Genomic DNA, 72,089 nt, shown 5'->3' with positions numbered 1-72,089 from the left:
TGATACAGAAAGAGAACACAAATTAATAAATCAGAACATTGAACCTTTCCTAAGCTCCTACTCTACTCTTGGCATTGAGAGATGAATACCAATATAAATACCAAGTAGCATGGTGTAGCCAGGAGAGGAGAGGCTGGGAGTTAAGGAGAAATCCCAGCTTCGTTCCTGATGTGCTGTGGGATGCTGGTCAATGACTTGACCTCTTGGAGCTTTGGTTCCCTCACCTATACAAGGGGGCAGATGATGCCACCCTCACTGGACTGGTGTGAGGATTAAATGTGACCACACATGGGAAGTCTTGGCAGGTAAATCACAGGGATGCCCTAGCTGCTAATGCTGCCCGCTTGTCCACCTGCAGCGGGAATGAGAGAAAGCCCAGCACTGAGAGGCACGCAGGCGGGTGCGATGAGCTGGGATACCTGACCCGTCTCTCCGACTCGCTGAGCCCGAGTTCCAGCGTGGTAAACTAGGATGAGGTGATGGCCTCGAATGTGCTTTGTAAACTGCAAAGACGCTATATAAACATGAGGGATTGCAGCTATTGTTATTCATTCTCTCCTTCAGAGCATAAAACTCCATGCCTAAAGAGATGTCCCAAAACACAAGAGTCGGTTGAAGTGCAGTGGGATTTTGAGAGCAGGCCTTCAGAGCTGTAGGCTTCCAGGAGAGGAGGCCTGGGCTGCACGTGGGCTGGGGTGGTTGGGAAAGGCTTCTTTTCGAGAGGGCTCAATGGGATAAGCTTGGGCAGGCTGACTGAGCCCCTCTAGAGAGCATTCGTGGTCCCTCTGACCTAGGAGGTCGCCCTTCCTCTGGGCTCCCACAATCCCCTGCACTTCCCTCCCAGAGCGTACCACCCTGAGTTGGTATCATCTACTTATGCTTCCATTTCCCTGCCAACCCATGAGGTTGGGGGCCATGTTTCTCCATTGTTACATCCCTACTGCCTCGTGCAGGACCTATGACACAGTGAATGCTGAATAAATGCATTTGAGGGAGGGTGGAAGGGTGGGAGGGTGAGGGCAGAGAACCAAACTACAAGTCATATTTGAGCCCAAGCAAAACCCCGGCAAGCTTTAGTAAGGTTTTCTGGGCTACCAAAGACCTAACAGGCCATGGTTCCAGAGAGCATTGCAGCACAGGAGGTAGGACCTGAATGCCATTAGGGTTTGGTGCTCCCTGACCCAGCAGCACCAAGCCCTAGAAAGCCAAGTAGTTGGACCTGGCTTGGCCTTCTTTAAGCCAGACCAGTGCCATCTCATGGGAAATGTTCGCTCTCCCCATCCCCTTCCTTCATCCTCGCTGCCTGATCCTGAAGTTCTTTCTGCCTAAAGGGGAATTTGAAGTCTGGAAGAGCAGCGCTCAGCAGCCCTTTCCCTCATGAAAGCACACCTCCCACACTCTAATTAAATTTCTCAGCACACCTGTGAGGCCACACGTCCCTCGCTACCCCTGTCGGCCTTCCCTTTTTCAGAGTCGGGAGCCAAAAGGGGTGCCTATTCCTTTTTCTGCTCGAGGCCACAGAGAAGGAGTCTGATTTTCAGGACTTTATGGCTTCTCATCCCGTGTTCAGACCCATATTTACCTTTTTCATAGGGGAGCTGGGAGGAGTAATTATTGCTCCCGGAAGATTTGAAGATCAGCTTGTTCCGTGGCAACAGAGGTGTCCAATGTGATGATTACCATTAATAATAAGTATTATGAGCAGCAGAGCTTAGCTCTTTTGAAAGGGGGAACTAGCCCTGCAACTATCTCCCAGCTGCTGAGGCTCCCTCCACTGCTCATTTTGCTCTCAAAGGGGATGCCATGACAGGATGGGGCAGGGTTAGGAGTTGGACCACAGGCCTCCTGGAATGATCACAGGCCAGACCTGGCTAAAGAGGGAGAGGAAGAACTGTGAGCCTAGAATTTAGTATTTCTCAAGATGCCCGATCTGGCCCCTACCTCCCTCATCTTGAGCCATTCTCCCCTGGTTCTCTATATCAAGACACGCTGGCCCTCTTTTACTTCCTCCAGTGTATGCGTTCTAACCCCAGAACTGTTACGCATGCTAGTCCGTCTCCCTAGAAGGCCTTCCTCCCAACCATGACACTGAGGAGGGCTGATGTCAGTACATCCTTTGGTCTGTTATGTGCTGCTGGGTGCTCTGGACTTCTCTTTTTTTTTTTTTTTTTTTTAAATATTTATTTATTTTATTTATTTTGGCTGTGTTGGGTCTACGTTTCTGTGCGAGGGCTTTCTCTAGTTGCGGCAAGCTGGGGCCACTCTTCATCGCGGTGCGCGGGCCTCTCACAATCGCGGCCTCTCGTTGCGGAGCAACGCGCAGGCTCAGTAGTTGTGGCTCACGAGCCTAGTCGCCCCGCGGCATGTGGGATCTTGCCAGACCAGGGCTCGAACCCGTGTGCCCTGCATTGGCAGGCAGATTCTCAACCACTGCGCCACCAGGGAAGCCCCTGGACTTCTCTTTTGCAGCACAGATACTTACTCAATTTCTGCCTTCCCAGCTATGCTGGGATTTGTACGAGCACCAGCCAGAGTTCATTCATGAGCCAGTTCATTTCACTCCATTCTCTATACTAAGTTTAATGACGCAAGTAGGTGCTTATTCTGTACATTACACTGAGCCAAACTTATATTAAGCAAGGAGAGGCAAGATATCCCGAGAGCAATAAGTGCAAAATTCCCCCGTATACCTCTAAACAGGCCTGTGCTCCCAGAGCGAGAGCATCCTAGAGAAACCAGAAGCCTGCAGAAATATCCCCTTTTCATATCTTTCATTGCTTAAATTCCATTTTTGTGAATACAAGTGAGCGTGGTCATGTCTGTGCTTTCTCTGACCCCTGGCCACATGAGGTGGGCTGGAGACCTGAGGTGGGTCAACGGTAATATCCATGCTTGGCCACAGTGATTTGTCCAAGGCAGGCACATGACCCACCCACGCCAATCACAGGGCTTCCCTGGGATTTTTCTACCTCACACTGTAGGAAGAAACTCTCTTCCCTCTCTGACAACCAGCTGAGAAAAATGGAAGCCTAAACTGTACCTATATCAGTATATACTTTTAAGTATATGTTATATTTCATGAATTAAAAAAGACTCTACAGAAGTTGGAAGGCAAGCCCGGAGCTTGGGCAGTTGTGGCACCCAGCACGTGTAGGATGCTCACGAAGAGCAGAAGAGAATGAGGCAGATATGCAGTGAGTGAGAGAGGAATCCTGGCAGGACCGGAGACCCACATCTAGCCATTTCCGAGGCTGGCCCCACTGCTGCCCTTGACCTATCTGAGCAAATAAAGTTCTCTTTTTGGCATAAACTAGATTGAATTTGGATTTCTTTTACCTAAACTGATTAACCGCCAAGAAATAAAAATAAAATTTCATGTATTATTTTTGTTCCCTTTGTTCCATAAAGGATTTAAAGCTAACATCCTTCCTTTGTCTTTCATTTGCTGACTTATGATGTATTACTTCACTCAAGGTCCTCTCTCAATACGGTTTTGCGAGGTAAGCAAAGCAAGTATAATTCACCCATTTTACAGATAATATAACTGAGGCCCAAAGAAGTAAAGGAACATAGCTAGTAAATGGTAGTGCCTGGACTGGAATCTGGTATTTCCTGTTTTTCTCTGTTTTGCTAATAAATCATGGCTATAAGCACTAAGAGACGGTTTGGCTGCTTCGGTCTGTATCAGTAATATTCCCTAGCCTCCTGCTGTGGGTAACTATGTCCCTTTAAGAAGCACCTCTTCATAGTATAATAATGTTTGCTAGAAATACCCCTGAGAAGTAACAAAAGTTAGAGACTATCACAAAGTCTTAGGGGTATTCTGGCTTGAAATATTATATTTAATGTCAAAGTGATACCAAGATCCTGACTTGCTTCTAAGGAGGTCAGGGTGCTCTGAGCTTAGTGGAAGGAAATATTGGGTGCATTTGGTGAGGAAGTCTCCAGTGGTGTTGAGAAGAGGCAGGAAGTAAAAGGGAGGAGGCTGGAAAAGGTTCTGCTTTTATTAACTGAGTTATAAAAGGAAGATGAGAAGTTGGAAACCACCGCTATAAAGTCAGACAGACCCGAGTTCAACTAGTTAACATCTTGGGCAAGTCACGAAATCTATTTAAGCCTCTGTTTCTTCACTTGTAAAATGGGGATAATAACAGCTTCTTTCAAAATGCATGTATGTGGATCATGCACATAAAAGCACCCAACAGTGCTTGGCATATAGCAGTTGTTCAGTAAATGTCTCTCTTTCATAGGAGGAATGCTCACACTTTGTCCTCCATCATGGGAACCCAGTAGGAAACACCTGTGTGACCCAAGACGAAGTAGTACATGGCGCACTGCGACTCAGCAACTGGACCCTTCACCTTGTGGCCCAAGCCCCTTTCCCTGCCATGAGGCCCTTCCCTCTTCCTCCTCCTGTGCTGCTCCAACCATCCAGACTGTCTGTCCTTCTTTGACTAAATCTCATCCTTCCTGCTCTGCCCGTACCTCAGCGCATTCCCAAGCAGACTGTTTTCCTGGACAATTGATTTGCCTGTTAGGCTTGCCCTGAAAGAGAGCCTAGTGGTGTCCTCTCTGCAGAGAGCATTATCTCTTCCAACAGAGAAAAGGGAAGGAAGCAGAAAAGGAAGGCAGGGGAAGGTCTGCAGGATGGAAAAAAAAGAATAGAGGAAATATAATAGACTTATTGTTTCAAGGGCTTTCCCTAAGAACTATTTTAATAGCCATAGGAAAATAGTAGATTCCGTTAAACATCATATTTACCAATTACTATACCCAAATTCTCTATTTTTTGGAAACTTCTACATACACCCCTTTCTTCTATGGGCAAAATGTTGCATAGCCTTCAAGGCTTGGCTGAAATGTTTTTTGAGTTGTGTTTACTAATTCATGCATTTGACTAATATCGATTGAACTCTGATTATGTGCTAATAAACACTGTGCTGGGTGCTGGGAATATAGCAATGACCAAGACAGACATTGTCCCCATCCTGATGAAGCTTTGAGCCCTGCCTGGTTCCCCCTTAAAGACAGTGTGTGCCCCTCTCTCTGCTCCCATAACTGTCATTACTACTGTTACCATAATTGCTTTTATGTCTTCCTTCCTTTTTAAAAAGCCTATAAAACAGTGTGACCAGCTCACCTCAGTTTGCTTAGGCCTTTCCTGGCTCTAGCACTGAAAGTACTATGTCCCAAGAAACCTCTCAGGCCCCAGAAAATTGGGACAGTTGCTCACCCTATGATAAAGGCAATGCTATGACTATAACCAAAAATATTCTTGGAAGGAAACCGCCTAATCATTCAGTCTTCAAATATTTATTGAGCCGAATTCGTATATTATTATAGCTGGTTGCCTCTATTTTGTGTTAGATCTCTCCCACTCTACTATGGGCCCCTGTGGGTTGGGGCCCACGTCTTTTCAATCTTGCATTGCTAGGCCCCAGCTCAGCGTCTGGCACATAAAAGTAACTTCATTTTATGAAAACCACTGTATATTGAGAAACAGAGTATGTTTGTGCAAAGCAATTTTAGAGTATGTGTTTCTACAATTTTTAAACAGAGATCTCTAACTAGTACCTAGCTTGGGATGTTCAGCGAGTAATAAGATCCACTAACGACCCCTCCTCTCCTACTCTCCCTCTAACCCCTCCAGCAGATGACGTGTCTCTCAGCAGCTATGGCTGGTTAAAAGCTGCAAATCTCCCATATGAAGGTACCAGTGTCATCCACTCCCAGCTGGCTTTAGACAATCCTAGTTTTAACTGTAAACTGACTTTAAATGCAAATCTCTGTAGCTTCCACCCACTGGTCGTGGTCCTTTTAGCCAGAGACACAACAAACAAACTCCTCTAGTTGGCAGCCGTTTAAGCATCAGAAGTGCATTCTCATGCCCTTACTTCTCACCCCATCCCATCACCCGTGTACACACTTGAGATTTTCTTAGGCATTCGAACAGTAACTATGGCCAGACTGGCAAGATTTCAGAGTCCAGGTCACTGTCCTCTGAATTTGCCCCACTTTACCTCCCTCTTAAATTGCATCTGAACAGTTCTCTAATTGGTCTAACTAGTAGAATAGGACTACCGTTCCCACCTGCCCCTAGCTTAGTAAACTTCTAATAATATGGCCTAAGATCTCAAATGCCTTTTTCTTTATGTGTTGTGGGCCATCTATTTAGGTACCTGGCACATTTGAAGCACTCAGTAAGTGATCACTGGCTGGCTGGCTAGATGCGTGCACAGATTCATTATATGGATGGAACACAGTAAAGACTTTTGAAACCACAATCATAGGAAATAAGGGTTGAACTGTATTGGGTTGAATAGTGTTCTCTCAAAATTCATGTCTACCTGGAACCTCAGAATGTGACTTTATCTGGAAGTAGGGTCATTGCAGATACAATTAAACAATTAAGATGAGGTCATAGCAAAAATATCATAGATTTGGAAAACAAGCCCCTATGTCTTATAAGAAGAGAAAACATATACCCAGAGGGAAGACAATGTGAAGACACACAGGGAGAAGACCACGTGATGTAGGCAAAGATTATTGTGCTGAAGCTGAAAGCCAAGAAACACCAAAGACTGCCAGCAACTACCAGAATCTAGGAAGAGACAAAGGATGCCTTTCCCTCAGAGCCCTCAGAAAGAGCATGACCCACCTGACACCTTGGTTTCAGACTTATAGCCTCCAGAACTGTGAGGAAATAAATTTCTGTTGTTCTAAGTCATGTACTTTATGACAATTGGTTACAGCAGCCACAGGAAACTAATACAGACATATTAAATGTCTTCCTCTCTTACATTCATCCCAAGAGCATGCTATGAGATTATTGGAAGAATATTCAACAAGGTTAGAAGACCTGGGTTCAAATCATGGTTTTACCACTCACCAGTTGTATGACCCTAAAAAGTAATCTCACTTCTTGGATCTTCAGTTTGATCACTAGCAAAATAGAGATACAAATATATAACACATAGCATTAGTTTAGGACCAAGAGTCATAAGGAATGGGAAAGTGCTTTACAAATTACAGAAAATTTTCAGATATCAGTTATTTGATTTTATCTCTCTTTTTTCCTTAAGTAGATTTCCTATAGATTTGCCTATTTTACTCCCCCTCCCACCGAAGAACCAGCTCATGAATTTATTTATGAATTCTACTATCTTGTTGATTTTCTAGTTCACTTATTATCCTTACTTTATTTTTTTTTTGTACTGCTTTTTTTTGTTTTGTTGTGCTGCCCATTTTCTAAATCCCTAGGTTAGACATTTAGTTGCTTTCTTTTAATTTATTCTTATTTTTAAGTGAAAGCATGAAGGCTATGGATTTACCTCTGACCATGGTTTTGGCTGCATTATTAAATATTTAGACTTAATGTTCTCATTTTCTTTTTCTCCTAAGTTGTTTACAACTGTGTATTTTTTAAATTTTCTTCTTTGAGTTATTACTACTTTTATCCTATAGACAGCAGTGTGTATTGGCTTTACACATTCAGGAGCACTTGTTATTAATGTTATGCTGAAACAATTTTCTGTAAACAGCTTTCTTTCTGACATCTTTTAGACACATACTTCATGACTGAAAAAATTTTAAGTAGAGAGTTTTAATTTCCTCATCATGAAAACTTCAGCCACAAAATATTAGCAGCTTTTTGGCTTCAGACATTTGTCAGTGAATACATTTCTAGTACATTTCTAGAATGTTCTCATATCTACCCCCAAATCCACCAGGAGCTAAAGAAATCAACAACCCTGCTGAAAGGGGGAAGTGTTAGCAGCACTAGTCAATGGCCAAAGAGTTCACTTATGAATTATATTGCAGTCTAAACATTAGTCTTCCTTTAAGCTTAGCATAAGGCCCAATTTCTCCCTGAAATCTTCACAAACCACCTCAACACAGGGGGATCTCTCCTTTCTCAGATCACATACCTCACCCACAAATCTAGAACTCAGCCCAAGCTCCCAAATGAGATGGTAAGCTCCTTCCGAGTAAAGCCATGTCTTATACTTCTTTTCATTCCTCCTTATACTCTCTAGCATCAAGCTCCAATAAATACTTGTTTGATTACAATTCTTTGAGAACATTTCCTAAGAGAGAATGTAAGTGAAATTTAGGGTCATAGATTTTAAAGCAGTCAAGTGGTAAAATCAAGGTTCATTTAAAAACCTTTAAAAAAGGTTGTGGCGACTGTCTTGGATGCATGCTTTGAAGAGAAGAAATCCTGGCATCCCAAACATCAAGAAATTCCATTTTTAGACATTGCGAAAACCCAAAATGGCATGTTGGGATTCGTCCAACTAGAGCTACCTGTGGATTTATGTCTGTCAACTAAGGTGGTGATGGCAATGGAGTCCAAAATGATTCTAACAATAGTGTGTCACATACATAAAATACCTTACAATTCACAAAACTCTCCCATGTGTGAGCTCATTTTGATGCTCAAGGCAAACCTGTGAGGGAGGCAAATTAGGAACTATTATCCCCTTTATGGAAAATAGGTGTTCGGGCTCAGAAAAAAAAAATTGGCTAATTTACCCAAGGTCGCAAAGCTAGTAGATAGGTGGAATAGAATTAAGCCCAGATCTTCTGATTCCCCATTCTAAATTCTTTAGGCTACAGCTACTCTATTGATTTGGGAACTCATGGAATAAATCTCTGCACTCAGTCTTCAGTTTCAATGGCTTTGGTGAGATGTTTACTCACCAAATACCCTTTGGATATCCACATGCTTGGAGATACCAGAGAAAGAAGACAAAGTCCCTACCTTCAAGGAGCTCACAGACAAGTAACCTGAGCATTATAATGTGCATGAAAAATTGTACCTGCTACAAGTGCCGTGAGAGAATTAGAAATAATAATAAGTCACATTTATTGAGAACTTACGATGTATCAATTTCTCTCCTAAGCACTTTGCATCTGGAGTGAGTAACCTTATGGACTACACTGCCTGGTACATAGCAAGAATTTAAGTTGGCACCCACTATTATTATTACAGTTTTTAAAAATAAGATCAGGAATTGTTAACTGAAAAAAAAAGGAAGAATATTTAAATGTTAAATTACCCAGAGCAACACAGTAGAGGGGAAACTAACTATCTGGGGGAAATCAGAACTCAGGGCAAGATGTTGAAGCTGGGCTTAAAGGAGGATTAAGGGCTTGCAGACAGGGAGGGGAGAACATTCCAGGCAGGGCAAGGGCACTTGCAAAGACCTGGGCACTGACCAGCAGGGAAGGAAGATGCATGGAAAGGAGGTGCTGCCCTTTGGGCAGCCAGAGACAACATACAAAAGAGGAAAAAGGAAGTGGCCTCCAGCTAGAAAGCAGCAGAAGGGTGCGGCCCTCCCTGACCCAGGCACTCAGGGGGAGGCACAGATTTTCCAAGGCTATTTGTTTGTAGGTTACATTTTTCCTGAACAGAATCCAAATGCCTTTGTTTTCACAAAGAGCACCATAGTTTCCAAAGAAAAGAAAAAACAGACTTCTTGGTCCAAGGGCTTTCCCTGAGAAATATTCTAATGGCTATGGGCCAAGACAGGGTTCCACCAAGCTCTGCACTCGGAGAACAAGAGAGCAGCAGGCTAGAATCTTCTTCAGAACCTGCAAGAAAATGGAAATTCAAAGAACATTCCCTGGGAGATTTTTAAATACAAGTAATATGTCCTGTTGGATCTGCCCCAACAAAACCCTCCTACACGAGGTTCCCAGAATATTGCGTGCAGTGTGAAAATTCTGTGCCTGGCAGGCACTGTCACTTACACCCCACCCGACAGCCCTGCCTCCTCTTCCCTGTTTGGCATGGCCCTCTCTTCCTGCAAGCCCAGCCGAAAGACTCCTCCTCTGTGAGCTTTGCCTGGCAAATCTCGGCCCCCAAACCAGGGTGGGAGGGTGGCTTTGACCTCAGTGCTCCTACAGAGCCATGGACCCACCTCTATAGACAGTCACCTCACCGCTTTGCAATCACAGAACATCTTTTCCCCAACCCACGCACCCTGACCCCACGCCATCTCTCTCTCTTAATCTTGTGAGCCAGGGATGAACCGAAGATGGTGGATATGAGCCGTCCGCTCTGGGTGCAGGTAATAAGGGGGGGGGGGGCATTATCTGTAGCAGACTTTAAGAAGTAAATTTAATAAAAGTCAGTCTTTTTTTTATTGTCACCATGTGTAGGCAATTCTGAACAATGTCAGAAATAAAATACTCTTCCTCTCTGGGGCAAATGGTATGTGGCAAATGGCATACCCCTTGGTGTGCCACTCCTGTGAACACATTCCAATTCCTTCTGTCCAGGAAAAGGACGTGCATCGGTGACAGAATGTAATGCTGGCCAGAGCTTTCAGTCAGTCAAGAGTTACTTACTAAGGCCCACTACATGCCAGGTACCACGCTAGCCATTTTATATGCATTATATCCAATCTTCCCAACAACCCTGAAATATGTGCACCTCTATTTGGTCATTTGTCATATGAAGAAACTGAGTCTCAACTTAGGGAAATAATTTGTCCAGGGTCCAACCACAAGGAAGTAGTGGAGAGAAATTCGAACCCAGATCTGTGCACCCAGTGTCCATGTTCCTTCTCCTGTGCCTGGAACATCACGTCCACCTCGTACCAAGGGCTAGAACTGCAAGTCACACATCCCCTTCTTAGAAGTTCACAGCCTAATGGAGAAAGAGACTCATGCAACTCACCATGATTCAGCTTAGCATGTGACAAGTAACTTCAGGAATAAACCAGACCAACCCCCAACTACAGCCACCGCATTGCGGATTTAAGTCTGAAGATCCAAGTGGAGGAGGAGGGGTTGGCAAGAGAAGTAATCAGCACTGATTGATCTTATACCAGATGCTCTTCTGGATACACACACATGTTCTCCTGCTTGGGTCTTGCCACAAATAGCTCTGAGGTAGGTCTCATTGTCCTGAGTTTGCAGAAGTTCTCAGAGAGGGTAAGTGACTCACCCAGGGTCCCAGAGCAGCTAGTAGTCGGTAAAGTGGGGAATTGAGCAGAAGTCTCTCCGACTCGGTAGCTGGCGCTCCGGGCACAGCAGCAGCCTGATGAGGAGGGTGTGAGCACAGCCACACTGGAGGTCCTCTTAGGGACTAGGGAATATAATAATGACAAAGAGGAGGAGGAAGAGGAAAATGATAATTCCTCATTTTTCTTTCAGCACTTTACAATTTATAAGATGATTTCTCGTCCATTGTCTAATTGGATCCCTACGAATTTGGGAGGATGGGTATTACCTCCATTTTGCAGATGGAAAAATGGAGGCTTTAGTAAAGTTATAAGATTTTCCTGAGGTCATACTAGTTGGTTACAGAGAGCCTACCGTTACTTTATCTTACTTGCTCCACACATTATCACAGGTAATAGACAGGTACCTGATTCTTGAAACAACCCAGGAAGGTAGGTTGGGCAAGTCTGTTGCTCCTCGCTTTACTGTGGAAGAAATGGAATCCAGAGAGGGTAAGGGACTTACCCAAGAGGTGGAACTGGGTCTAGAAGGCAGGCGCTCTCTATCATACGACGTGGAACAAATCACTCATTTACTCATTCAGCACTAAACTTAGCAGGCTTGCCAATCACTTGGGAGCGGGTGTGTCCCTAAGAAGCCCACCAGCATGTTGGACATCCAGGTCCCTTCCCCTCCAATAGCTCTTAGATCTCCCACTTACCGCCACCTCCAAACCTTGATATCAAAAGGCAACTCTCGCAGACTCTTGAGTCTGCTTGGCCAACAGGAGACAAAGAGTGATCAAACAGTGGATCCCACCCCTGACATAACTGCATCTTAAATAAATCTTAGTTTATTTCCCTTTCCTCCGCCCTTTTTTAAAGTTTCCCTCCAGTTCTAAAGAAAGGTATAAAATTTCTCCTCTGCCAACTTATTTCAAGTTTCTTGACCAAGATCCTATAATTATAAGCAAGAAAACAAGCAAAGTAAAGGCTGAATGACTTACTAAGCATGAATATCAATTATGCACAGTTCAGCCAGAATTCATTTGGTTCCTGAAAAACAGAAATTATCAGTTTTGTTGTTTCAGAGACATTGTAGACACACGGTTGGGGAACCTGAAAGACAAGGCAATGTGGTGGAAATGTCTGGGCCTGCGGATTATTAAGAGTTCTAGCAGAGAAAACTGAGGCTCAGAGAGGTTAAGTAAAGTGCTGAAGGTCACGCAGCACTCCATGGAGTTGCAAATGAAGAATCTGAATCCAGGTCCTTCTGCCTTCACATTGCTTCCCTGCCCTCTTGGCATAAAGTGTGTATTTATCCACCCTCAAGGCTGAGTAAAAGCAAACCAAGGGGTTGCAAACTGTGCCTAGGGACGTGGGCCCCTGGCTCTCCCTTAACTGTCCTGGGTCCTATAATCATTATATTGATAGTATAATGAGTGCTACATGCATGAGGCAGCGCTGAGGCAGAAGAATGTCCAGATCAACCTTTTTTTATTCTGCCTTATTGTACCAGATAATGTCATTGTTCTGACCAGATTCCAGTGGGATTCCTCTTTACTGTTTACTGGCAGGGCAGAGGGGACCTCCTCTGGTGTGACTTCAATGGCCAGTGCTATTCTTGGGAGGACAGTCAAGTGCTGTAGCTCCTTAGCCTTGAGTGGGGGTAACTGAGGTGTAACACACATTCCGCAGTCCCCCAGAAGGATCAAGCTGAAGCTACCCTCTGCAGGTGGCATCTCAGTGCTATCCCCAAAATTACAGTGGAAGCAACTTGTACATTTCTGTTGAAACAACCCTGGGATGGATTTGGCAGATTCCTTTTTAAGGAATAAACAGTAAAATGCCATCTATTTTACACTCAGAAACTCACTCTGACTTTGTTCTATTTTGGTCATTTAAACTGATTTTAAAGATCATATTGCCCTTATATTTTGCTCCACAAGCCTTCATTTTGTTGTTGACTAAAAGCTATAAAAATCTGACCAAGGTATTCAGCCCAATTTCCTGGCTGATAGACCGTGTTTCATTCATTCACTCATTCATTCACCCACAGCTGAGTTGAACTCAGAACAAACTGCATATTGATTTTATCTCACTACCAAATTATCATCTAACACCAGCAGCTGCCATTGAAAACAACCCAGGACCTACCCTAGCCCACCTCAGGGCCTTTGCACTTGCTGCTTCCTCTGCTTGGAATACACTTCCTCCAGATCTTCACCCGGCTCCCTCCATCACTGCATTCCAGCCTCTGCCAAATGCCAGTTCGTCAAAGAGCCTTCCTTGACCTCCCCATCTAAAACAGTCTGCCCATCCTCCATTCCATCTGCCTTTTGTGATCCTGTTCTTTCTTCGTAATGTTTATTACCATCTGAACCAAGACATTTATTATTTACTTATTTATTGTCTTTCTCCCCCAGGAGAGTGGAAATTACATGAGGGGAGATAGTTTATCTACCTTGCTCGCTACTGTATCTGTGGTGCCCAAAATAGCCCCTGGGAGATAGCAGGCAATATTTTTTTGAATAAACAAAGAATGAATGAAAACAAATTCTCTTCTCCAGCCTCTTTTTTATAAAATAAAACCTTTCCAGGGAAAGATTACATAGGCAAAGGCCTGGAAACTGGGAGATCTACAGCTTCTATCCCATGAGAAAGTCTCTATGTTGCCTGTGGATCAAGGAACTCTCTACCTCAAAAACCTGCAGTGGCTCCCTATTGCTTCAAAAGAGGACAGTTGTCCATGAGAGCTTAGAGCTTGGGTGAAGACTGTTAAAATAATCTGATAGTGACATTCAGTGTGGGTGTGTACACATATATTTCTCTCACACACATTTACTGTGTGCTTGCTATATGTCAGTCACTCTGCTAAAAAAATACAAAGTTGTGGTTCCATCCCAATCCACCATAATTTGGGCAGTGGTGGTGGTGGCAGCATGCACAGGGAGGTCATAAGTGACTGAGAGGGAGGGACTTGTCAATAACATGTAAGTATAACAAATGCCAGGAGATAGCTCTACCCAGGCAGGCAGGAAAGAAGAATCAGTCCCTTTACTTGGATATAGATGGAAGTCCAGAAAACTTCCTAAGGGAGATGCATTTCACCTGAATCTTGATGCACAGGAGTTCACCGGGCAAACTGGAGCGGGGAGGGTGGGGGCAGGATGAGAGCATTCCAGGCAGAAGATATGGCTAAGCAGAGGCCTGGAAGGATGACACATTCTGGAACTCCAGGTGATAAAGTCGGTTTGAAGCATGGACCCTGAGCTAAGGAGTGGTGAGAGACCAAACTGAGAGGCAAGTGGGGTTGTTAGACAAAAGACACCGCACTTGGAGCTAGCCAGTCAGACCTAAGTTCAAGTGCTGACCGTGTCACCAGCAATTCACTCCTCTCTGGGCTCGACTTCCCGGGAAGGAAAGGATCAGGAGGTGGGGGGCACAGTCAGCAGCTCTCCACTGGGGTGGGTGGAGGTGAGGAGCTAGAACCCTGGAGAGGCTTACTGTGTTTAAAAACAAAATACTGAAAATGGGACTTCCCTGGCGGTCCAGTGGTTTAAGACTCTGTGCTTCTAATGCAGGGGGTGTGGGTTCGATCCCTGGTGGGGGAACTAAGATCCCACATGCCACAGAGCACAGTCAAAAAGGTAAAAAATAAGTAAATAAATAATACTGAAAAGGCTGTCCCTATGCTTTGTTTTGAATCACGATATTTAAATTATTTTGAATTTGAAACTCATTCAAAAAGCGTGTGAGGCTTTTGCGTTTATCTAGGGTGACCTGGATTTCACAAAGAGGCAGAGAAACCCTGGCTGAGGTGATCTTGAAGTCCCCTCTGATTCTCGCCTCCAGGTCTAAGATGACTGACAGCCAGGCATACAGGAAAAAGCAGAGTGGTGCAGTGAATCAGCCACTGAACTTGGAGTCAGACCCAAATTTCAACTCACACTATACCACTTACTCCCTGGTGAGATAGGCAAGTTAATGAACTTCTTGAAGTGTCCATTTCTTCCTCTATAACATGATATTTTCCTCACATGCTTATTGTGCAGCTTATTTGAAATAATGGACTTACAAGCAACTAGCACATAGTAGGTGCTCAATAAAAATCAGTTGAGTGGAAAGTCTTCAACGCTCTCTCTGCATCCCGGTCTCTAATCATAATGGCTTCTCTTTGAGTGCCTACCATGTGCTGAACGCGCTCCACGAGCTATCCCATGTTCAAAGAGAAACTCACAACTTAATACTTTGTCCTCAATTGAGCTCATTGCATTGTCTAAAGGTGGTTTAACCCTCAGAATACAGCCACGATGGATGATAGGAATGTAGGGTATGCTGCCTGGAACCAGACCAGGCTTCAAATCTTTTAAAATTTAAAGCTGTTTTGTATTACTCTGGAAACCTACCCACTGCACGTTTTTATTTCCAACCGTTAAGCATTTTTCTTTCTTGCTTTCCACATTTAACTCAAGGCTTCAAATGCAAAAGCCAAGCTTGAAATGATCATACCATTTAAGCAATGAATGTAACGACAGCTTACACTTGCATCGCAGGAAGATCTACATTCTCTATTTAATAGCTTTAGCCATTTACAGCAAGAGTTATCACAGGCACCCCAAAGAGGGAGGGTTGGAGAGGGAGGTTTCTGCACCTTTCATTAAAGATGTCATAGTCATAGCTGTTTTGGAAATGATTAAGTGATAAATACAGTAAATTCATCTTCCGTTCTGGGAACCCCACGGCGCAGACAGTAATTCTCAGAGGCAGAAGCAATCATTATTATTAAAAGGTCTAAACCTTAAGTGTGTGCACTTTCAATCTGTTGAACTGGAAGATCACTAAGTACAGGGAAGGAGGAACTCGTATGGTATGTGGAGCACCTGCTAGATACAAAGTGCCCTATCACCTAAAACATCTAAGGTCCACCCTCCAAGTAAAGACTTGTAACTAGACCCCAAAAATACAGGAAGAGGGAAATTAGCAATGTTGAATACTTCCCGAGTACAAGGTGCACACAGTGGGTATATAAAATATGATAAAGTGCATGCAATGCTTAAGCACATAGAAGGAATGCCAGCAAACTCAGAAAGGAGATCCTGCCTTTTGTTGAGGAGGTGGCTGTGTGACGTTATTCCTGGCTGCATCCCCAGACCTAGCATAGTGCCTGGTACATCTGGTAGGGGTTAGGAACATGGAGTAGAAAGCCAGATTTTGTGGCTTTGTGCAAATCCTACTTAGTAGCTGTGTGACCTTAGGTAATCATTTAACCTCTCTGTGTCTCGGTTTCCTACTTGTGAAACGGAAAACAGTAATACCTCTCTCACACTGTAATTGTAGGAGTAAACGCACTAATAAGTGCAAAGTGCTTAAGACATTGCTGGCAAATAACGAGTTGCAAACATAACCACGTGTGGACTTGCCAGATGCCGGGGAGGCCCTCTGTCCTCACCCGCACCCTGTTATGGAAAGTGTAATGAAGCTCCCTTTTCCAGGTGGGGGAACTGAAGAAAGTCCATCTGCCCAGGTCATCCAGTTCTGAATTGGCCTGAGATTCCCACCGGGGCCCGCCTAACAATAATAGTAAAACAGCGTTTAATTAGTTTTTTAAATGTTCTAGGCCTTTACAGATAGGCACACATTTACTTCTCACAGCAATTATATGAGGTAAGAGTCGCTAACTCCCATTCTACAGATGCAGAAACAGAGAGAGAGCTTAAGTAATTTTCTCAAGACTTTAGAGTTAGCAAATTATCAGGGGCGGATTTAAGGCCAAGCCTAAGAACCTGACTGTCCCCACGTCCAAGGAGAGGGCCGCCGGTCCCATAGGCCTGAGGTTGGGCGGACTGGCCAGAGGTCCGGGCGCATCTTTCAGCCCCTGCCGAGAGCAGGGGTTTGGGGCGGGGGCTCTCAGGTCCCGAATGGGTCCCGCGGGCCTGGGGCGGGGGCGTGGCCTGCGGCGCCCGCGGCCTGCGCAGGGCTGGACCGCAGAGAGCTGCCGGGGCAGGGCGCCTCCCGCGTGCTCGTGCCGCGGGAATCCCGGCGGCGGCCCCGCCTGCGTGGACGCCTGGGCTCTCGACCCGCCGCCCTCCCGGGCCCGTCGCCCGCGCGTCCCTTTCGCTTTTAGCCCCAGCCGCGCTGATCGCCTGCGATGACTCAGAATCGTCCGCACTTGGTTAACAGAGCGACAAAGATCGGCAGTGGCTGTCCGAGGATACCTATTTACAAACAGGACCCGCGCCCCCCACCGAAAGCACCCCAGGCCGAGAGCCCGGAAGTCTCGGTTCTCCTCCCGCTCTGCCTCTCGCCCTCAGTGGGACTGGTTTCAGGCCTCAGTTTGCCCATCTGTGTAATTGACGTCAACAATGTTTCTGGACAATAGAACAAAAGGTGTGCGTTGTGGAAACAGCCTGAAATTTCTTTGAAGTCTCCTATTTTCAGCTACCATAATTCTGAAAATTATATTCTTCTCCATCGTTATCTGTTTTAACAAATCTATATAATTTTTAATTTAAAAAAGAGTAAAATTGTCACCCAGGAAAAATAGTCTGTTATTTATCTTGTGGTTCGAGTTCTCCTGTTTGAGACACAGGAGGAAGCTCTGGAAGGCCCTTTCAACTCCCTTTGATCTGTTAATCTGATTCGTTGTGGCTATTTTTTTTTTTTCTTCCCACCTTTACGGTCTCACTGGTGACCAGTGAGGTGGGGAAAAGACTAGGTTTTGCAACCAGAATTCGGTTAGAATTTCTTGGTCTGCCTTTTTTTTTTTTTGCCTATGGGACCTCGGTCAAGCCACTTACACTTGCTGAGCCTCGGTCTCCCGTCTATAAAATGGGGAGAATACTCGCAGCGTCGCTGGGAGGATTCGGGATGATGTTTGTCAAGGGCTTGACACGTGCTGGGTGACCCATGGAAGAAGGTGCTAGTGGGTGGGGACTCTCACGGTCTAAGCCTGGATTTCTTCGCTCTGCTCCTTCTGGGGGCCCCGGAGCACCGCCCCTGAGCTCAGGGCTGGGCGTGGCTGGCTCCCAGTCTCCCCGAGGCCCACCTGCTGCGGTTGCACCGGTTCCCGCCTCCCCCATCAGCCGGCTCCCGGCGGCAACCTGCAGGCGGAAGGCCAGGCTTTATTTACACAAAAGCAGCCGGTGGAAGCTGGCCTTGTATGGAAGAAAGAACGCTGGCGGGCCGGGAACGTCGCCGGGGGAGGCAGTAAGAAGCCTTCGCCTGATAGGAATCTGTGAATAAATAAATAACGTGAATCAAAGAATGCACTGAAATGCCCTCCTAGGATCACAGAAACACGACCCAAAGGCGGCCTTCGGAATCCTCCCACACACACCCCATCCTACCTGATAGTTTGGCAAAGAGGTTCAAATGATTCTCGAGTTATTACCAAGCCAGGGCACCTGCCACCCAGACCCCACTGTCCTATGGTCGCCTATGGGGCGCGACTTCTGGGCTGGGAGTGAGATCTGGGTATGAAACAAAGAAGTGAAAGGGAACCCCGCTTTATGGGCACCTACTCATGTGCTAGGCAATGTTCCTATGTGATTTCATTGACTCCTCACACCACGCTTAGAGGGAGGGAATCCCCATTTTTTCATCTGGCCAAATCTGGCTCAGGTAGGCAGGGGTAGTCTCTTGCCCCAGAACACAAAAGCCGGTAGATGGGACAGCTGGATTCAAATACAACTCTGTCCCTGGTTCTTTCCACCCAATCGTGCTGCCCAGGAAGGCGCAGGGGTAAAGCGCAAAATGAGCGGTTACAACGTCAGGACTGTGGCGTGACGACCCAGCTGTTGTTTCTGGGCGCCGCCTCTTCCCTCTTTTTCCTTCCCCTACCTACAGGATGTCCAAAGCCTCTTCCAGTTTTACCTATCAGCTGATTCGCTGCTGCCGCGCCCGCTCGCCTGATTTACCAGCCGGAAGTCGCACGCCGGGTGACCGCTGACCTAGAGCCTCTAGTCTTATCATTGCCAAAGCCAACGTCGCCCTGGAGGACACACAGGTGCGCCCAGGGCGCGCATTTCTCCGGCCTCCGCCCTAGTCACGGGGCTGCATCCGGTCCGGGAGCAGTGGAAACTGGCCCAGCCGCCCCTTTCCCAGCAGGGCCCCGCCCGCGCCCACCCTGCGGTGGCCCAGAACAGGTTTCTTCACTTTCCCTGGCCCAGCTCCTGCCGTGGTGGGTTGGGGCTGGCGGCGAGGAAGGGAAGCTGGTTGCTCAACGTGCCTGAGGATTGTTCTGGTTTTCAGGCGACTTGTGGACGAGCCATCAGTCAGGTGGACCCAACTCAAGACACCTGGCACGTACAGTGTCTTGCACACCGAGGTCTACCCAACAAACCCTTAGGGTTCGTCATGTGATACACAGGCCCCTTGCTCTGCTCACGGCCGGCCAGCATCAGGTCCCAAGGAGAAGGTGAGCAGAATGGGATGAGTCACCCAGCCCTCTGGGTCCATCCAGCAGTGGGGGGTTGTGGGAGTCCAGTGTCAGCCTTGGCCTGGGGGTGGCACACTGACCTGTCACTGGCCCTCCATCAGTATGCGCCCAATGACCCTAGGGGACTTTCTCAGAAGCCCCAGCTCCTTTGCTTTAGACCTCTTGGTCAAGAGGACAGCTTGGACAGAAAATCCAGGCAAAGAACAGAATTTATTCACACATATTTATCAAGTGTCAGGGACTCTGCTGGGCCCTAGGGAGACCACCATGACCCAGACACAGAGCCTGCCCTCACCAGTCCCAGCCTAATGAGTCAGACAGGCAACAGGTCATTTTAACGCCCGGCAAGGAACCATTTCCTGGAGTGCATCTGGGAGAAGACCTGAGTTGGTTAGAGGTGGGGTCAGGAAGCATTAGGAAAAACTTTCCCAGGCTTCGAACACTGCCCTTTTCCTTCTTTCTTCCATCTTTCTTCCACATTTCTGGAGTACCCGCATCATGCTGAGAGCTCAAGGAGCAGTTGGTGGTTCTCAAGGGACAGCAGTTTATGGTATCATGGTGTAGTGTTTAAAACATCAGGGCTCTGGCTACAGCCACTTACTCTGTGCCCCTGAATGATTTGCATAGTTTCTCTGAACTCTGCTTTCTTTCTCTGTAAAATAGGGATAAGGATAATACCAGCTTCATAGAACAAGGCTGGCCCACAGTAGCTATTAGTGAAATCTATCGTGTTACTTTGTTGTTTGTGGTTCACATACTTTTTCCAGTCCGCAGGACAACCACCCCCCACCCCCAATGTGGCAGCACAAGTCACTTCATACCCATTTTACAGATGAGGAAGCTGATTTGGACAAATTAACAGGATGGCTCATGCCTGGTAAGTTTTCAAGACCAGGACCGTGAGGAGGAGAGGCCTCCTGAAATAGGGGAGATATTCTGACCTTCACCTGCCCTCCCTGAAACCCCAGATGACTGGTTAAGACTGAACTGTCTGGGGAACTTCCTTTGACCTAGACCCTGTCAGCTCTACCTGAACACCAGCCAGAAAATGCAGGCAGCCGCACCCTCAGCGTTCTTGCCCCAACCTGCACTGCTGCCGGGGATTGTGCTTTCAGGGACTATTTTTTAAAAGGGGGGAATATATGATAATTGGACACCTATTGTGTGCCCGACCCTACACCAGGCATGCTCACGAGGGTTAGTTCATCTTCTGTGAGCCATCTTATGTGGTCAGGGAAAGGAAGAGGAAAGAGTCAACTTATCCCAATAATAATTATGTGTCCATAATAAAACCTGACACATGCACATTCAGCCTAAGCGTTCTTTCTAAAGTGCAAATGTAATGATGTTACTCCAACTCTCTTGCTTAAAATCTCTCAGTGGTCTCCTACTGCCTTTACAGAGTCCACACTGAGGAAAGGCAGACTCAGCTAGCCACATTATCACATCTGCTGTGCCCTAGCCTTTGTATATGCAGTTCCTTCTTCCTGGAATGCCCTTCCCAGCTCGTCACTTCCTTTCCTACTTTTATGTGGTTAAATACTATTCATCCTTCAGCTCTCAGCTTTAGATGTCACCTCCTCCAGGAAGCCTTCCACTCAGACAGGGCTAAGCCTGACTACACTCTACTGTAAGTATCTGTTTAACAGTCTGTCCCACTAGATGGTGAGCTCCTTAGGGTCAGGGACTGTGTCCTATTCCTGTGTCCTCAGCACCAAGCATGATGTGGCTCATAGCAGGCATACAATAAATATTTAATGGATGGATGAGAAAAGGTTGAGCATGAAGATTATCTCCATTTAACAGAGGAGAAAACCAAGTCTCAAAGAGAGCAAAAATACCTATTTCAGGTCAGACATCTGGCTAGTGGGTGAGTTACGCTAGAGCTAAATCCCTCTAAATCCCATCTTGTTTCACTATCTTACTTACACTGAAGATAATACAACCTCCTTCTAAGTTGTCTCATTGAAGTTGTTTCTAGCGCTGTCTTTTCCATATTGCACAGAAAGAGATCCTGGGTCCTGATAATGGAATATATATGAATACCAATCACCAAGTCTGTAGTTAGTCACGGCTACTGATTTTCGGTGCCTGAGACAGATTACATCTCATAACATCTTAGAGAAGCCAACATTGTGATGTCTACTTAGCAGATGAGGAAGCTGGTTCAGAGAGGTTAAGTGATTTGCCCAATGCTCCACAGCCTTCAAACCCAAGTCAGTCTCCAACTCCTAAGCCCAGGTTCTTTCCACCTCCCCAGACAGCCTCCTGACCATGGCTCTAGAGCCAGCTCTCATGTGGCCTTAGGCACCAACTGGGCCCGAGTTCTCTCTCGACAGGATACAGATGAGACTCCATAACTTCGAGGGATCCTCTGGGCTTGGCCCAAATGTCATCCTAACACTGGCCTTTTTCTCTGGCCACTCTTCTCTTCTCCCTTGGATTCCAGCATCTGCACTGGCTTCAACTCTGGGGAAAAGCCAGGGCATGGGAAGCTGTCGTTGTTCCTTGTTCCCAGTAAATGGCTCCCTTGGGAACTGGGCAGGTAGGGACAGATCCTCCTGTTCTCAGGTGTCTCAACAAACAAACTATTTAGTAATTACACACACCCTTGGCCGGAGCACCCACAACCTTTCCTGACTCCTAGGAATTGCTCCTCAACTCTAGGGTCACCCCAAGAGCTTCCCTAAGGTGCTTGCATTGATTTATTTGTTCAATGAATATTTGCCCATCTATTACTACTGTTACATTGCTCTTTCAGCCAACAGTGTTCCCCTTGGAGCCCCGGCACTTCTTCAACTATCTGAGATGAGGAAGCTCCCCCAAACTATCTCATACTAGACAAGAAGCTCCATGCCGGGCCGGGCTGCCACTGTTTTGTCACTCTATACCCATCACCTAGCACTGTGCCTGACACACGGCTGTCCTTTAATAAATGTTTGTTGAACAACTGAATAGCTGAATATTAAAAGCTCCATTCATCTCTTAAAAGTTAATCCTCCACTTAGAGATAGGAATCATGGCATGTTAGATCAATAGAGACCACAGAGGAAGTAAAACTTACTCTAAACCCCTCATTCTGCAGAAAAGGAGACCCTGAGGAAGGAGATACAGAGTCCAGGGCAGATCTAAAGGACAACTCAGGCCTCCTGACTTTTGCCTCAGCGTCTTCTCTGTATTGGGATCCTCCTCCCAAACCATAAACATATTCTTCTCTAATTCTCACAGCACCCACCTGGAGTGGACAGCGGGGAAGGGCAAATGGCAGAGGAGGAAAGTGGGGCTCAGAGAGGTGAGTGGAGTATCCCCAAGGTCACACAGCCAGAATCCTGGGCTTTCCCCACCACAGCCCGTGCTCAGAGCTCATTCTCCCCCATTCCTTCTCCCCACTGCTCTCTGCTTTTATGAGCCTTGAAAGAGCTTTGAAAAGACAGCCTCTAGGGTTTCAAGAACTTTCATCTTTATTATTCATCTTGCTTCTGGAAGATTTGGTCAATCTGTGTGCCCAGTGCAAAAAATTAAGACCATTCAGGTATTCAAAATTGTCATCTACTCTTAAAGGGGGCTGGTGGCCCAAATGCTTGTCTCAGAAGTCAAATGTTCTCAAGTGACACAGAGGACATCTTCTACTTTCTATGGGGGGCATGTTGAGTGGGGACCAGGGGGCTTTGGGAGACTATTAGAGCCCATCACAAATCTGAGGTCCCTTTGGACCCTGAGCACACCAGCTCTCTCTGACCACAGGCTCGTCCAGGCCACAGGTCCTGCCTTGCCAGTCATGGCTGATGCTACCTCGGCAACCACATAACTATGGTGATGGTGGGGAAGGTCTTGAAAGGAGGCCAGTGCCTTAGGAAAAAAAAAGAAGAAGAAGAAGAGGTGTCAAATGAGCTAGGATGGCCATTGTTGTACCCTCTAGACCTCACACTCAAGTGACCTGGCGTGAAGATTCTCAGCTCTGGGACAAAACAGCCCAGTTACTCAGGAATGAAAAGATAAAGCACTCCTTTCCCTAAAAGATCAGGAGCAGAGTGAGTATGCCAGCATACTGGTTCATGAATTCGAGATCATTTAAAACGTTATTGAAAAATAAAATGGCCCACCAATAACTTTAAAATGCCAGTGTAGCCTGTTGTTTGGACAGCACCAGACAGGAGCCCCTGTTCTGCTCCACCCCAGTTGAGTGACCTCGGACAAATGGCCCCAGCTTCCTGAATCTGTCTCCTGGGCTGCACAGGGGCACTAATGGTGTCCCCTTGGCAGGGTTTGTGGGAGTTAAGTGATATCACAGATGTAAAGTGCCCAGCACCATGCCTGGCACATAATGGGTGCTAAACAAATATTAGTTCCTTTTATAAAAAAAAGAATGGGAAATGAATTGTGCTTTGGAAACAGAACAGTCATGGAAAAACCCAGGGGCCCCCCAACAAAGTGAAGTTCTACTGGGGCTACCCAGAGCCGCTTCCCATTGGTTTGTTTAAGGACCAGCCCTCACTGTGTGTCTGGCCTCCCACGCAGTGGGCTTGTGTGCTTCCTTTTCTCTTCTCCTTGAGCCAGGCTTTGCCAGCAAAATAATGCAGTTAGACACTCAAAACGCAATTGTTACGACTCACCCAGCAGGCACGTTGACATGCCTGTTGACATGTGCACACAAATGCTAAAAATGCATGCAATGCGATGCAGCCCGATAAAACGTGTGGCGCCCTTCCACGTACATTCAGTGACACGGTAGAGCAGACTGCAAAGAGCAGGAACTTTGGAGCTGGATGAATGGGGGTTCAAAGCTGTTTCCTTCTTTTAATAGTGGTAGGATCCGGAGCACGTCTCTGGGCATCTCAGCCCCCCTCATCCGAAACATGGTAATTAGAATACTCAGCTTTTGGTGTTATTGCAAGGATCATATAAGATCATAATGTATATAAAAGAATGGTCTGATATGCAATAGATGCTTAAAGGTATCTGTTGCAGAAATGCCAAGAATGTGAAAAGGGAAGAGAGAGGGAGAGTCTAGTGCTCACCTTCTTTATGGTCTTTTACCGAATGGTCTCTTCTGTTTCTCAACTCCTTAGGGGCTTTTTGCCTCTTAACAGCAAGACCTTGACCTTAGCTGACTCTACTCTCTTATGGACCTGTTTCCATTTTGCCTCAACAAATAACTCTCTGAGTGTGAATACTATGTTTCCCTTCTGTGTCTCCCCACCTCCCACCCACGATCCCAAATGCCCTGTGCAGAGCTGGGGACAACACATCCTCAGCAAAGGCTGGGAAAGGAGCATCGGATTTATCTTCACCCTCAAACCTCTTTCCATGGCCCAAACTCCCTGCCCTCTTCCCTCTGCCTGTTTGAGCCTGGTTGAGTGAGAAGGACAATAGTGAGCAAGAAGGTGGGAATAAAGAAGGGTACAGGAGTGACAGTCCAGATCTGGAATAGGTATTTTGGAATGGGAAACAGACAAACAAAAAGTGCTGCAAAAAGAGTAACTCTCCTCCTCCCCTCCTCGTTTATCTGAAACACTGTCAGGTGGAGAAGGAAGAAGGTAAAGTGAAGAAATCCAGTTCTGAGACAGATTCGAATTTGAGAATCACACAAGCACTTTTTTTTGCATAATGCAGAGAGCTTTCCCCACCTTTGTCCTGTTTCACCTTCACACCATCTTGTTGAGGCAGATACTGTTAGTCCATTCTACAGATGGTAAAACTGAGGATAAGGGAAGTATAGCCATTTGCCTGAGATCACACAGCAGAGAAATACTAGATATGGGGCTCAAAACTAAGTCTTCCTATTCCAGATCCCAGCAACTTCCTGTTATGAGGGTCATTTCTCCACAGGACAAACAAGAGTAATTGTGAGTCATTGGCCCATCTTGAACTCTATTCTGCCTCTGCTCTGACAATCCAACAACCTAAGTGGTGTACACACAGGGCTATTCACTTATGCATCAAGCTGCACTCTTATAACGTGTGCACTTTTCGGTGTATATGTTATACTTCTTTTTAAAAAAACACACACATAACATAATAAATACAATTTTTAGATCTACTGGAAAATCACTTTTCACTACAGGCTTTCTCTACTTTTTATTTTTAATAGGCAGATCTGGTCATGCCTAGCTCTCCACTCCTCTCCGGATGGCTCACAGCACCCTATACAATCTGACCCCTTGCCTGCCTCTCTAGCCCACCACCCCCTACTTTGTGGAGGACCCACAGAGGTTGGGCTTTCTTTCCTTCTTCCTAGAACTCCTCCCACTTTGGGCGTGGCTGGCTCCTACTCCCTCATCCTTCAGGTGAGACCATCCTTCCCCCTCTGGGAAGACTTCTCTGACCACCACCCCTCCGGAGCTGTAACCCAAACTTTCTGCTAAGCCCCCAAAGCTTCAGCGCCCACCTCCTCCAAGCCCAACCACACTGAGCTGGAAATGCCCGTTCCTCTCTCCCTACACCACGCCCTTCCAACCCCTCCCACCCCCGTCAGTCTGTGAATGCCTTATCATCTCTGCTTCCCTGCGTGCAGCTCGGCAAGGGTTCAGCAGTGTTTCTGCATCAAAGCGTGAATGAATCACACCCCCTACTCACCTTCCAGGAGGGGTTGTTTGACTCTTTACTTGAGACCCCGGTTGCTCAGCTGTGCGTATGGTGTCCCTTTGCCTAACTGAAATTCCCGGAGGGCACTGTAGCAGGTCGAACTGTGTCCCTCCCCCACCCCCAAAAGATACGTCCAACCCTGAGTATTTGGGAATATGACCCTATTGGAAATAGGGTTTTTGCAGATAGAACTAAGTTGAGGATGCCGAGATGAGATCATTTTGGATTTAGGGTCAGCCCTAAATCCAATGACTAGTGGATGATAGCAGAAAGGAGAGGGAGATTTGAGACACACAGATACCCAGAGGGGAAGGCCAGGCAAAGATGGAGGTGGAGATTGGAGAGATGCTGCCGAAAGCCAAGTGTTATCAGGAGTCACAGGAAGCTGGAGGAGGTAAAGAACGGATCCTCCCTTAGAGCCTTCAGAGGGAGTGTGGCCCCGCTGACACCTTGAGTTTGGATTTTTTGACCTCTAGAATTGTGCGAGAAGAAGTTTCTGTTGTTTGAAGCCAGCAAGCTTGTGGCATTTGTTACGGCAGCCCTATCAAACTAAGAGGAGCAAAACTGTGCTTGTGTGCCTTGATATCCCACCCCCCCACCTGCCTGCCCCAGAATCTTCTACCCCACCATGCAAACAGTGAGACCTCCATGAAAGCCTTATGAAGTACTGATTCTGAAAGGCCTTGCCTCCATTTTTAGCTGGGTTGTCTATCCTAAAGGTTGACCAAAGCCAAAGAAAGGATATCAAAACATCACAGTCATAAATTAAAAAAAAATAAAAATAAAAATAAGGAAAAAGAATATCACAGTCGTGTAAATCAGTAGGCATGGAAGGCACTAGCATTACTGCGGGCTACCGCTCTACCCGGGTGTTGCATTTTGCCATCTTTCATTCAACACATAGTATTGAGTACGTGTTGTCAAGGCCCATTCTACAGAGGAGGACACTGAGGGTTAGGGAGGTGAGTTAACCTGCGTGAGATCTCACAGTGAATAAGTGGTGGCGTTGGGACTGGAACCCTGGACGCCCAGTGTGACTCTGCCCTTTACTAAGCTACCATACTTTACGACAGGAACAGAATCAGGAAAGGGAGGGTGAAGGCAGGGAGAGGCCAGGTGGAAAAGAGTGATTCAGTGCTAGCAGACTTTGTATTTTTGCTTTCATAGTCTGGGAACAATTAGGTAGCACACCTCCAACTTTCAGTTTGTTGTGGTGGTACTAAATATAAACCAGGAGTGATCTTTATCTGTGATCGATACCTATTTATGTGAGCAAAATTCATCATATGGCAAAACTGCCATGGGAATTCCAGACAACATTGCAACTATGGCACGAAGCAGTGTGAATGCAGGCATGTCACTGCCACAGATGAAACAGCGTTGGTCTTCAAGGCACATATGTGAAGGGGGTGGGCCCCTAAAAGACCACCTGATTCTCCTCTTCACTGCTCATCACTTTGGCTTGGGTAAAATAAATACTGGTCAGTGAGCCATCAGGGCTGGAGTGTCTATGGAGGCTCTTTCCTGCCATTTCATACAGAGGCAACACACATTCATGTATTCAGCAAATATTAATTGAGCACCTACTATGTGCCAGGCTCTGGGGATGCAGCATAAAACAAAACAAAGTGCTCTCATACAGCTTAGCTTCCATTGTGAGGAGAGAGGCAATCAAAAGGAAAGGAATAATATAGAATCTGTCAGTGAGAAGAAAAACGAAATGGAGGATTGAGAGTGATTGGGGGTGTTATTTTATGTAAGGTCATCAAGGAAGGCCTTTCTGATAAGGTGACATGTGGGCAGAGGCCTGAGGAAGTGAGAATGAACTCTACAGATATTTGGAGGGAGAGGGAACTGCACGTACAAAGGACGCAAAGCTGGAACGTGCTTGGAAAGTTCCAATAACAGTCAGGAAGCCTTTGAGGCTGGAGCAGAGTTAGAGAGAGCGCGCTAGGAAGCCGGGTCAGAGAGTTCGCCAGAAAACAGTTCACACAGAGCCTTGTGGGCCATGGTGAGGGCCACAGACTGCTCTGTGTGTGATGAGAATACTGGAAGGAGTGGCACAGAGGAGTAGCAAGGTCTGGGTCAGGTTGATGGAAGGACACCCTGTGTGAAGAATAAATCATAGAGCGCCAGATGGAGGGGAGGATGGACGATGCCAGGGAGAGAGCTGCTGTGACAATCCAGGGACCCGGTGACCCTGGACAGAGGGGCTGAGTCACAGTAGACGGAGGCTGACCTAAAAAGAAAAAGAAAGGGGATGGATAGGGAAGGGAGGGAAATAAAGGAAAAGGGTGGGAAGGAGAAAATAAAAATGGAGTGTGAGAGAAAAGAATGTGTTTTACAAATCGAACAAGAACTTAGTCATCCATCCTTGAATGTCATCAGCCTCTAGGATGAAAAAAAAGGGAAATGGGTACCTCCAATGTGCTATCCTAGGTACTAGGTCTCATAGGTCCCGCCTCATCACGTGACAATCGTTTGAGGTAGGAATAATGAGCCTCTATTTCATAGATGAGGAATCTGAGGCCCAGAAAAGTTAAGTAATTTCTCCAAGGCCACACAGCCAATATGGGAGTGCTAGAATCAAAGCTGAGGGATTATGTAAGTCCAAAGCCTGCTCTTTCTAAACCTCATTCTGGTTCGGTGCAGAGAAGTGTACAGACATAGTCCCTGCCCTCAAAAACCTCCCTGAGGTGAGAACTGTTTTAACCCCTATTTTTAGAAATGGGAAAACTGATGCCCAGAGAGGTTAAGTGACTTGCCTAAGTCACAACAGCTGTTAAGTGGCAGAGCTAAGATTCAAACTCTGGTCTAGCTCCAGATATCGTAACCACTACTCTGTGTCATTATATAATGTAATTGTTTTGAATATTAGTAAAATATATTTTTAAACCTCATTTACAGCTAGATGGTAGCTAATAAAGGAACCAAATCATCTAAGTCCACCAGTACCTCAAGACTTCCTGAAGAACACACACACACACGCACGCACATACACACAATACATTTATTGACATATAATATGGACACACCCATAACGTGCATGCATATATAACATTCCAAAGTCAACTACTTCCTAAATTAGCCTCTGTTATCTGGGTTTCTGGGGAAGTTAAGTCATTCAGCCAATTATGATGAATTGCCAAAATCACCTAGTCCATTCACAAGAAGTACATGGATGTAGTCTTCAAAATTACTTCTTAAAAAGTCAACTGGAAAATTCTGTTAACATTTCCTTGAGAAGCTCGGGGAAGAGATGGGAGTTGGAAGGTTGAAATGTCAAATATTCATCCTCTAGCAATGGAGGACTCTGCAGAACACCGATTCCCAATGCCTTGCTTCCTCTCTGTTTGAAATACAGACTCAACCCTGCTGGTGTGTAATTCAATTCCAAGCATCAGAAGCAAAAAGTCTCCTGTTGAGTGGTGCTATAGTGTAGGGAAATGTGTGGAGGCTAAATTTGTCCTCCGACAATGCTCAGTTCTAAACCAATATCCAGCTATGTGACCTCAAGCAGGTGACTGGGTTCCCTTAGAAACAAAATAAGGATAATATAATACCCACCTCTAAGCTGTCATCAGGATTATAAAAGATCCCTTAAAGTGTCAAGCACACAGTTGATGCTGATGGAGTGTCAAAGTTCAGTGTCTTGACCTTTTCCCTACAAGGCAGAAAGTCACTAACTTCCGACCAGTAGAACCTATAATTACTATCTTTGGCCACCACAGGAAGGAGTTTAAAAAAAAAAAAAAGTTAGATATTTTCACGCAGAAAGGCAGGCCCAGGCATCATTACCACGTTGCTAGGTGTTGTTAAACCACCCACCTAGCCGCAGAGTGGGCAGCAATTAATGTAATTAGCATAGTGATGAGTGTCCTCTGCAGCAATAAATAGCTCAGCCCTGTAGAACTTGACAGACCTGCTGCTCCCACAAGGCTCCTGACCCTGTAGGTCCACTTGTGGAGCAGTGTAGTGTAGTTTTGTGGAAAGAGACCAACCAGCTTTGACTCAGAAACAGACGTAAATCCTGTCTTTGCCAATTCCTAGCTGTGTGACTGAGGGCAAGCCGTGTCACCTCTCTGAGCCTTAGTTTCCCTTATCTATAAAATGGGGTTAATGATATTTTCATAGGGTTGTTAGAGTTATCTTTACCATCATTATCATCATCACCACCACCACCATCATCAATATCGCAGAAAACCCCAAGCCAGGCTGATGCTGAATTAGTGGCAAAAGGGTGCAGGGTTCCAAGAAGACAGAAACATTGCTGGTACCTAGAGCTGGAGCAGCCCATTTCTTTTTCTCTGGCTAAATTCAGAGCATGTAGCACTGATCCAAGTGGCTTTAGGGAAACCACTGGAGTTTGGGATACAAAGGATATTGATACCCAGAAAAAAGGGTCGGGGGGAGAGAGAGGAAGTACTCTGATTTGATTAATTATTTAAGATAATGTTATAAATAATTACCACAAGTGTTATCAGCACTACTACTGCTTACACAAAACAAAAGCCACAGTAATCTGGCAGTCGGTAATAAAAGCAGGAAACCAGCTTATAACTTTGGATCTAGCAATTCCATCCGAATTGACACCCTCACAAAAGAAGTCAAATGATCCAAAGGTTATTACATGTATGGATACATATGTTGAGGTTCTTGATAATCATTAAGAATTCACTAATTCATCCAACAGTTGCTAAGTGCCTACTGGTGCCAGGAATAAAGACCTTGAGTGTGGGGAGATACACACACACAGTTAGGATTCATTGAAATGAAGGCTCTGAAAAGGTCTGTAAAGGAGAGTGAATCAAGAAGGGGGGATCAATAGGGAAAGTACTAAGCAAAACTGAAGCCGAATCCCTGAGGCTGACAAGGGAGAGAACCCCCGTGGATTCTTGGAAACATGCATATGAAATGGTGTTAAATGAAAGGAAACAAAGAGAAAAGAAAAATAATTACAGGATTCAGAGAATGTCAGAGCTAGAGAGGACCTCAGCGAACATCTAGTTCAGCAGTTCACAACCCCTTCCATGGAGTTCTTGTGACAAGTGAGGCTTACAAAGCCTAACAATCTAGGCAGAGAAAAATTAAGTTCTGGGTCATAGTAATAAAACGCTTCAGCTGCTAGTTGTCAATCCACTGTTTTCTCCCCTACTTGAGAAAGCTTTTCAGTATACCAGAGACTATGGCTCCATTTAATAAAATGGAGATTGGGAGTGAACACTGCAGTTGAAAACCAGTGATCTGGCCCAAGCCTTCACACTGTCAGTGGAGAAGCTGAGGCCCCAAGTAACCCCTCTACCCCGTCACACGAGCACATACTTCTTGCTCAGCTGGTATCTGTTGAGTGAGTATTGGTGAAGGAAGAGGAAATGAGATGATGTAACCAAGGTTACCCAAACTGTATGTGGTTGGCAATATATACTGATTAAAACTTGGGTATCGGTAATGAATTTAGACCATGGCACATAGAAATGCATGCTCATTATGTCTCCTTTCTTTAATCTGCTCAAGTGTAACCTAAGAAATAAAACAATGGCCCAGCCAGCATGGCAGTGTAGAGGGAGTCACAGTAACAGCATGAAAGGACATGGAGTTCTAGAATCCTGAGGATATGGGTGGTACCAGTGTTCAGACCCCAGTGCTTGAAAGCCACCACTGAGGGCTCCCCATACAGTAGACACTGAAACTGAGCAACTGGGAACAAAGGATCTTTTAACAAGATTGGCCAGGTGCAGAGCCGGTAGGGGAAGGTCCTCAAAACCTGATCACCTGATCACCAGTGATGGCTCTTTCCCACCTTTCCTCTGCCTGGAACACCCTTCCCATGCCACCCCCCTCCTGCGAGAGTCAGTGTTTATATCCTTTATATTGCAGCCCCTCTTCAGAGAGGCCCTTTCAGATCACCCTCTTTAAGAAGTTTCCCACTGTTAATCTTCTTTCAAACCAGAAGTGTACAGAGATCTTTCAGGTCCCCAGGCCCAACCACCTCCCGACTCCCCTGTCAGATAACATTTGCATAGTCTACTAGCTACAGAGTTAGATAGAACCACAGAGTTCCAGGTTATTCCTGGAATTTCATTCATAATACTTATAGCTTATCATGATTTTATATTCATGTGTTTATCATCTATAGACAGCAACTGTAATACTACTAATTACAGTTAATATTTATTGGGCACTTACTGCGTCAGGTACTATTCTAAGTCCTTTATATGTCAATTCATTTAATATTCATAACAAGCCCTTGAATTAGATTCTATTATGAGCCTTATTTTACAGGTAAGGAAACAGATTTGGAGAGGAGTTTGGCCATGTTCATATAGTGAGAAAAGGACAGAGCCAGATAACAGATCCAGGGAACGTGGCTCCAGAAGTTAAGCGCTTAACCTCTAGGCCACACAGAAGCACCGTGAGGGCAGATTCCAGGTCTTTCTTGCCCAACACTTCATCCTCAGGACCTTGTATAGTGCCTGGTATGGGATAGGGGCCCGATAAATATTTGTTGAAAGGAAGAAAGGAAGGAAGGCAGGAGGGCCAAGGAGGAGGATATACTGCTAGCCCTGTCGTGGTCTTCTCGCGGCTAAAGCAGGGCTGGGACCCACTGAGGAGTCCCTGCCTCAACTTGGGAGCAACAGGGATGCTGGACACAGAGCTGAATGAGACACTGTCCCTGTCCTTGGAGGGTGGGCGGAGGGGGGGGGGGGTGGTGCGGGCAGTGCCTCCATCCTCATCTCAAGGTGCCCAGTGTTTCGGATGCGCTCCGATGAGCCCCGGGACCCTTCAGTGAGTTTGGGGTTCTTCCTTACCTACAAAGGGAGGCTCAATTGTAATGCAGCTATTCTGTTCCGGGGCCCCTGTGTGGGTCTTCAGAGCCCATCAATGAATAAGACAGAGCCCTCTCTCAAGGAGCTCACAGGCTGGTGAGGGAAGAGGAAGCCTGAAACCAAGGAAAGGAGAAGAAATTAGACTGGTCAGACTGAGAAGAGAGGGAAGGGGCCACGGAGAGGAGGCTCACGTCTCTGAATGAATTCTACCTCTGGGAGTCTTTGCTTGTTTTGCTCACGGAGCCTGGGACCGGGGCACGGGCTCCTGGCTGAGAACTGCAACTCCCCCCATCTGCATGTGTGGACTGCTCCACGACAGTACATGATGCTGTGACCCGTGGTACTGGAAGACAAGGTAAGGCTGATAACTAGAGGAATGAGAGCGGCATAACATGCAAGCTGCTTTATTCCACACTGATTTCTCCCAGGATGTTAACACTGTGTCCCACCGAGAAGCAGCGGCCGAGCAGAAACTACACTAACAGAGTGGAATGCGGTTGCCTCAGAGGCACCCAGTGCTCTGGGTACTGGACAGAATGCCCTTTCACCCTCCATCCTCTTGCTGGGCTGTTTGCCTACATACTCCTTGAGAGAGCTTACTGCATGGTGCGGTCCCATCTTTGAGCGTTTACCCTCGCCCCCATAACTTCAGCTGCCTTGCCTTCCTCATGCCTTCCGTCAAGCTGCCTTTGCCAGTTTTAAGGTAAAATCCTACATTTGCTGTAGTATGTATGTGTGGGTGTGGGTGTATTTATTTAGTCAAAATTTAACAGATCTTTTTAACTCTGTTACTTTTATTAGGATATTTAGAGTTTTATCTTAGCAGTATGGTTACAATATTGTACAGGTTTTCGGTGGCCTGCCTTAACCCTATTTTTGCAGAAAGTCATGTTATTTTTAATGTACAACTCTGCAGAACACAGAGTGTTTCAGGAATGTACATGTCACATTACAGCAGAAATGCCTGTATCTGTGTACCAAAGGCTTTCCCATTAGTAATGATGTCATTCCTTCCAGAAGTTCTTGGAAGTAGGCATAAATGGCAACCATCACACTCATTTTCAGATGAGGAAACTGAAGCTCAGAGACATTAAATGACTTACCCAAAAGGAGATAAGATAGGACTTGAATCCAAGTCTTCAACTCCAAGTCCATTTACCCAGTTTTCATTGTACCCACACACTTAGCACATTACCTAGCACCTGGTAGGCAATCAATCACTAAGTTATTCCATTTTATGGATTAAAATGCTGTTCCATTTTATGGATAAGAAACTGATGTTCAACAATTAAGAAAATTGCCCAACAGGACAGGAATAAAGATGCAGATGTAGAGAATGGACTTGAGGACACGGGGAGGGGGAAGGAGAAGCTGGGACGAAGTGAGAGAGCGGCATGGACATATATACACTACCAAATGTAAAACAGATAGCTAGTTAGTGGGAAGCAGCTGCATAGCACAGGGAGATCAGCTCGGTGTTTTGTGGTCACCTAGAGGGGTGGGACAGGGAGGGTGGGAGGGAGACGCAAGAGGGAGGGGATATGGGGATATATGTATATGTATAGCTGATTCACTTTGTTATGCAGCAGAAACTAACACACCATTGTAAAGCAATTATACTCCAATAAAGATGTTAAAAAAAAAAAGAAAATTGCCCAAGATCACATTATTGGGAAGAAAATGAGTTGTTATTTGAACCCACGTCTTCCTGATTCCAGAGCCCATACCTTTCCACAATATCAGTGGAAAAACACCTACCACACGTAGAATAAGAGACAAGTTATCTATTTTAATGATTATGTGTTTATTTTTACAGTTGTATCAGTGTTTATGGCAAGTAATACTTCTCATCCATTTACACTGGTAATATATCATCTCCTATAAAAATACCTTTAAGTTTTAAAAAAGTGAATCTATCTAAAGAAAAATAGTAAGTTGATTTGAGAGAAGTAAGTGGACATAGCAAAATGGAAAAAGTGATGGATAAATGACTGAAACTTGAGAAATACAATTCATAATCTTAACAAATAAAGTCCTTAGTAAAACATTTGCTTTATGCAATTGATTCCCATAAGCTATATCAGCAGATATTTCTAAATTACCTAGAATAGAAAGGAAATTAAAATACGCGTGATTCCCTGGCCAGTGTTCTAGGGAATTTAACATGCTTCTCTTCATTTCAGAGTCTGTGCCAATACTATTTTTTGCATGACTCAGAGTTAGTTGGTCTAAGCAGTACTTGGGTTCTCTTAAGACAGAGGAAACAGTAAAAGAAGGAGGCTTAATATACTTTTTAAAGAGAGTAATGGAAGCTTCAGGTCCTAGTGAATATTCCCAAATGATCCATATGCTTGAATGTTCATGTTATGCAAAGAAACAAAGCAAGAGGCCCTGGGCCTACTAGAGACAATTAGGTCTCCATCCTATCTTGGCCACTCAGGTAAATGACAGCTGGGGATCTCACTGTCCCCATGGGCTAAGTGAAAGAATTTTGATTTCCATAACCATTTTCCAGCAATGTGAGACACACCCAATCAAGAATGACTATAATTGGCAAAAGCAGCTGTCCATATAACTTAAGAGGCACTTGCCTACCACAGGCACTAGAGCCTTCCAGGTTTGAGAGTCTGTGATTCCATGATTTAAGTTCCTTGGATTGCAGATGGCCACACAAGTAGTAGAGATGTATACATAGGGCCATTAAACAGTCTCTGAATTATGCTCAGAATGTTACACCACGAGCAGCATAAGCCAAGCTGGTGTAAATGCCTACCTGCCCTACTAGGCAATGAATACTTTGGTTAATTAAATGTCCATGTTATTATCACCGTGCTCATTATAACTGTAGATGTGGAATTTGTATTTTTGAGAAATGCATAAAGTGACTTTGCAATCTATTGAACACAATTTAAACTATCACTGGTAAATATTCTTTTTCTCACTTTATTGTGATTTATTTTTTTTTAACTAAGAAAGCAACGAATGCTGATTGTAGATTACTATCCAGTGAGTATTCACTCCCTCCTTCTAAACCTCTATGACTTCCCAGCTCCACCGATATTGGACTTGGCCATGTGACTTGCTTCAGCTAATAGAATGTGGGCCAAAATGACAACGGAGCAGTTCCAAGCCCAGGCCTTCAGAAGCTTCCCGTGTTTCCATTTGTCCCCACCTCTGCCACGAAAAGAACAGAGCCCTGGCAGATTCTGCTTCTCCAGGATGGGTTCTAGAATGAGGCACATGGAGCAGACCTGAATTTGACCCTCGGCCCTATTTCTCCAGGTTGCACCTGAGCACACACAACACAGCGCTGATATCAGCAGTTCCAAGAAAAGCCATCATCATTACTTAGAAAACTGCAGGGGAGGCAGATGCAGTGGGGAGCAAAGAAGACCAAGCAGGGCCTTGAAAGGCCATGCCACCTCAGCTGACTGCAGACCCATGAGCAGAAAATAAATTACTGAGCATTGCACAGCACTCAGATGTTACTGTGGTTTCTTTTACCACAAAAGCTGATTAATCCACCTACTGTGATCAGTAAAAATGTACAGAAATCATTTACTTTTAAAAGTAAATAAAATCTCTCTAATCCTACCCCCAAGTAAGATAGCTGATAATAACTATTCAATATAACTTTCTACTCCTTTCTCTGGGTTTTGCAAGGATTAAATGAGCAAATGCACGTAAAAAGCACTTAGCACAGAATCGGCATATGATGTAAGCATTCCTTAAACATTAGCTATTTTTATTAATATCCTCATGCAAACAAATATGCTCAGATATAGGTTTTCTAAATTTATGTCAACATGACACCAAGCTATACACTTTACTGGGCAACTTGCGTTCTTCACCTAACGCTACATCATGGGCTTTTCTCAGGTCAACACACTTTTTTTTAAGGGCAATTAACTCATTTTTTTAAAATGGCCACATGATATTCCATGGTTTGAATATCCCATAATGTTTTATACCTATTTCCATTTTATAGATACAGAAGCTGAGATTCCGAGAGCTGAGAAGGTATCTGTCAAAACATTGGCTGCCCCTCCTTGTCAGCCCCGTGACACACTCTGGCCAATCAAAGGTGAGCAGAAGTGACTGTGGGCAAGGCTTTAAGAACTATCCCCCAGTGTCACCTCTCTCTCTTCCCTGTGACACACACCAGCAATATCTCAGATGGGGGTCACTTCTTCAAGGGGGCCACTTCTTCACCCAGAGTCTCAGAGTAAAGAGCTAAGCCCTAGATCGGGATGGAAATGTAACATGCGCATGAATTAAACTCATGTCGTTTTAAGCCTCTGAGATTTGGCAGGTGGTTTGTCGCCGCAACATAACTTAGAGAATGTTAATACAGTGTTTCAAGACTTTCAGATGTTTGGGTGTTCATTGTCACTGGTTTGGCCAAGCACCAACACACTAGTCAATCAAGATATGGGTTGACAGAATAATGAGAAACAATTTCCTCCCTAACTAGGCAAAGGACATGACAGCATCACAGAAGAGAGAGGTCTAAGGATGTAGACCAGGAGGTGGAGGACCATCTTCTGCGTGTGGAAAGCCTCTTAGGAGGGCAGGATCACGAGGACGTGGATCCAGTTTCTCCAAGTTGCAAACAACATACACACGAACACGCGACATGGCACTAAAGTCAGTAGTTCCAGGAAAAGCCCATCATCAGTACTTAGACACTGCAGGGGAGGCAGGCACAATGGAGAGGAAGTAGGCTGAATGGAACCAGAGGAAAGCTAATTGTAATATCACTGTGTATCAGCTCTGGACCTCAGTTTGCTCAGATGACTGTTCTGAAGATCGGATGAGGCCCAGCAGGTACAATCACAACTAAGAAGAAAATACACTTTGATTTTTTTAATTCCAAGTGCAATACGTGTTTATTGTAGAAAGTTTTAAAACAAACAGAGAAGCATAAGGAGGAAAAAAGAAATTACCCAAATGTCACAACTGTTGATATCTTGATGATTAATCAGTCATATTTCCTCCTAGGTAAATTCATACACGTATAGTAAAAGGCTTTCTGTATGCATTTATTAAGTATGTGCCTCATACTTATATATTATATAAGTTCCTCTTATAAGTTCCTCTTCTCATGCTCATCCTCTCCATTCTTCCTTTCCAGCTTACCTTCTGGTCCCTCCAAACACACCCCATCTTCAAGCCCCATATCCAAGCCTTTGTACATGCATTCCCTATTCCTAGAGCACTCTTTCTCCAGTCTCCTCTTCTTCTGGCTACTCCTGCTCATCCTTGGGGAGTCTCAATTTATTCATCACCTTAATAGAGGACAATTCTCTGACCGCCACCCTTGTCAGATGTCCCTTCCACGTGCATCCAGAACATCCTGTCCTTCTTTCTCACAGCTTTATCACGCTCGACTAGTCTTGCCTCTTTATCTCTATTTTCCTTGCTATACCCCAACTTGTGGGCAGGTACCATAGCTTTTGTTCACCAGTGCTTCCCAGTGGCTGGCTCATAGTGAATTCTCAAAAATTGTTGAGTAAGTGAATAACATTTAACAATATGTGCTACCTATATTTCTTCTGAAATCCTCAAAGCACCTGGCATTTCTCTATAAATATCCACCAAAAGATTAAATATAAAAGAGGATGTAAGACATTGCAACATGTCTCATGTAGTTTATAAATTAGTTGGGAAGAAAACATGAGCACAAGGAAGCATCGGTGTGTAATTAAGTGCTATGTCTTTCACTTCTGCCTGCTCCACTAATTCTCCTCAAACAGGAAAGGGCAGAACAAAATCCCTAACTTCAGTTCCATATTTCTTCTCTCTTCGAAGGCATCCTGCAGCACCAGTTGGAATAAGAAGACACTAGCAGCTTTAACATATATACTCCAAAATCTCGGTGTTTCAACAGTAAAGTTGATTTCTCATTCAGGCAAAATCCAGTGCAAATAATCCTGGCCAGTGGGCAATTAATCTTCCACGTGGTCATTCAAAGATCCAGGCTCCTTCCACCTGTGGCTCTGCCCTTCTCTATGTCCCTGAAGATGGGGAGAGATGTTTTTATGAGCCACATCACATTAACCCCCTTTGCACTGGTTAAAACTCAGCCATGTGGCCACACCTAATTACAAAGAAGGCTGGAAAATGTAGTTGAGCGGTACGCTCAGGAGGAAAGGAAGAGGAGTTTGGGAAACACTTTGTAGTTCTTCTGCCCCAAATGGTAAGGGAGTATCTAGTCTTAAGTCATCCCAAGTACAGGTAATTTTGACTTATGGACACTAAAAACACTTTTTTTTTTTTTTTTTTTTTTGGCCATGCTGTACAGCTTGAGGGCCCTTAGTTCCCCGACCAGGGATTGAATCCGGGCCCTCGGCAGTGAAAGCCCGGAGTCCTAACCACTGGACTGCCAGGGAATTCCCAGCAATTGTTTTGATCGAAGAATGTTCACCTAACTAACACTGGAAATGAGAAAATATCATCTTAGGTTTTCAAATTTTGAGAGGAAAAAAAATGTCAGTTCTAGAATTGAGGAGAAAAGCCACTAATATTGGTGACCACTCCCAGACAAATTCTAAAAGAGAATATTTTAAAAGGGTTTTATGAACTCTGAAAACAAAGTATAACTTGAATACTGCAAGTTACTACGGGCTCACTAGGAATTATCATAAACTAACCCAGTATAGTGTCTGGCACATAGTAAGCGGTAAATATGTATTGAATGGATGAATTTCCATTCTACTTTTAAGGCAACGATCACATTGATAAATAACTATAACTTCAGAAAGTTCTTCCTTAAAGATAGCCGAGTCTTCCTCTCTAACTTCTAGTCATTACCCTCGCCCTGACCTCAAAACCTGCAAAATAAGTGAACTCCCCAATGTGATAGCTGCACAGCTATTTGGAGACTTCTCTACTTGGTCTCACGGTCTTTTATTTTTCCCCTTGGGTAAATATTCCCAGTTCCTTCAATTCTTCTCCATGGGTCATAGTTTCTGGCTTCTCACCATTCGGCTGACCTTCTCTGAGATCTCTCTGACTGATGAAAATTGCTTCCCACAGTTTCATGTCCATAATATTCCCAGTGAGGTCCAATCGGCAGCATTCAGTAGACATCACTCCCCAGCTCTGAGGATCACTAGAAGCACTTAAGTAGTGAAGATGCTGTCAAAGGGATTCCTACATTGGGAAAAGGGCAGAACTTGGAAGGTGGCTTCTAGAGGGCCCTTGTTACTTTATGATCCCTTAAGTTTTGCAGACGTTCTGAGTGCTGAAAAGACATCACCGTAAGGGGGATGGTGTATACAAAAGCAGGCCCATCTCAGCCATCTGTTCTCTCTTCTCAGAATGAATTTGTCTACAGGATGCAAACACTTGTCCATTTGGAAAAGGCCTGCAACTGCCCGCCTTTGCCAGGGACCCGTGGGTAAGTTTAATTCAGGGTGAAACATGAGGAAACCCATTATGGCCTCATGTCTGCCATGCCCTCCAATCTAGCCTATATCAGCTATCAAGTGGGCACTGCAATCCACATTCATCTGATTCCTGTATCTAACTTTCAGCTGGTTCTGAACTCAGAAGGGAACGAAAGAGGGTGTGATTTATCACCCTCCTGAAATCTCAACTGCTATAAAGAAAAAACACAGAGACTTATGAAAAGGCATGAGAGGAACCTAATTTAGATGGGGGTGGGTACAGGGGTGTAATATAAAAGAAAGCCTCTTTAAGTGTCATTTAAGCTAACCTCTAAAGAAATAAAAATTGACCAAGGAACAGGGAAGAGGTAGGAGGGCTCATATAAGGGTTCTTAGGCAAGAAACAGTCTGTCTGGTTTGAGGAACTGAAGAAGTCCAGTGTGAGAGTCATTAGGACTGGTCGCCAAAGATTTGCAGCTCTCTGCCTTCCAGACAAATAGGATGGCATTTCCTGGTCAACTTGTGGCTGGGTGGGGCCATTAGACTAGTTTTAGCCAATGAATTGTAAGAAGTGACATGTGACATTCTCCCGCAAATGTGCCTAATTGCCTGGCTAGAGCCCTTCAAAGCCCCCTTTCCCTTTCCCATGAGGTCTGTGACGTTCCTGAAAGTGCGTACTCCATTGGACTGGATCCCAGGGGAAGCCAAAGTGATCAGACTGCCTGACAACTTTTGACGGACATGGAGCAGAAGCGAGAAATAAAACTTTTTTGTCTTAAGTCACTGAGATCTGGAGTTGCTTTTTTACTGGAACATAACCTAGGCTATCCTGGCTGATACAATCATAGCCAGTGTGGCTGCAGAATAGTGAGGAGAGAAGTACTAGTAATTTCAGGCTGGTGAGGTAGGACAACCCAGGGCATGTGAGATCTTATAGGCAAAGTAAAGAATTTGGGTTTTATCCCAAGTCCAATAGGATGTGCTTAGGGAAGTTTCAGCAGGGGAATTTGTTAGAAGTTTTATGTATTAAAACAAGTTACTGTTGCTATTTGACTATTAAAACACCCCCTTAATTCTGCTATAGAAAAGACTATTTTTAAGAAACTCATCAATAAGCATTTATTGAGTACCTTCTATCCTTCCATGTGCCAGGCACTGCATTAAGCATTGGAAATATAAAAATGAGTAAGACACAGTTCCTGGATTTGGAGTCACGGTGTAAGAAGACATTTACAAGAACACGTGATGTACATTCTCAGCTTCGGGTCTGTACCCAGTGTGATGGGAGCCAAAGAAGATAATAACTACTTGAGGGTGAGCAATGGGGTAACAGCAAGCTTCAGAGGGAGCAATTATTTGAGCAGGGTCTTGAAGGGTGAGTAGGAGTTTGCCAGGTGGCATTTTTATTAAGGATGAAAATAAATGGAAAACCAGGAAAATGTCAGAGGTATGGAAAATGTTTAGGGTAGCTGAGACTCATAGGAATGGGAGGAATGTGTAGTGTAGGGTGTGGTAGACTGTATTACTATTTGCAAATACTTGCTGCCGCTCCCCACTGACAACAGGCTTAGCCACGTGAACTGCTTTCAGTAGAAGCTTTAAGCACCATGTTCTTTGCTGTCTGCCATGGCAATCAGCAATGTTTCAGAAAAGGTCCCAGAGCAAAGATGATGTGTCTGAAGCAGAGACACAACCAACCCGTAATGGGCATGCAGCATGAGTGAGAAATAATTCCGTGGTTGTCATTCAGTAAGATTTTTGGATTGCTACCAGAGCATAACCTGGGCTATACAGCGGTGTGCATTTCCAGCTCTTAACTTCCAAGTGCATAGTAGGACTGCACTTTCCCGCACCTTTTAAGTAAGACATGGTCATATGACTAGTTTTTGATCAATACTATGTAAACATAAGTAACATGTCATTTCTTGGAGGAAGCTTTTAAAGCCAATATGGGGGCTTCCCTGGTGGCGCAGTGGTTAAGAATCTGCCTGCCAATGCAGGGGACATGGGTTCGAGCCCTGGTCCGGGAAGATCCCACATGCCACAGAGCAACTAAGCCCATGTGCCACAGCTACTGAGCCTGCGCTCTAGAGCCCGCGAGCCACAACTACTGAGCCCGCGTGCCATAACTACTGAAGCCCACGTGCCTAGAACCCATGCTCCACAACAAGAGAAGCCACCGCAATGAGAAGCCCGCACACCACAACGAAGATTAGCCCCTGCTCACCGCAACCAGAGAAAAGCCCATGTGCAGCAACAAAGACCCAATGCAGCCAAAAACAATAAAATAATAAAATAAATAAATTTATTTTTTTTAAAAAAGCCAGTATGAATTCACCATGCTTTCTTTTCCCTGTGAAGGTGATTGTGATGATTGTAGAAGCACACATATTTCAAGATGAAACCTTCAGACTCTGTCTTTGAGTGAGTATATTGAGAAAAGCCCCTCTGACCTTGAACATGTAGTATAAGCAAGAAGTAAAGGTTTTTTGTTAAGCCACTGAGATATTAGGATTGTTCTGGTGGCAAACCTAGCCTATCCTGACGGATATAAAAACTGGCACCTAGACACGGGGTAATGTAATAACAACAATAACCAAAGTAAACATTTGTTTAGAGGGCAGTAACTAAGAACACTGTTATCAGAAGGTAAAAGGATGGTGATCTATTTGGTGAACATATCACTGTGATAATTTAGAAGACATATCATGAACCTAATGAACTAAGGCAAGAGACTGTAAAACAAAATATTAGTAGCATGTGTTGATGGCTGTTGGATGCATTTAGAAACTTATTACAAAAAAGAGATGAGGGCTTCCCTGGTGGCGCAGTGGTTGAGAATCCGCCTGCCAATGCAGGGGACATGGGTTTGAGCCCTGGTCCGGGAAGATCCCACATGCCGTGGAGTAACTAAGCCTGTGTGCCACAACTACTGAGCCTGTGCTCTAGAGCTCGTGAGCCACAACTACTGAGCCTGTGTGCCACAACTACTGAAGCCCACGCGCCTAGAGCCCATGCTCCGCAACAATTGAAGCTACAGCAATGAGAAGCCCATGTACCACAACGAAGAGTAGCCCCTGCTCTCCACAACTAGAGAAAGCCCGCACGCAGCAACGAAAACCCAACACAGCCAAAAATAAATAAAATAAATAAATTTATTAAAAAAAAAAAAAAGAGATGAGCTCAGAGAAGATTTGGCCAGTTTGCAAGCAGGAATGAAAGAAACTAGGGACGATCTATAAATTCAGAGTTATGGAGGGTTAGAGGAGGCTATTGTTTCTCAATCTCAACTAGTAAAATTAAGGAAGATTTTCAGCAAGAAACGGCTAGTTAAAATCAGCCCTGAAGTATGGCTCAAGTCAAAGGTATGGCCTCAAACCTATTGTTAAAACCTCTGGATAAATTAAGATGTTACCGAGCATATGCTTTCAATTAGAGAAAAGGGAAAAGGGAGGAAATGGGAGGAAAAGTATGACTCTCCCACCTAAGCCCAATAAGTGCAAAGCGCTCAAAGCCAAGTCAAGAGATAGACAGAAAGACAGCAAGACAAAGAAATAGAGAGAGAGACAGAGAGAATATGAAAAGGAGATGAATGAGAGAGATATTAGCAGGCAGGAGAGCAAGAAAGCAAAGAAACATGGCAAACCATGGAGGCATGTCTAGAAAAGAATTGGCTGTGGCTATTGACACATGGAACGCCTGGAATCAAATAGATAAGAAACCTGCATTTTTGGGAGAGTTGCACTGCCAAAAGAACATCAGCCTGGATTAAAGGAGACTGTATTTGAGACTTAATATCACTCTGTTCCCCCAACACCACCCCTATTTTTAAAAGCTGGTTTGAAAACCTATTTCCTATGCCTGCTTTAGATGTACAGAAGGAAGACTCTCTCAGAGGTCAAGGCCAGGGGTCACAGAAAACAATGGCTAGGGCAGCTACACTTAGGGAGCAGAATCAACGTCTAATCGGGGTGTTGGGTAGGGGGGGTCCCCAACATGTCTGCTCTGGATTAACGTCCACTGTGGTGTCCCATTCCTTCACTTTCCGATCAGTGTGTCCATTGCAGTTATCCCATCTCTGTCCCACTGTTACATACTGAGAGTATGCCGGGCAGATATCTTGCCTTTGGATGAAGAGTCACATCTGGAGCTGATATAGAGTCTACTACGCATCACCCACTCCCTGGAAAGTGAGCTTGATATACCGTGACTAGGTGGGTCTTTAGGGTCATCCCCCTTGAGGAGACAGTGGAATTCTGCCTGTGGGAGGACAGTAAGCCAAACATTTGGTGAACAGAAAGGGAGACTGTTCGAGTCATTAGTGTTGTTTCCCAAATATTCCTGGCGCTCTCCCTTCGAGACACTTGGCAGGATTACAGAGCTTTAAAGTTAGGCATGGCCACGTAACTTGCTCTGGCCAAGGATGCATGAGCAGAACAGTGTGTCACTTCCAGGTGGATGCTCTGAGAGCCACTGAATGATTTGCCGCCTTCCCTCTACCCAGCCGAGACTGTAAGGAGAAGCATGCATCAAGACGAAGCCTTCTTCAGCCCAAATCCATGGTGAATGGAACTCCCCTGCAGACCCACAGTGGGGACGTGGCATGAGCAAGAAATAAACTTCCCTGCGGTAAGCCACTGAAATGGTAGTGCTGTTTGTTAAGGCAGCATAGCCCAGCCTTTCCTGATACTAGGAGTGAAGGATGGGGCTGGACAGCAGGAGCTAGGTTGTGAAAGGCCCCCTCTCCCACGCAAAGGCATCCGAACCCTCTCCTGGTTGTGAGGGGAAGCCAATGAAGGCTTCCAAGCAAGGGCGTTAACATGAAAAGATCTGTTATTTTTTGGATGAAATATGCTATTTCTCAACATAAGGAGAAAATCAGCCTACTAAACCACATAAAGCAGAGTGGAACACACAGAACCCTTAGGCAAAAGATATATATTTATATAAAGTCCTAAGTTTTGAAGTTTCTAAATACAGGAGCTCTGAAAGGAGGCTTTGAAAGGAGCTACAGAGAATCGGGCAAGACAATTTCTTCCATCCCACCATCTAAGGGCCGTTTCCTCTGCAGACAACCAGTACTTTACAAGAGCCTCCCTCAGCAGAGAAGATATAAAAAGGGAATGTAACACACACCTGAAGTCTACTTCCAGCTGCCTTTGTGACCTGAGCAGGATACTTAACCTCTCTGGGCCTAGTTCCTCATATACTAAATCCAGATAATAATATATATAGCCCAAGATAGTTGTAGGGAGAAAGAGTATATATAAATTGCTCTGGTGAATGCCTGGCTGATAGTAGGTGTTTAATACATGACATTGATTCTTATTACTGTTATCATTAAAATTATTTTAAAAACACCAGCTCCCTGATTACAGAAGAAAACGATTCAGGGCAACAGTATAGAGGAGAATTTTCCCTCCTTGAGGAAAGTAACTGGCTCGTGTCATCACTGTATCCTTACCCCCACCCAGTTCAGTGCCTGGCTCACAGCAGCTACTGTTTTCTCCTGCTGCACAAGGCAATGAGAGGCAAGTGCTGGAGTAAAGGAAAGCTGTCAAGATTTCCCTGACACCAGCTGCTGCCGGGCTGTTGGATCTGAACTCTCAAAGCCACAAATACCTTAAAGCTCTGGGCTATGAACCCAAGGCTGAATTCCCCCAAGCTCGGAAGCTGAAAAGCCAGAATTAGAACCTAGGAACATAAGCTGCTGCAGGTCCAACTTCAAGCCCCAGTCCTGGAGAAAACTCTGGAAGGAGCTGACTTCTGACCCTTTCCTCCCTCACCCTCCTGCCCTCACTGCTTCTCAACAGCATCAGTCCACCTGGTCCTGCCAAGTCACACTCTTACACCCTGGCATCCCATCGATGCTCTGGGAAACTCCGAAGAAGGGCAGGGAAGGGGGCTGTTGGCGACCACCTCCTAGCCCTGGAGGCGATGACTCTACGCTAACTCAGCCCAGTAAGGTGGGTCTCACCAGCCCCACCTGCAGATGAGGGAACTGAAGCTCAAAGAAGTTCTCTGATTTGCTCACTTCACAACGTGGCAGCGCTGGCCACGAGAGAACCCACGATTCCCGACTTCGGTATTCTTCCCACCATACACTTTTGTCCCTAAGGGGTGAGGGGTTGGGGGAGGATAAAATAACAACCACAGAAAAGGAACCACTTACATGGGTCTAGCGCTTCCTAGAGGCTACACAGGATATGGGCCCACCGGCCGGCCGGGAGCGGAGAAATTTTAAATCTTGATTCTACTCCTGACTCGCTGTGTGACTTTTGGCAAGTGTCTGCTGCTCTCGGACTAGTTTTCCCGGAAGCAAATCAGGGCGAGAGGAGTGGGGTGTGTGTGTGTGTGTGTGTGTGTGTGTTTCGTGTGTACGTGGGATGTGTGGTGTGCCTATGCATCTTGTGCGGGGGCGGGGAGTAGACGATCACCCGGGTTCCCCGAGTTTCGGATTCCCTAAACGCTCGTTCCCAACTAGACACCGAGCTGCCCGCTAATTCCACCTCCTGTAAGAAACCTCCTCTCCGAGGCGAAGCTGCGAACCCCCGCACCCTTTCTCCCACGGTCGGGAGGGTGAGGTGGGGTGCGGCGGGGACTTAGCTGAACACCAGGTTTCAAGCAATGCAAATCACTCGGCTTCCAGGCGCAGCCGTACAGTCGCTCTTGAACTTGACCAGGAGACAAACTTCAGAGCGCTCTCAACGTGGGGGGCCGACTCTCAAGAACCGCCCCTAAACTTAAAAGCCCACTTTCACTCGTCCCCACAGGGGACTTAACAGAGCCACCTTAAGGGCGGTGCTCCCGCCCCCCCGGAAGTGCGGGGGGGGGCCGGGACCCGGGCGCTCAGCCGGCCCGCCCCTCGCGGCGGCGAAATGACACCGAGCCCTGAAGTGGGGAAATACCACCCGCCCCGCGCCCTCGGCCCCAGACACCTGGCCCGGTTCCCCCGCCTTCTGGGTCCCCGCATCCCCTGCCTTCCCGCTCCGAGCCCTGAACTTCAGCCCGCTTCCTTCAGAGCCTGCGAGCGCCCGAGTCCGCCCGGCTCGCGGCAGCCACCGTCACTAGGCAGTCAAACTCCAAGACGTCAGCCCACAATGCACCGGGCGGGCCGGGAAAGACGCGCCGGGGAGGGAAGAAGGAAGACAGGGGCTCAAGTCGCGTGGAGGGGGAGGCGGGGGGGAGGAGGAGAAAAAAGGGCCCAACTGTAGGAGGGCAACGGAGCATTACCTCATCCCGTGAGCCTCCGCGGGTCCAGAGAAGAATCTTCTAGGGTGGGGTCTCCATGGCGACGGGTGGGCCCGCCCTCCTGAGAGCGACGCGAGCCAATGGGAAGGCCTTGGGGTGACATCATGGGCTATTTTTAGGGGTTGACTGGTAGCAGATAAGTGTTGAGCTCGGGCTGGATAAGGGCTCAGAGTTGCACTGAGTGTGGCTGAAGCTGCGAGGCGGTAGTGGAGGTACGCGGACGCAGGCAGGCAGACAGGCACAGTCAGCTGGGAAGGACTGCAAATCTTATTTTCTTTTCCATTTTCTCTCCAACGGCCCGGAGCTAGTGCTTGTGGCTCCCGGGCTGGTGTTCTGGGGAGCGCCAGAAGAGCCCCTTCTCCAGCCGCCCCCAGGCGGAGAGAGCCCAGCTGCGCTAGCGCTGCTGACGGCGTGGAGAGCGGCCACTGTCCGCCCGGGGAAGTCCGGAGAGCGGCTGCAGCGGCAAGAAGTTTCCCGGCCAGGAGGACAGGAGACAAGTGGCCGCCGGGTCCCGGAGCGAACTTTTGCAAAGCTTTCCTTTGCAAAGGAAGCTGCCGCGGCGGCGGTAGAAAAAAGGAGGCGGCGGAGAGAGGAGGACGTGCGCTCCGCTTCGCTCGAACCGGTTGCTGAACTTGGGCGAGCGCGAGCCGCGGCTGCCGGGCGCCCCCTCCCCCTCGCAGCGGAGGAGGGGACAGTCTTCGGAGTCGGGACGGCGGAGACCCGCCGCCGGCCGGCCACCGCGGGGTTCGCGCTACCTGCTGCCGCCGGGAAGCGAGTTCGTCCGCGGGCTCCGAGGAACCGCTGGGCCCGAGAGAGCTCCGGGAGTGACCGCGACTTTTCAAAGCCGTGCGGCGCGCGCGAGCGGACAAGTAAGAGCGCGGGCGGCGTCCTAACCCTGCGATCCTCCGGAGCGAGCCGGTGAGGAGGGCGCCGGGGGAGGCCAGCCGGCGGGGGCGCGCGCTCTTCCAGAAACTTTCCTTGCTCAAGGCCCGGGGAGGCGCGGGTGTCCCCCGCTTGCCAGCGCGCTGTTGCGGCCCCGAAACTTCTGCGCGCAGCCCAAACTAACCCCACGTGAAGTGACAGACTGTTCTATGACTGCAAAGATGGAAACGACCTTCTACGACGATGCCCTCAACGCCTCGTTCCTCCAGTCCGAGAGCGGCGCCTACGGCTACAGTAACCCCAAGATCCTGAAGCAGAGCATGACCCTGAACCTGGCCGACCCCGTGGGCAGCCTGAAGCCGCACCTCCGGGCCAAGAACTCCGACCTCCTCACCTCGCCCGACGTGGGGCTGCTCAAGCTGGCGTCGCCCGAGCTGGAGCGCCTGATAATCCAGTCCAGCAACGGGCACATCACCACCACGCCGACCCCCACCCAGTTCCTGTGTCCCAAGAACGTGACGGACGAGCAGGAGGGCTTCGCCGAGGGCTTCGTGCGCGCCCTGGCCGAACTGCACAGCCAGAACACGCTGCCCAGCGTCACGTCTGCGGCGCAGCCGGTCAGCGGGGCGGGCCTGGTGGCTCCAGCCGTGGCCTCGGTGGCGGGCGGCGGCGGCGGCGGCGGCGGCTTCGGCGCCAGCCTGCACAGCGAGCCGCCGGTCTACGCCAACCTCAGCAACTTCAACCCGGGCGCGCTGAGCGGCGGCGGCGGCGGCGGCGGCGGGGCGCCCTCCTACGGCGCGGCCGGCCTGGCCTTTCCCGCGCAGCCTCAGCAGCAGCCGCCGCCGCCGCCGCCGCCGCCGCCGCCGCACCACCTGCCCCAGCAGATCCCCGTGCAGCACCCGCGGCTGCAGGCCCTGAAGGAGGAGCCGCAGACGGTCCCCGAGATGCCCGGGGAAACGCCGCCCCTGTCCCCCATCGACATGGAGTCCCAGGAGCGGATCAAGGCGGAGAGGAAGCGCATGAGGAACCGCATCGCTGCCTCCAAGTGCCGGAAAAGGAAGCTGGAGAGGATCGCCCGGCTGGAGGAAAAAGTGAAAACCTTGAAAGCGCAGAACTCGGAGCTGGCGTCCACGGCCAACATGCTCAGGGAACAGGTGGCCCAGCTTAAGCAGAAAGTCATGAACCACGTTAACAGTGGGTGCCAACTCATGCTAACGCAGCAGTTGCAAACGTTTTGAGGCGAGACTGTCGGGGACTGAGGGGCAACGGAGAACAAATAACACAGAGAGGGACAGACTTGAGAACTTGACAAGTTGCGAGAGAGGGAGAAAGAGAGAAAAAAGAAGTGTCCGAGGACTAAAGCCAAGGGTTTCCAAGTTGGACTGGGTTGCGTCCTGACGGCGCCCCCAGTGTGCACGAGAGGGAAGGACTTGGCGCGCCCTCCCTTTGGCAGGGAGCCAGGGAGCGGCCGCCCGCGGGCTGCCCCGCTTTACGGTCGGGCTGTCCCCGCGCAAACAGAACGTTAGACTTTTCTTTAACATTGACCAAGAACTGCATGGACCTAACATTCGATCTCATTCAGTATTAAAGGGGGGAGGGAGGGGTCGCAAACTGCAATAGAGACTGTAGATTGCTTCTGTAGTGCTCCTTAAGAACACAAAGGGTGTGGGGGCGGGGGGAGGCGGGAGGGAGGTTTGCGAGAGCGAGGCCCAGTCTGCAGATGAACTCTTTCTGGACTGCCTTCCATAACTGTGTATGTACATGTATATATTTTTTAATTTGATGAAAGCTGATTACTGTCAATAAACAGCTTCACGCCTTTGTAAGTTATTTCATGTTTGTTTGTTTGGGTGTCCTGCCCAGCGTTGTTTGTAAATAAGAGATTTGGAGCACTCTGAGTTTACCATTTGTAATAAAGTATATAATTTTTTTATGTTTTGTTTCTGAAAATTCCAGAAAGGATATTTAAGAAAATACAATAAAATATTGAAAAAGTGACCCCTCCCCCAACCTCTTTTCTGCATTACCTGTAGATTACTTGGCCAGGTGGAGCTGAAAGAGTTAAGAGTGTCCATTAAAGTCACTCTCAGTGCTTCTTACTATCAAGCAGTGAAAACTGTTACCTACTGGAGTTAAGAGATAACTGTAGCTGATTCCCTCATCAAGTTATACTCTTCCCTCCCCAACAAGCTATACAGAGTGGCTTACAAAGGATAGTGTGGCATTTCAGGAGGCTGAGGGAAGGGAGGCTGTGGTGGAGAGGGGCAGCTCCCTGGGAAGTCAAACATTTTAAAGTTTGGATCATATCAAGTGGCATGTGCTGTGACCATTTATAATGTTAGTGGAAATTTTAACAATAGATGCTTATTCTCAAAGCAGGAACGGTGGCAGATTTTTACAAAAGATGTATCCTTCCAATTTGGAATCTTTATTTTAACAATTCCTAGATAAAAGAGACGGTCTTTGCATATGAATATTTATAACAGCATTCTTGTCACAATAAACGTATTCACATACCAATAACAGATCTTGAATTCCTTTCCCTTTACTACTTTTTTTCTTCCCAAGCTCTGTTCTGAAGCATTGCTTTTCAGTTGCTGGTGTTAACATTACTGCCATCTGAAGTTATTTGGTAATTAAGAAGCAAAGAATTTATGAAAAGTCAACACAGAAATTGCAGTCTGGATGAAACATTTTCCCAGCTTCATTCATCCTCATTCGCCTTCTCTCTCTCTCTCTCTCTCTCTCTCTGTCTGTCTGTCTGTCTTTCTCTTTCTCTTTCCACACACCCCCCTCCCTATGCATAGACAAATTACCAGTATAGCAGTTTATCATTTCAGATTCTTCTGTAGTTTCTTAATTTGTCTCTAAAATAATCAGCCTTGTTTAAATAATTATTATAGAATCAGTCTCAAAAGGTGGTACTCTAGATTCTGTAAAAAAAATACACAAGAGAAAACGAACACCAGTACAATGATTATGTATATAAATCAAACCTTCACTAGGGAGAAATGGCAAACTTAAATTCCGTCTACAGATATAACTTAAGAGATCAACAAGGCAGTCCTGAACAAGGGAACAATTTTTGCTTGGTTGCTTTTCATCCCAAGAGCAGGTAAGATTATCAAGCAGCAAAAGCAATTGGATATCCAGGAATATTTCCCAAACCACTAATTGAGGCAGGGCTGTTTGCTCATTAGCAGTGCTCTAGTACCCAACAGGTCTGGGAGTGCTAATATCCTGCCTGTGGCTGTAAATCCAAAGACACAGAGAGTTTCTCCTTGGGAGAATGTCCAGGAGTGGAAGGGATTGGACTGACTTGTTAGCTATCAGATCCACTCCATTGTGATAACACTTATTTAACGAAGGATTACTGGGAGCAGAGACAGTTCGCCAAACAGTGAATTTGCCCATGTCAGCAACCCGGAAGGTGAGTTGATTTTGACCATTTGTAGGAATAGTCAGAAGAGGGACAATAAAGCACTTTGGGGTGGGGCTTTGTGGAAGCTAAACAAGAGCCAACTAGAAAAAATAAGCAGGCTGGGAATTAATTACCTGCAAAGGTAGACTAAGCCCAGACAACAGTGCAGCACAGAAAAGCCACACCACTCCCCAGTTTGCTTTAGACTCTGACTTTTAAAAAAAAAAAAAAAGCCTGAAACTCAGGCCTATCCCTACGCTTGTTTGTTTCAACTATCGTTCTGAATGTATATCTCTGAAATTCTAACAAAAGGGATAGAAAAAAAAAAAAATTGTGGTAGAGGAAATTCACCAGTAACCTCCTGTAAACTCTGGAGACAGAAAATCAGATACTTATAGACCCTCAAAGGTCAATGTTATTTTGGCATTCAATGAGTTATTGTTTGGGTAACACTAATGGTTGGAGAAGATGAAGCTAGCGGCACATAAAACCATTAATCCTCTTTTAATCTGTCTTACATATGTATATTTCAGAGATTCTTAACCCTTTGTGTCCATTGGGGCAGAGGATTCATGAACTCAATGAAAATGCCTACAAAATTGTGTTTGTGTATGGGTGTGCCCACATGAACACACACTTCCCTAGGGAGAGAGATCATTAAGCTCTATTTGGTTCTCAAAAAGTTCCATGACTCGAAAAAGGTTAATAATTTCTAAGCTGAATGGCTACACATTCACTATGAGAAATGTATCTTTGTGTGAATCTGAATTTCATGCCTTTTCACCCTTCCATGCTTCTGCTTGTACTCATGCCTCTGACTGGGATACCTTTCCTTCTGGCTCAACTGCTGAATCCTGCCCATTTTTCAAGGTTTGGCAAAAGTGGCACCTTCTCTGTGACGCCTTCCTTGCTAACTCCCTCTTCAGGTGGAACGAATATTCCCAATTGAGCATCCACAGCATTTTATCCAAACTTCTGTGATAGCACTTATCAAAGTATCACCATTGTGAACCTCTGTGTCTCTTGGCTAGAACCTATCCTACTCGTCTGTGGAACCCAGACTCCTAGTACAGTGCCTGGTTACATAGGAGATGTTTATAAAATGTGTGTTGACTGAATAGACAATTGAACTGAAATGCTCCAAAATAATTCCAGGTCTTAACTTCTTCTAGTGAAATATACCTCATCCATTTCCAGGCACACAACTCCAGATGGACTGAAGACCCTCAGAAAAGTCAAACGTGGCCAATCACCAGGTCCTAAAGCCTAGTTCTCAATGAGTGCTCTTAAAAGAATTAAACTATTAGCACATTCATTCTTCCAGCCACACAGAGTGTCCCTTCCCTCCTCCACTAAGCGGGCATCTTCTCATATAAAATGGGCCTGCCTGAAACATTAGGCTTGGAGGTGGAGATAGGGAAGGATAATATGTGATCATTAGGCAGGCACAAAAAATAGTTCTACATGCGACTTTATTAAAAACCACTATTTCATTGGTAATGACAGAGAGGACTTTCTGTTTGTAAAGCTAATGTATTTCAGGGGTCCTGAAGTTAGTACCCAGTGTTTGCTTGACAGAGACAAGGATCATGCCAATGTATCTATCCCTCATGCTCTTTTATTGTTAGAGAAGATACCCATTGGATGAACCAAGGAAAAAGACAATGCCTTTCGGTCTTGCCCACCCCACCACCTACTTCTACATGGGTCAAGTGGAATGTTAAAGAAGAAGGGAAGAGGGTTAGAAGCTGGGATGGCCCCAGAAAGTGAAACAATCCCTTCCTAACTCTGGACCCTGGCTCCAGTTATTTGGTTTTGGACTTTTGACATCCCAAAGAAGGGCATTCCCCTGGGCCCAGTCTCACTGAGGCCCTTGCTAAGAGTGGGGCTTCAATGAGGAACACGACACAATCCCTGTTCTCCAGGAACTCCCAGTCTGGTGGGGAAGAGTACGGAGATGAAGCAGAAAGAGGTGCCAGATGCAGGAGGAGGAGAATTTATCAGGAAAGACTTCATGGGTGAAGTGACATCTGAGTTGATCCAGTGGAACTCAGCAGGAAGAAAAGGTTGGAGGAGGAACTTGTGTGCAAAGGAACAGGGCATCAGAAAACATGGTGTGTTGAGGGACTTGTAAGCTGCTTGGAGAGGCTGGGAATGAAGGTGTGAGAAGAAAAGTGAAGGAGAAGAAGCAGGAAAGTTTAAGGGTCGGGTTGTGAAGTACTAACTGTTCCATGCTAAGAGTTTGATTGTCATCCTGGTCTTTCTGGAGAAATACTTGAACTGAGACTGATTAGATGACTTAAGAGTTCATCAGGTCAAGAACAGAAGAGATGAGGTAGGGAATTCCAGATGGAGGGTCAGCATGAGGAGAAGCCTGGAAAAACTCTCGGGTACCCTAGGAGTTAAGGGAAGGCCTGCCTTCCTGGAGTGGGGTAAGCAAAGAGGAGAGGAATGAGCACTGAGATTGGTACTCACCAGTTTGTACTCTTGTCCTTTCCAACATGATTTCATCTCTTTTATTGCATTTTATTTTCACCATTACCCTGCGTGTGTCATTGTTAGTAGCTGTGTTTCACAGGAACAGAAGCTGAGGCTCCCAGTGAGTTTTAAGGATTTTTGTTGAGGCCCCTCATGCAGTGACTGGTGGGGCCACAATTAGGTCCCCAGCCATCAAGAACCATATTCTTCTCCTATATTTTTCTAGGAACCTGATGCCCTGGTGATCCTGGGGCTCCCCCTTGATTCTACATCAAGGACCCTGAGGAACTGAATTAGTCATCAGAAGGTTCTTTGATGTACACAGCATCTGAGCAAAGGTAATCAGATAGTCTCCTGGGATATTTCATCCATGCTACAGCAACATCTAATGAACTCTCGTTGCCCTGCTGCAAACCGCTCTGCTCTGGGGGGACTAGAATACTAGTGCTGAGAAGCCCTGACAGTTTCTTGCTACACAAACTTCCTTCATGTACATCCACTAAAAGACATTGCTTGATGGTTGCTTCATTATTCCTTCAAAAAATTGGGTTACCAGATCATTAAGTTACTGCCTTCTTAGGCTATAGGTTTTCACTAGCTACCTGGACAAAATTTGGGCATTTCCCAGATCTCCGTGGGACTGTCTGTCCATCAGCTTCTGCTGATGGCAGATCTCTTCCAAGGTGTATTTGATTCATCCTAGATTCATGCTCAGAGGGAGGAATGCCCTCACCTTATAGCAAATCTTGAAAAAAGATAAGCAGGTACCTGGGCTGTTATATAATCGACCACTCCACCAGTTCAGATGCTTACACGGACCAGTAACAGAAGACACAATTTAAAGAAGATCCAGGGCAAATACAGTGGCTCAGCGACATCATTATGGGCTTTCTATCTGTTTCACCATTCTCAGTGTGTCAAAGACGCCCCTTGTGTGGACTCAAGATAGCTTTAGCAGTTCCTGGCATCATAAGTAAACACAATAATCACTAGCAATGCAAGGGTGTTTACTTTCATCTTTCTAGATGCTGCTAGAAGCTCCCTACTTCCACCAGAGTAGACTTCCCTTCAGGTCCCATTGGCCCGGAGCAGGTCATATGCCTATACCCAAACTCATCCCTGGCAAGGGAATGGGACCACCATGATTGGCCTACAGTCATGATTCACCCCCTTGGGATCACCTTTTTCTAAGCACATGGGAAAATGAACACCAAAAGTAAATTTAAAAATAAATAAAAATCAAGGCTCTGATGGCAAAAAATAAGTGAGATGGAGGGTGGCTTTTGGGTTGGTGGATAGTCATTAGTGCCCTCCACCGAATGTTTCCAGTTCTCCTCTTGTACAAGGTAGGGTAGTACTCCCCTGTCTTCTACCTCCTGGAAGTTGGGTGAGAGGCATTGTGACTTGTGTCAGTCAATGAAATGCCAGCAGTGGTAGCATCTCTCACATCCAGGTGGGAGCCTTAAGAGTGAGTGTGCAATTCACCATGTTTCCTTTTCCCAGCCTTGGCAACTGTGGAAGCAGAGAGATGGAATGTCCATTAACCTGGTCCTTAAATGACGGCGATGTAGATCAGAGTCCCTCCTCACCCCCAGCATCTACAATAGACACTTAACAGAAGCAAAAATTAAACCTTTGTTGTATTAAGACACAGAGATGAGGGCTTTTTGTTACTGTAGCGTTATTTAGCCTTTCCTAACTGCTCCAGTAGGAAACAACAGTGTCTGCCGCAAGTATAATAAACAAAAACCTGTATAATATTCAATACATATACCATTTACTAAGTTTCTACTATGTAACAGGCACTCTGCTGGGAATTACAAGGTAAATGTTACGGCTATATTGTATACATGAGAAAATGGAGGTTTCCATCTTGTTCAGGTTCATGGAATAAGTGACTGGTGGAAGCCCGAGCTGAGTCCAGGTCTTTCTTGACTCATAAGAGCTAGCTTTGCTCACATATGACTCTGCCCTTGAGTAGTACTGCCACGTGAATTTATATCTCAGTGGAGCCTCACAGCCTCCCTGCCACAGACACTGCTATCATTCCATTTTGCGTATGAGGAAACTGAGATTCGGAGAAGAAAACTAACTTGTAGAACTTCACAGAACTCAGAAGACACCAGAGCCTTGCTACCCTTCTGACCACATGAAGAATCGACATATTACAAGTTGGTAGAGAGAACTGAGGTATTAGGAGTTAGTGGAGGCACAGGGATTTTGGAGTCAAGTACCCAGGGGTTCAATCTGTGCTCTGCAGCTCAAACCTGGGAGACATGGATCAAGTCCATGAGTATCGCTATGTTCCTTCCTTTGTAAAAATGAGGCTAGCCATGTCTACCTCAGAGGGCTGTCAGCGGTTCATATATGTAAAACCCTGTATAGATCAGGCAAGCAATAATTAGCCATTTTTCACTGTAGATTTGTTAATTTAAGAGGAACTGATCAGGAATTCCACTTCCCCGCCCAAGCCAGTGTGAATACATACACACACACACACACACACACACACCCCACCCCGGCTGAAATGAAAACGTTTCCCATTAAGATTCAACGACGTCTCGCAGGACCTGCTTCTTGGTCATATAAGGGCTGGCAGGTCCTCTCTGCGGGCTGGAGAAAAGTTTTGTTTCCCCAGCTGCACTCGCAGGGGAATACTCTGCAGGCACGGGCGTTGGGAACCTGTTTGGCTTGGCTCAAAGGCCTGTCAGCACATTCAGGAAGTGAAGTCAGAGAGGGACAGGATTTCAAACAGAGCCAGCTGTACACGAATGCCCGAGCAGTAAAATGCCTTATCCAAGCAGGGTGCCTCTCAGCCTGGGTTGCCCTGGGTGCTGTCAAACGAGCCTCTGAGGATGGCTCTGGGCCAGGAAAGGAAGAAGCAAATCACTGACACCCAGGGAAGGGCCATGACTTCACAGCAAAGTGGCCAGAAGGACTACGTGGGGGTCATCTCAGCCAGTCCCCTGCCATGGGCCAGGGAAGGGCTGAGCCTGGGCTCCCAGAGCTTGCTGGGTGGAGGGGCTGATGTTGATCTCCCTGGAGTCTCAAAGTCAAGGTATGGGAGGGGAGGGGAAGAGAGAAGGAGGACAGCAAAATGAAGGACCAGGTTAGGAGTATTGGGAAGGGAGGGTGAGAAGTGGATGGTGCCTGATAGATGGTACCCCCCAGCCATGTTCCCATGCCCCGGAAACAGTGCAAAGCTAAGACCTGAATCCTAATTCCAACTCTAACATCTCCTACCTGTGAGTGGGAAGATAGTTAATTTCTCTAAGCCTCTATTTCATCAGCTATGAAATGCAGATAATAGTTACTCCCATAGGGTTGTCGTAAGGATTAAATTAGCTAACCTACGTAAAAGGGTTTAGCCTAGTGCTGGCAAATTATAAATGTATCAGTTAGAATTCTATGGTTGCAAGTGACAGAAAATTCTGTTAAAGTCAAAAGGCATTTTATTGGAGTATATCATTGAAAAGCTATCAGTAGAGGTAGCTCTAGACCTGGCTGGATACAGGGCTCAAATGGTATCATGAGGCTTTGATTGCTCTCCATCACTCAGCTTGCTGTGGGAAGAGTTAGCTTCATCCTCAGTCTCCTTTTGATAGTGTCCAGCAGCTCCCATTCTCTGTCTGTAGGAATAACTAAGATGGCTATAGCAGTTCCTCACATCCTCCCAGGATGGTGCTTCATTGATCTGATTGCACCTCATATTCATCCCTGAACCAGTCAGGCACAGGACATACTAGATTGGCTGAGGTGTAGGTCAATTGCCCACCTCTAAAACCAAGGTTTTGGGAGTCTCATCAAACTACATGGCCAGAGAAGAAAGTGAGGAGGAGAAGATTTTCAAAGGACAATCAGGACCTACGAAGGAGTAGGTGCTGGAGGTCAAACAGATTATTATTATCTGCTGTTATTATTATCAAATTTTTCAGTCCAGGATAGAGGGGCATCTACTCCACTTCAAAAACCAGGTTGGCATTCGTAATCCACAATTTGATCTCTTCTAATGAGTTGGGAACTCCAGATATAAATCATCAAGAACATGCTTCTTTGGATGGAAAATGCTCAGGAGGGACTTATTCAATGATATAACATATATAAAAATATTCTGTAAAAACAATAGTCATTAGTGTTAGTCGCTGTTGTGATGTTCACTGTAAAAAACTTGACCCAGGCCAATTAAAATAGAGAGTTGAAGATTCTCCAAGCAAGATTTTGAAACATCAAGAAGCCCTCTAAGTATATCTACTTCTGGTCTGTGTTTTTCTCCACTCACCTGCTCATTGAACTGTATCAGTATCAGTTTCTACACCAGGATTTCCACAATTCAATAGTTGAAGTAGTAAAAGTAGAAAAGAAAAACTGAAATCTGTTATCATCATGACTGAACCCTAAAAAAGGAGAATCCAATATACAATGAAATATTCTTTTTCCTCCCTATAACGAATCAAAGATCTTTACACCCCAGAACCAGAATGTGAGAAGGATCTCTGAAAATTCTTAGAACTGACTATAAGCATAAGAAGTGAATGATAAATCCAGTGTTGCAAGTAGAAAATACCGAGAGGTTGATGAGTATCTACTGCGTGGCTTAAGCCATGGCTGGGAGGTAATATAGTAACCAGTTCTTGGCATAAATAGTCTTAAAATCTTTCCACCTGAGGAGAGCGGTATGGGATTGAATGATTGTCACTCTCTCAGAAGGCCATGTGGCTCTATTCATTTACCCCATGTTTATTGAATCCATTCACCTCCTCTATCCAGGCACCTGCTAAGCGCTGGAGGTGAGAAGCTGTGTAAAACATGGAGCCTGTTATCAAAAGCAGGTGGATTCAATACATAATCGCCACGACAGAGGTAAATACAGGATACTTTGGGAGCAAGTACCCCACCTAAGGGAATTCAGCAATGGCTTCACTGAGGAGCTGATTTGGAATTGTATCTTAAAAGAGATGAGTGGGAGTTTGACAGAAAAATGGGGTGATCGTTTTCCAGGAAGAGGGGACATCAGGGACTAAGGTAAGGAGGTCTCAGAGCCCATCCATCCAGCATCAGCTATTTATAGACAAAATGGACAGAATTCCTGACCACTTATTGTCAGGTAAAGAAAAGAGACACCAGACAAATTATTAAACAGATTATCACAATGACTTTATCCAGCCCAACCCTTTGCAAAGTGCTGCAGAGAAGATGGACGGCAGTGTCACCGCATAGACTGGGAAGCCACGATCGGAGGCTTCAGTGGAGGGATGGAGGGGCTGGCCTCAGTCAGGGAAGTCAAGGAGGCCTCCCCGGGAAGTGAACTTTAAACTGAGACCTGGAGGAATTAGGCACATGGGTGGGTGGGGAAAGCATTGTTGTCTTGGGCAAGAGCGTGTGTTAGAAGTAACGAGAAGACCAGTGTGGTTAGAAGGGTACTGTTCCCTTGGGGGGAGGGGATGGGGGAGGAGGAGGTCCTGGGGCAGGTGGATCTAGAAGGGGTGTGGTTAATGTGGCATGTCCAAATATAGCACCCAAACTCCAAGTCTTAAACAATCTGAGAGGCTAGATGACGGTGAACAAAGGGGACCCAGGCTTTATCTGAAAGTCAACACTTCATTCCGAAGGCAGAAGCTCCGATTCCCAGCTACGAGAGACTGATCATGATATTAGCTGTTTATGAAGCTCTTGTGAAGTGCCCAGGCTCATGGTAAATGCCTTCTGTATTACCTTGTTTCAACCTCGCAGTAGCCTATCAGGTAACTAGCTCAGGCTTGTTCCCAGGTGAGGAAACTGAGACTCTGTGTGCTTACAGAAAATGGCTAAGGCCCCAGGACTGTAAAAGGCAGAGCAGGATTTGGTTCTGAAGTTGTGCCCCTGATCCCTCCATCGAAACGCCTCTGAAGAAAACCAAAGGCATTAGAAATATTGTAAAATTCCAGCTGCTCAGCAATATCACCCTCCCCGCATGGTATTCTGACAGATAGTCGGTTTACAATGATATTCCTTTTCCTTAATGCGGAAGGTGAAGGGGAAACTCCAGGGACCTTTTTATGTTTTCTTTCCCATTTGTATCTGGGCTTTATGCCCCTGCTGTTTCGAATTCCATTTCAAATGAAAAAATAACTAAAAACCACACTCAGCCAAGCTATTTGGATTTAAAACAGACCGGCAGAAACCTGGAAAGAGTCAGGATTCTCCCTAATATATCAAATATAGCAGACAGCCCCAATCTGAGAGGCTCTGCTCCATTTCGTAAAGAGAACAGGCTGTAATTTGAAAATGGATGAGTCAAGTTCACTGTTGTGACTTGTTTGAAGGTCTGGAGGCCAGGCCTGGTTTTGATCTGACAGGCCTGGGTCTCCAAACGTGGGTTATTCCTTTGCAAAGACTCAGAGAGGCGGCACGCTCGCCAGGCGCAGACCTGGAGTAGCGTCACTTTGAAGAGTTCCTGGGTGGGTCTTAAATGGGATTTGGTGCCTATTGTGGAATCAGAGTAATGAGCTCAAAACCAGTGATTTTCATTACGCCAGCAAACCAGTCAGCCACTCTGTTTGCTCAGGTGTGCAGCTGTGTGCCCCATGCCCTGATCTCTATATAGTAAGAAAATAAATATTTTTAAAGGAAGAAAGAATTGAAGATGAAGGAACGCCACAACTGGTGGGGTGGGAGAAGTGAGAGAGAGGAGATCCTGGGCTCTTTAAAGTAAGTTAAAGTCTTTGATATCTACTCTCTTTACTAATTGGTCACTCTCTCGTCCGTGTAGCAAAAAAGAATCTGCTAATAAAGTAGCAGGATTCCTTCAATTAATTACTGAATACATCACAACTCCTCTCCAGGGGCCGCCGTCAGACTCGAACAGTGCCAGTAGATGGCGCCAGAGGGCACGCGCAGCGCTCCCTGCTTCGCAGGGTGTAAAGGATTAGAAAAAGCCCAGCCAACAAATTCGGCCGGGACAAAAGTATGGGCGTCGTTTGCCTTCAGGGGAACCAAGTATAAACACATTTTTTTACGGAATAGGGAAGCATATGTGCTGGAAATGTTCTTGCCCCACCAGCCGGAGTCCAGGAAGCGAGCACCAGATACTGTTTACGGGGCAGCTCTTATTTCAGAATGAAGAATAAGGCTCAGCAGGTAGGGAGCCCTTGAGGACCAGCACCGAATTTCCAAGAAGCCCAAGCTACGATGGACCTGCCGAGGGCCTGGCTCAGGAAATTTATTGGATTAGACAGTGGAGGTTGTGGAAATAAACCCATCTGTTTTACCAGAGGGACCAGATTGGTATACTGGGGAAAATGTGAATTTCTGGAGTTAGACAGAAATGAGTTAAAATCCTACATGCGTGACCTTAGGCGAGTCTCTTTCCTTCACTGAACAACAGTTTACTCATCCTTGGAATAGATGTAATACTTGTAAAGCATGGTGGGGAAGGGGGTGTGGAGAGTTGATTTGTGAAAATCACTTAGCACAACATTCAATATTCAGCAATCTCTGGAAAATCTCTTCCAACCGTGGCACTAACACATTCATGTGGGAATCGGGAGCACTCCAGGTGGAAAAGACAACCTTCCCATTTGTGTCATCACATTTTCTGATACACCCTGATTCTCTATGGGCTTATCACACTATTTTGCATCTTCTTTATGTATACAGGTCACTATATTGGGTACCCCTTCAAGGACTGTGGTAAAAAATTCATCTTGCATTCCCAGAATCTATCAGGGCCCCTGCATCATAACATCTGTTGAATACACGAGTTTTTCTTATGAGCAAGTTGTTCCAACCCACCAAGCTGAGTGATTCAGATACAGTATTATAGCCACATCTCACTTTTTTTTTCTTCACTGTGCTCAGGAAAGAAAACAGAAAATACTATAAACCCGGTGATGAAAATTAATTTTGAATTTTTTTTTTGTTTTAGCCAAAGACCAAATAAAAGCCAGATGCTAAGCAGCCATTTTCAGTATTGGCCAACTCAACCAGCCAAGACTCAAAATAAGTTCCAAGACAGAATTACAATATGAGACATAATTCTATGATTTAATGTCATAGCCTAAGACTTGGACATGTGGCATTGTAGTTTATGCAGGCCAAAGAGAGAGATGCAGAGAGACAGGAGGAACAACCTGGGTGGAAGCAAATGACAGGGAACCAATGGGGTGAGGGATGCCCATGGTGGCCAATATCAAGGAGGAGATGGAGACAACAGAGCTTGGCTATTGTAAGTCAGATAGACTTGGTCACTAAGTAGCCCCTTTGATTAGGGCAAGTTACTTAATTGCTGACTCAATTTTTTCATTTATAAAACGGGGTGTATTAGTTAGGATAGGTTAACCTATGCTGTGGTAATGAATAAACTCTGAAATCTCATTGACTTTGCAAAACAAAAGTAAATTTCTCATTCACCCAAAGTCTCACCCAAAGGCAGGTTAATGGGAGTTCTACATCCAGTGACTCAGAGATCCCATTTCCTTCTATCTTGTGATACTACCACCCCATCTCATCATGTAGCTTCCAGTGTTACTCTGGCAGGGAAGAGAGAGCTGGAGAGGGCACACTGGCACTTAAGTGCCTTAGTGCAGAAGTGACATGTCATTCCTGCTCAGAGGCCGTTGGTCAAAATTAGACACATAGCCTCAACCCAACTGCAAGGGAAAGAGAAATGTAGAGGAGCATATAGATAATTAGGGAGCACCATTCATGTCTGCCTCAGGGGATAATCATTAAAATAATTAAATCAGGGCTTCCCTGCTGGCGCAGTGGTTGAGAATCTGCCTGCCAATGCAGGGGACACGGGTTCAAGCCCTGGTCTGGGAAGATCCCACATGCCGCGGAGCAACTAGGCCCGTGAGCCACAACTACTGAGCCTGCGCGTCTGGAGCCTGTGCTCCGCAACAAGAGAGTCCGCGATAGTGAGAGGCCCGCGCACCGCGATGAAGAGTGGCCCCCACTTGCCGCAACTAGAGAAAGCCCTCGCACAGAAACGAAGACCCAACACAGCCAAAAATAATAAATAATAAATTTAAAAAATAATAATAATAATAAATCAGGATTCACTCCTATTGAGTAAAATAGAGCAGCCAAATCACCGTGGCTTTAAAAATGTTACACATATATTTCCTCTGTTGAACAAGAAGTCTGAAGAGAGGTGGTGTGGCAGCTCTCAGTCTTCAGAAGCACGGGCTCTATTGTTTCTGCTCCACCACTGTTTGCATATGGCTTCCATCCTAAAGTCACTTCATGGTTACAAGGTGCTCTCCAACTGTCAAATCCCCATTCCAGCCAAGATGAAGGAGGAAAAGATCAGGGCAATAAAAGGCACCCTACCAGCTTTAAAGAGCTTTCTCAGAAGCTCACCCAGCAACTTCCATACATATTTCTTTGGCCATTCCTAGTTGCAAGGAAGTCTAGGAAATGTAGTCTTTAACATTTGTGAATGAGAGAATGAACATTGGGTAGGCAGCTAGCTCTGGAGTCTGAGGGACTTCCTCTGAAACCCATGCCTCTGTTGGAGTCAATGGTTCCCAATCATGTTTCTGTGCTTTTTCTCTCTACTCAAGAGACATATTCCTGGAAGAGAGAGATGCTATTGTCCTGGCTTGATTTACATTTCTCCCCCTCCATACCTGCTGCCCAGCTGATAGTTTTCACGACCTCTACAAGCAATAGGACCTGGTACTTCCCCAAAGCAAAATTGGGGTATGACTACCAGAAAGGCAAATGGATACTGGGCAGGCAAATAGCACAGGCAAATTTAAGGAGGCACCTTACTCTCAGGGTCATACAAGTGCAGAGTCAGCACTCGCACGACCCAGAGAGTATGGTGCCTCCTTAAATTGCGCACCTCGGATGTTTCTCTGGCTTTATCCTACTCAGGTGGATCAACTTCCAGAGCCCTTGCTCTTTCCCTGACACTAACAGGACAAGGTTTAAGACTGAATCAACCTATTGATACATGATCACCATGAGAGAGTAACTGGTCTTAGTCAGAGATTTAAGAAATACTTTCTTTGATATTAACTATGAGATGTAAGATTAAAAATACTTTCTGAAGTCTCCATTTCACAGCACCTCTGCTATCTTAAGAGCTAGCTTTGGGACTTCCCTGGTGGCGCAGTGGTTAGGAATCTACCTGCCAGTGCAGGAGACACAGGATCGATCCCTGGTCCGGGAAGATCCCACATGCCATGGAGTAACTAAGCAACTGAGCACCACAACTACTGAGCCTGTGCTCTAGAGCCCACGAGCCACAACTACTGAGCCCATGTGCCACTACTGAAGCCTGTGCTCCACAACAAGAGAAGCTACCGCAATGAGAAGCCCATGCACCACAATGAAGAGTAGCTCCCGCTCGCTGCAATTAGAGAAAGCCCGTGCACAACAAAGACCCAACGCAACCAAAAATAAAGAAAGATAAATTTCTTCAAAAAAAAAAAAGAGCTTTGATTGTTAGCTGGCATGGGAGTGAAAAGCCCTTCTGAAATACCTCGCCCTCCCATCCGCTTTCCAAGCAGGCAGTCTTGTTTATATATCATTTCTCTTGGATGAATCATTTGTAGCAAGAGTACAGCTTCCACTTGTCCATGAGAAATTGTTCAAAACAGTCCTTCCCACTCTGCACAAAACCTCAAGAGTAACTATAGACATTCAAAATGAGACTGCTATTTGTCAGCCTCTCAAAGTCAGGAAACAAATGAAAGTAACTATGTGCCATCACAAATCACTTGGAAAGAAAAAACAAAACCCTCCCAGTGATCGCTTTCTTTCTTTTTTTTTTTTTTTGAGCTCCCACCCTTCATCTTCTGCAAAACTGGCTTTTATATTACGCTTCCTGCAGAAGCCTCCAGTTCCTTTTGTTTCTGGTTTCAAGGTGTTATTTTCACATGAAGCTTCCTGAAATCCATGCAGATTTATCATGGGGGAAAGGAGAAGGCTGGTTTGGGGGCCAGAGTTTAATTGTCATTTGCACCTTAGGGATCAGAACCCCCAAATCAAGGTTAGGGGGAAATGTAGAGTCATTCTCAATATTGTGTTTATCTGATATGCTGAGTTTATGTAGTGCTGTACAAAGACCTTACAAAGAAATACATTTTCTGCAGATCTCTGCCAAACTCTCAGGAACAGAGAAGGGATAGGTGGGGAGACAGGGCTAGAGAAGACACCAGAAGTGGAGAATGGTGTCTGGATCATGGCTTGTGAATAGCTACTGTCCCAGAGTCTTTACATTAATTCTCACAGCCCCCGCTTCAAAGTGAGTGGTTTTATCTCCTTCTTACAGGTAGAGAAAGTGAAGCTCAGAGAGATTAAGTAACTTAGCCAAGATCACACAGCAAAGAAATGGCAAGTGGGGCCCCAAATCTAGGCTGACCCTACTCAATATCTGCTCTTTCAGGTGTGCCTTGCTGCCTGCAAAAGGTCAGTTTATATCTTGTTAGAGGGAAGATCAGCAAGATGTGGTGAGTAAGGGAACTGAGGATCTAGTCCCAGCATGGGGACATGGGACAAAGCATCCCATTCCCCTGGGCTTTAGCATTCTCACCTATATAATGAGTAGAGCTAGATGGTTCTTAAACTGCTTCTGCTCTCTGATCGTCTGGATTTTCATGTCTACTTTCATCAAAGGCATCCAACAAGAGAATCAAAATAACAGGAAGGGTGAGCCACAGGCAGGATCCCTCCCTGTGGGTCAGGAGTCCAGTAAAGGCCAGAAACCGCCACTGCAGGATAAATAAACTGAGCTTGGTGTTCCTTGCACCCTCTCATTTTCTCCTCAACTTCCCTAGCCCCTGCCTCCACCATCCAGGTACTCTGCTCCTGGCTTTACCATGTCTAACCACCTCGCCAACTGATAGCACCCCATCCAGGCTTGCCTGGATGCCTGCTGTCAAAGGTCTAGCTATTTTTAATCTAGCCAAATGAATGGCTCCTTTTTGCAAATTATGAGAACATGCTTCTCCAACCTGGGTAGACATAGCCCTGAATTGGGATGTGTGGCTTGGCGAGCAGAGCATGAACTGACTCTCAGCACCTGCCTTCCCCACTCAGCCAGATACCTTGTGCAGTACACAACTCACACAACTGTACGTGGCAGCCCTGAGACAAGGCCAACTGCTGATTCATTTCAGTGAATGGTATTCCATCCATCCAATTATGCATGCCAGAGAGGAACCTAGGAGACATCCTTGACCCTTTTGTCACCTTCATCTCCCATGTTCCATCCACCATACTATTGATTTAACTCCAATTTATCTCTCCATCGCTGCCACCACCTTAGTCAAAAGAACATAACCTTTCTTCTGAACTGCAACACTAGCTTCCTAACTGGCCTCCCCCTCATCTATACTCTTCTGCCTTCTGTTTATTCCCATTGTCACAGCCAGAAGGTATATAAACTCAACTAGTTTAACACTGAGAGCTTGCAAATTGGAGAATCTTTTCAAAATGTAAATATGACCATCCCTTTTCATGCTTGAAATTTTCAGTGGCTTCTCATGACTCTTAAGATAAAGACAGAATTCTTTGACTGAACCTCCTGCATCATCACTCCCCTCCCTATGGATCCAGCTTCATCTTGCATCATCTTCCTTTCAGCTCTCTCCTCTCCAGCTCCTGTGGAGAATAGCCCAGGTACATGCTATTCCTGCTATCTAGAGCACTGGTCCTTCCCCCTCATCCCTATTAACTCCTATTCACACTTCAAACGTGTCAAAGGTCAAGCGTTATGCTTCAGCAAGGCCTGCCCTGGTACCCCTCCTGATCAGCTCCCCTTATGATAAGTTCTCAGCGACAAAGGTCTTCTTCCCTTCTCTGCACTCATCAGTTACAACTGCACATGTATCTGTTAGATCATCTGACACTGTCTCTCTCTCCAGCCAGCTGGAAGGTACATAGCAATCACACTGCCTGGACTCATCACTGGATTTCTAACTCCCTTACTGTAGTGTCTAGCACACAGTTTATATCGATAAATATGTGTTGAATGAGTGCAGATTTGTCTGGCTTGGAGAAACCAACATTTAACAATGACCGGTTTTGATAATCCCCCAAGAAATTTGCAAGTTTAACTTCCCCAAAACTGGTAGTATAAAAGGAAGAGGAAGAAGAGCAAATCATAGAAAATTAGTAATTGACAAACAGCTCCCTCATAACTAGCCAACTCTGAAGGCATCGTCTGTGAGGCATTGTGGTTCACTGGTTCCTAGCAAATACTTGTTGAATTGATGGATCAAATCCAATCATTCCAGGCCCAGATTAGATGCCACATCTGCTAAGAAGTCATTTCTAATGTGTACCAGTCTCCAGAAATAATCTCTCTGTTCCCTATATATTCAAAGCATTTCATCATTCCCTCTCTGATGATAGTTTTTATCCTTCATAAGAGTTATTTGGGTATCTGTCTCATCTCTTAGAGTACATTGTAACTGTCTAACGTATTTCTACTCTGACCCTCCATTCCCCAACACCTAGCACAGTGTCTACCTATAGCAGTGCTCAAATCAAGTTTGGTCAATGAATGGATGTACAAATGGATTATAAATAATGCTGGAATTAGCTCTCTCTCTCTCTCTCATGGGTACAGACTGTTGTTTGAATGTATTCTGACTTTCCTGATCTCATAATCTCTTCAAAAAAGCTTGGGAAAAGAATTGCTTAGGATACTTTCAATTACTTTAAATTAATTAATTGTCTATCATTTATTAAGATTCCATTGTGAGAAGTCAGGTTTTTGTTTCCCTTCCCCCAGTCAAGCATCTTCAGTTCAGGTGGTCTTGACAGCTTTCTAATTCAAATCAGAGAACTTCCAGTATCAGATATGTGCCCCAAACACTCCGGAGGTTCAAAATCCACCTTGGGAGAGCTCAGTACCCACCATATAATCATCTAGGCTTATGTCCTTATGATATGGAAATTCAACTTAATAACCATCAACACTTTCCTTGGGTCTCTTGTTTGTACCAGTCGAAAACATACATCGATACATAGAAAATCCATCCTTTTTTCAGGTCTCCCAGTTCAAAGGCAGTTTAGATCATTTGTCAGGATGGTGGTAGTCTCTTTTCTAACCATGAGCTACCATTAGGATTCAAATACGTTTACAGAAATATGCCTTAGAGTTATCAAGTTTGAGAGCAGAGAGAAACCTCAGGGGTTATTTGACCTAAACACCTGTTTTACAGGTGATGAAACTTAAGTCCAGAAAGAGGAAGTGACTGGTCAAGTGGGTTGTGGAACTGAGATCCAAATTCAGGTCTTTGGAGTTGAAATACTTTTTATACCCTGACGATGTGCCAGGCTTCTTAAATACTGTATCTCTGGTTATCTCGAATAACACCCCGATAAAGGTGTATCACTCCACATTTTACAGATGAGGAAACTGGATTCAGAAAGTTGAAATGGGGGCTTCCCTGGTGGTGCAGTGGTTGAGAGTCTGCCTGTCAATGCAGGGGACACGGGTTCGAGCCCTGGTCTGGGAAGATCCCACATGCTGCGGAGCAACTAGACCCGTGAGCCACAACTACTGAACCTGCACGACTGGAGCTTGTGCTCCGCAACAAGAGAGGCCGCGATAGTGAGAGGCCTGCACACCACGATGAAGAGTGGCCCCCGCTTGCCACAACTAGAGAAAGCCCTCGCACAGAAACGAAGACCCAGCACAGTCAAAAATAAATAAATAAATAAATAAATAAATAAATAAATAAATTTTTTAAAAAATCAACTTATATTTCAATTAAAAAAAAAAAGAAAGTTGAAATGATTTGTCTCAAGTTTTCCTGGCTAATAAGTCCTCCAGATAACAAAGCTGGGATTGAAGCCCAGCTCTGTCTAAATCTGAAGATGGAGCGCCTTCCACTACATCATGGTGGTAAAGGTCATCGGAGCTTTGTGAAGAGCACATTGCTACTGAGTGATGAATTTGCGACCAAAAGAATGCAAATTCCAGATTAGAGAATTCAAGACTAGAGATGCCGTATCCTCCTGCATCCCCACCCGCACCTCCCCCTACACAACCACCACCAGCTCCCTGGATACCTAGACCAGTGTCTTCGTAAACTTTACTGTGCATGCAAGTCTTTTTAAAATGCAGACTATGATGAATAGGTCTTGGATGGGACCTAATTTCTTCAGATTCTGAGATGTTCAAGTGATGCAAATGCCGCTAGTTCTGGAACCATACCTTGCACAACAAGTCTTCTAAAGATATGACTCAGTCCTCAGCGGTTCCATCCCCAGACTGCCAACCAGCAAAATTCGAAAGGGCAGGGGAGGGCAGCTGTGGCTAAGTAGTTGGAGGGGACACAATGTTTGTGTGGATGTCATTTGTTGAACATCTTACCGTGTGCTGGGCATAATGCTAAGGACTTTACAAGTATAATCTCATTTAATCCCCACTGTCATCCTCTGAGTAGCTATTGGTGTCCATATTTTACAGATGAGGAAACAGAGTTTAGGCAACTTCTCCAAATTCACATGGTTCTGTCTGATTCCAAAGCTCATGCTCTTAACCACCGTGCCAACTTCCTCCGCGATGAGTGTTTCCTTTACACCCAGTCTGAATGGTACTTTCAAGGAGGAAGGAGTCTTTGAGTAGATATTGATGAGCTGATGTGGACATCATAAAACCAACTCCAAGGTGCTAAAGAATATCTTAGACCAGATGTTTATCAACTTGCTTGAGAAATGTGCAAAGGATTCATTCACACCCAGACAGAAATAAGCATGAATAGCTTGAGTGAAAAATTAGAAATAATTTTTATTGCATGCTCAGCAATAGAGGAATGGTTAAATAAAACATAGTATATTAGGCAATGGTCATACTAATCAGTCAATGGCTATACAGATTTCAGATAATACATTTGCTACTGTAGCACGATCTGAATTTTTTTATTTTTATTTTTTTATTTCCTTTTTTTGCAGGTTTTTTTTTTTTTAATTTACTTTTGGCTGCTTTGGGTCTTCATTGCTGTGCGTGGGCTTTCTCCAGTTGTGGTGAGCGGGGGCTACTCCTCCTTGTGGTGTGCGGGCTTCTCACTGCGGTGGCCTCTCTTGTTGCAGAACATGGACCCTAGGTGCGTGGGCTTCAGTAGTCGTGGCATGCGGGCTCAGTAGTTGTGGCTCAAGGGCTCTAGAGTGTAGGCTCAGTAGTTGTGGCACACGGGCTTAGTTGCTCTGCGGCATGTGGGATCTTCCTGGACCAGGGCCTGAACCCATGTCCCCTGCACTGGCAGGCGGATTCTTAACCACTGCGCCACCAGGGAAGCCCCTGAATTTTTTTAGAAAAAAAGATGTGTGTTTGTACATAGGAAAAGTTTGGAATGAGATACCTCAAGAAATTAATATCAGTAAACTTTGGATGGTATTATTATTCATGTTTTTAAATTTTATTTTTATACTTATCTATATTTCTCATTTTTCTATAAAAGGGTGTACCATATGAATAATTGTTTAGAGAAAAAGTAAATATGGGTGAGAAGACAGGAGAAAGCTGAAAAAGGACAACAAAAGTAGATATACACTCCCAGATATTAAAATAAATTATAAAGTTATAAATACTAAAATAGTTTGGAATTGGGAGATATTAAAATTACAAATTAGTGGAAGAGAAGAGAAAATAAAGTCAAAGACCAGTAAGATTTGCATACATAAATAATTTACTTTTTCTCTTGGAGTGAGAACACTTTCCTAAAAATAACACAAAACTATATTATGACCCCCCCAAAATACTATATATGAGTTCAATAGATCATTGACAAAATAGGAAAAGATATTTCTAACATGGAGAAAAATATTTCTAACATATACAACAAATAAATAGGACTAATTTTCTTAATATATAAAGTGTTCTTATAACTCAATAGAAAAACTGGCAAAGAACATGAACAGCTATTCAAAAAGAGAGAAGAAAGAGTGTGAGAATTAATGCTAGCACAGTAGCTTTTAGGAAAGGGCACTGCTCATGCCATTGTCCTCCCTGTTCATTAGAGTTTTTATGTAATAATCTAGGTAGAAATTCAAATCAAACCAGAACAGGAACAATCCCATTAGTCACTTCTGACCACTAAGGGCTTCATCAGTAGCTTAGTGAGAGAGGGATAGGAAATGAATACCCGGTTCCTACCGTGCAGGATTCATCGTCCGTTGCGTATAATTAGGCTTATGCTGACTGCATAATAAACTATAGCAGGAAGGGAAGTGAGATGGCATGAGGAATGAAAAGGGCACTGATAAGGGACTTAAATCCCAGCTCTTCCTCTAGCTGTGTGTATCCTGGAAAACCTCACTGAACCTTCCTTTCCTCATCGATAAAATGGATGCAATAAATCCTATTTACAGTGTTTTTCTTTGGAAAAGATAAGATCGCATATGTAAAGCGCCTAACACCTTTAGTGAGTACGGAATACACAGTAACTGTTATTACATCCTCAGGATTACTATTACCACCCATGTCAGGGCAGAAACAGGGCCCATGCTTTTGGCCTCCCCTACGGTACTGAGAACAGAGCAGGCCTCTGTGATGACTGAGGTTGGGGCCAGCACCCAGTGTAGTGGCCACAGGGCGGGAGCAGGGCTTGGCCTCAGGTTCAGAGCCTGCAGTGCACTGACTCCCACCTGGGGAGCCTTGCAGGACCTCTGTTTCTTCAAGTAGGGAGAATGTCGGTGATGCAAGCTACAGGAATCAGATTAAAGGAGATCCTGTTTGGGAAAACACCCTCTGAGCTGTAAATCTGTCAGCCTCAGCCCTGCCCATCCAGTTTGGAGACCCCAGTCCTTGAGGCAAGCCTATCTGGCAAAGGTCACCTCAACGTCCCCTCATTCGCCTCCTCCTCCGCCCATCAAGCAGGGCTTAGAAGATGTTCTCAGACCAGGAATCTGGTAACTTTG

At 45.6% G+C, this 72,089-nt stretch overlaps 2 protein-coding genes across 2 annotated transcripts; both read left to right on the top strand.

Annotated features, from left to right (window-relative positions):
• Positions 1–26,301: 26,301 nt before the first annotated feature.
• LOC132359360 (uncharacterized) lies at positions 26,302–48,368 on the top strand. Its single transcript, XM_059913265.1, has 3 exons — positions 26,302–26,371; positions 46,680–46,774; positions 47,640–48,368. The coding sequence occupies exons 1-3, from the start codon at positions 26,302–26,304 to the stop codon at positions 48,366–48,368; spliced, it is 894 nt and encodes a 297-aa protein (XP_059769248.1).
• A 169-nt stretch (positions 48,369–48,537) lies between these two features.
• Positions 48,538–50,154, top strand: JUN (Jun proto-oncogene, AP-1 transcription factor subunit). The gene has a single exon (XM_059923699.1). It carries the CDS (start codon positions 48,538–48,540, stop codon positions 49,564–49,566), a length of 1,029 nt encoding a protein of 342 aa, XP_059779682.1. The 3' UTR covers positions 49,567–50,154.
• Positions 50,155–72,089: the final 21,935 nt, after the last annotated feature.

The sequence above is a fragment of the Balaenoptera ricei genome, chromosome 1 (genome assembly GCF_028023285.1).
Source record: "Balaenoptera ricei isolate mBalRic1 chromosome 1, mBalRic1.hap2, whole genome shotgun sequence".
Classification (NCBI taxonomy): domain Eukaryota; kingdom Metazoa; phylum Chordata; class Mammalia; order Artiodactyla; family Balaenopteridae; genus Balaenoptera; species Balaenoptera ricei.
This window is presented reverse-complemented; position numbering and strand designations above follow the sequence as displayed.

Coding starts and splice junctions, on each gene's coding strand:
- JUN (XM_059923699.1), top strand. CDS start 48,538: ATGACTGCAAAGATGGAAACGACCTTCTACGACGATGCCCTCAACGCC.
- LOC132359360 (XM_059913265.1), top strand. CDS start 26,302: ATGGAGGTGGAGATTGGAGAGATGCTGCCGAAAGCCAAGTGTTATCAG. Junction 26,372..46,679: donor GTCACAGGAAGCTGGAGGAG/GTAAAGAACGGA, acceptor GTTCCCAACTAG/ACACCGAGCTGCCCGCTAAT. Junction 46,775..47,639: donor TTTCTCCCACGGTCGGGAGG/GTGAGGTGGGGT, acceptor GTGTGGCTGAAG/CTGCGAGGCGGTAGTGGAGG.